At 37.6% G+C, this 72,089-nt stretch overlaps 1 protein-coding gene across 1 annotated transcript; it reads right to left on the bottom strand.

Moving 5' to 3' along the window:
• Positions 1 to 27,764: 27,764 nt before the first annotated feature.
• On the bottom strand, positions 27,765 to 37,622 carry LOC140531600 (cryptic protein-like). Its single transcript, XM_072650446.1, is given in 7 exon segments — positions 27,765 to 28,000; positions 28,002 to 28,072; positions 35,903 to 36,012; positions 36,098 to 36,203; positions 37,027 to 37,203; positions 37,308 to 37,357; positions 37,600 to 37,622. Coding segments are annotated over 7 exon segments (693 nt in total). The 3' UTR covers positions 27,765 to 27,844.
• Between the last annotated feature and the right edge of the window lie 34,467 nt (positions 37,623 to 72,089).

Raw genomic sequence — 72,089 nt, 5'->3', positions numbered from 1 at the left:
CCTTGGGTACAGCCTTTTGATTGTGTCCAAGTTTTACAGAATGAATCCTTTTATTAAGGGGATTTGTTCTGTGGAGTTTGGATTCAGTCAAAGGGTCTCACTTGGGACCACAAGTTCCCACTCCTGCTCCTGACTGTTGGAGGTCTCTTGCCTTATCCTAATCTCTTGGTCTTGTACTTTTTCAAGTTTTTCCTCCCCATTAAATCTTACCAGCTCTGGTAAGAGCAGCAAATACTTTCCAAACACTAAGTGAGGCTAGTTTTCCTCTCAAAGGCAGCAAAACCTTTTTTCAAGACAATTTGTCCGGAAGGTCAAAAGCTTGAATCACTGGCATAGTTTTCTAGTTATCTAAGTATAAAAGTCTAGTGCATGGGAAGATGAGTGCTGCTTGTGCTCTGTGGATGTTTCACTGCTGTGAAACAATGAATGAAGTATTTTTAAGGCATTTATTATGTGCTAAGAAGTGAGGATTCAAAGGGAAAAGTAGATCAGCCCTGCTGTCAGGGAGTTCACGTTCTAACGAGGGAGACAATACATATGGAAGGTTTTAGTGGTAAATTAGATGGAAAAGTTCTGTGGTCCTTAGGATACAGCAGCAAAGCAAATGTTAATGCCTCTTATTTACTGTCATTTACACTGATAAAATAATGTCAGTCTTTGATGATGAATCATCTAATAGGGCCAGGGCCAAGGACTTTGGTAGCAAGAACTTTCTTTTCTGAGCATTTAGTAATCATAGCTAGAACAACTGAAGGGGTGGTTGCCGGGCTCAGTCTCTACAGGGTTTCCTTCTCTGGATGATGACTGAGGGCATCAGGCTAGAAGTATTCCTATTCCCAAAGCTCTTGGGTTCGAGATCCTAGGCTGTCTCCATCAGAATCTGAGGAGAGATGGTGGTGGTAAGAGTCTGACTTTCCTGGCATATTGCCACCTCCAATCTTGGCCTCAGGATAACTTGTTGCTTCAGTTAGCCCTATGGGTGACAGTTGATTGATATAACGGTGCAGATCCTGCCTACTATACCAATTATAAGGACAAAGATCTATTCTGCTCTCATTAAGCCAGTTATAGGGTAGCTCACCATCTGAGAGAATACTGAGATACTGAAGAAAGAGGGGCATTCCACACCAGTGTGTTATATGTGTAGATTTGTTGAGGCTTATTGGGTTATGGGGGGGGGGGGTATGTGGAATTTACTCACTGAACTGGTCTTTGGCAGCAAAAGGACAGAATGGTAGATTTTCATATCCACCTTCAGACTACTTCAGATATTATATAGAAACAGAACAAAAAAGGTATAGTGCCTGGGATGGTCTGTGCTCATGTGAAAGTTTTCCCACGGAACAGTTAGAGCTTCTTTTGATGTTTTCATTCATTCAAGGTAGAAGTCATGGGGGAAGCTAGTGGAGCAGTGGATAGACTACTGGGCCTGGAATCAGGAAGACTTTTCTTCATGAATTCAAATCTGGCCTCAGACACTTACTAGCTGTATGACCCTGGGTAAGTCACTTAACTCTGTTTGCTTTAGTTCCTCATCTATATAATGAGCTGGGGAAGGAACCACTCCAGTGTCTTTGCCAAGGAAACCCCAAACGGGGACATGAAAAGTCAGACATAACTGAAAAATAACTCCTCAACAAAGAAGTCAGAGGTCATCCTCTCACATGCTGGGTCCCAGCATATGATTAGCAATTGGTAAAGGTGATTGGTCCCTTCCCCACAGATGTTGCTTCCTCATATGATGGCTTTGGGGGCAGTTATGTAAGTCAATAAATCTTTCTAACTCAGTACAGGCATACCTTGTTTTATTGTGCCTCGCTTTGTTATACTTTTCACAAATCAAAAGGTTTGTGGCAATCCTACATTGAGCAAGTCTATCAGAGCCATTTTTTTAACAGCACATGCTCACGTTGTGTCTCTGTGCCCCATGTAGATAATTCTCTAAACATTTGATATAGTTTCATTATAATTATATCTGTGATGGTGGTCCATGATCAGCCGTCTTTGACGTAACTATTGTAATTGTTTTGGGGAGCCATGAAACATTCCTGTAGAAGACAGTAATAATGCTGTGTGTGTCCTAACTGCTTCACCAAAGGGCTGCTCCCCCTTTCTCTCCATCTCCTTGGATCTCCCTATTCCTTGAGATACAACAATATTGAAATTAGACTAATTAATAACCCTATAATGGCCTCTAAGTGTTAAAGGGAAAAGAAGTCAACTGATGCAGCAACCTTCATTTTCATCTTATTTGGCACAGTCACCCCAACTTTCAGCAGCCACCACCCTGATCAGTCAGTTGCCATCAACACTGAGGCAAGACTCTCTACCAGCAAAAAGATTATAACTAACTGAAGGTTCAGGTGATGGTTAGCATTTTTTAGTAATAACATTTTTTTATTAAAGTATGTACATTTTTAAGACATAATACTATTGCACACTTAATACACTATAGCATAATATAAACATAACTTTTATGTGTTCTGAAAAACCAAAAAATTCATGTGACTCCCTTTATTGCAATATTCGCTTTATTGTAGTGGTCCAGAGCCAAATCTCAATATCTCCATGGTATGCCTGTACAGGCTCCATACAGTCCATGTTTTCATTTGGAAATGGGAGGAGTTGTATTCTTCTGAACCTTTGCTTTATCCTTGCTAAATATCCTTTTTTTTTTTTTTGCTACTTAAAATTTTTTTTTGTTAAGTTTTACATGGTCTAGAAGTGTCTCATTTGTTCGAGTCTCTAGCCTAAACCACTATACTGGCTTGAATCAGACCCGAACCATAGTATTTATGTTAGTAAGGAGGACTGGATCAGAATGACCTCATGACTGATCTTGTAGTTGAAGTGAGGAAACAATACTATGGAGGAAGGTCCATTTTAGTTTATTGGAGAGTTTGTTGGAACCTGAAATCTTGCGATCACTTCCCTTCTAAAGGATATGGAAAGATCATCTTTTCAAAGGGATACTCTACTGATCCAAAGGGTTTAGGCTGGTGGGTGCTAAAACATGTTAGCATGGAGGATACAGACACAGGGAGAACATTCCCTGACTCTCACTGATAGTTAGAAGAAAGTTACATGGCTATCACAAGGAAAATGAAAGTAAAATGTTTACTTACATTCAACAAAAAGAGAAAGAAGAATAGTTTTTATGGATTATATCTAGAAAGCAGAGGGACAATCCATGAACAAGAAAACATGGAAAACAAACCATGGAAAAAAATGAAAAGTAAAATACTGGTGAAGGCAGTACTTGCTCACTGTCACCACTTTACATTGAAAGATCCATTGTAAACCACTCCTGACATCACCTACCACATGGGCTAGATAGCCAAGATCTGGGATGTAGTTCTTCTGAAATAGAGAAGTAAAGCATAGGATTTCTTGTCTTCATTCTTTTCCAAATTTTGTCACCCTTAGTACTTTGCTAAATAAATTATGGTTTATAAATGTAGTGGAATTTTATTATTTCCTTAGATATGACAAAAGAGATGAATTCAGAGAAACCTGAGAAGACTTCTAATAACTGATGTAAAGTGAAGTGGGCAGACATAGAATAACTTATAAAATGACTACAAAATTATAAAGAAAAAACAATGTAAAAGACTTAAAAATTATATGATTAGTCATGATTATAGAAAGAGATGTAAGGTCCCTAGCACCTCTAGGTTTATGATCCTTTGAGGGTGTGGGAAAAAGAGAGTAATTAGTCCACCTCAGCTAGAGTATATAATATGAAGTCAGAAGGGGGACCTCATATTGCTATATGGGAGTATGAGATACTATCAAAAATTAGCTCCCAGTTGTTAGAGGGTTAGCATATTGGTAGAATGAAGTCAGTTTGAAGTTTCAAGAAAGATAGTCTCTGAATAAATAAATCAAATAAAAAAAGGAAAGAGATATAGAAAGATAAATATAGTTTCAGACACAAAAATTGTGCAGATTTGTTTGCATGGCTATACTTAACTGTCACAAGTAATACTTTTACCTGAAGAGGGGGAGTGGTAAGGAGCTGGGAAATAGTTATAGCGATATTAAAAAAAAAAGAATAAAAGATCTTCAATATATAATTAAAAGTAAGCAGAAGAGAAGGAAGCTGTGAAGGATATATGTGTGCATAGACACATACACATGTATATAATATGCATATAGACATTTACATATGTATCTATTTATATGTGTGTATTATGTATATATATATGTGTGCACATGCATATGTACATACATATGTATAGGTACCATTAGAACTATCATGTAAATTTGGAATACAAAAAAAACTCCAAGCTGTTTATTGTGGAGATTAAAGGAAATTAAATAAGAAGGCCTCTTTTATGTCCTCTGAATTGGGATATGTTCATATTTGTTGATGTTTGTCAAGTTCATAATAATTAAAGATGAAATATTAAAAGAAAATTACTTTGACAGCTATATGTAGGATGACTTGGAGTGGGGAGAGACTTGAGGAAGGGAGACTAATTAGAAGACTATAATAATAATAATAATTCATGTGGAAGGAAGGAAAGGGAGCTCTCATAAAATAGCCTCCATGTGTTTGGTGAAGTATGAGTGCAGGCTCTTAGCTCACCACTCTAGCCCGTTTTTCTCTTCGCCATTAAATTAATCTTCCTCAAATATAGGTCTGACCATGTCACCCCTGATCTTTCATTCATTAAATTCCACTAGCTTCCTATCATCTCTATCATTAAATATAAAATCCTCTGCTTAGCTTTTAAAACCTTTCATAAACTGACTTTTTGCCACCTTTTCAGTCTTTTTACAACTTATTCACTTCCACTTCCTCTGTGATCTAGTGACACTGGTCTCCTTGCAGTTACTCATTCAAGACCCTTTATGCAATCCATAGTCTCCCTCTGTGATTATTTTCCATTTATCCTGCATATATCTTGGCTTTACATAGTTATTTTATGTTGTTTCCCACATTAGACTGTGAGCTCCTTGTGAACAGATATTGTTTTGTTTTTTATCTTCTTTGTATCCTCAGTATTTAACACAGTTCCTGGCACAAGTAGGTGCTAAAGAAAGGTTTGTGGATGATTTCAGAGTAGGAAGAAGGGGAAATGTGAGAGGTTTGAGAAGAAAAGACAAATGGCATAGAGAATGGATTAAGGAGGAGTAAAAGGATGGTCTTTCAGAGGCGAAAGCCCAGTAGAGATTAGATGATGTGGTGACAATAACAGAGAAAAACAAAATCTGAGCACTAGGATTTATTAGCAAACAGGCATAATAAACAGGTCTTTGGACTCCCCAATCAGTCCAAAGGCTGATTTATGCCTGTTTTGCTAATTAATCATGCTGCTCAGATTGGTTCTTCATTCATCAATTAACCACCATAATGATATAAATTCATAATGGACTCAATTTCATGACTTCCTCCAGCTCTACTCAACAAATTGTGGTGTTTGTCCTTCATTCTCAAAGAGGACCATGGCATCAAGATGATGACAGGACTTGCAGTTGACTTTGATTTGAATGAGAGAGGGCTGAGCAAGGTCACCAGCCTCACTTTCTTCTCCTGTGCCATCTGGATCCAGTGGCCTGATATTCATCAGGATGACTAGAGATGACCCAGGATGCAATGTGAGACCCTGGCCCTTTCAGGCTAAGGTCCTGTAGCATTCTCACGTTGAGTGAGATACACCCATTCAATGAATAGACTTCTTTAAGTAGTCACTCAAGGGATGGCCCCTTTAATAAAAAAAAAAAAATCAAACTGAGAGGAGAAGACCCTCAGGGTTCCTGGGTAAAAGAGAACAATTACTATTTAGTATTCAAATCCACTCTTTGCTAAGTGGGTGGGGACTTGTTTTCCAGTCTATGGGCTTCAATGTTTGCTGTGAGGGCGCATTTTATTGAGTGTAGGTAAATGGAAGACAGTGTTGGTGATGAGAAGGTCATGCCATGCACAAGTCTTCAGCAGTAATTGACCATTGCTGCTGCTGCTTCCAACTCAATTCCTCCCTAGTACTCCCTGCCAAGTCTGGCAGTCTGAGCCTACTCTAACATTAAAATTGCCCAGAATTACAAGCTTGTCCTCCTTTGGCACACTGACAATAACGGTCTCTAGATGTTTATAAAATTTTTCTTTGATTTCATCAGGGTTTGTCATGTTTGGTGCATAGGCACTGATGATGGTGGCATGGCATTTTCCTGTGATTGGCAATAGCACTGTCATGAGCCTGTCATTCACTCCTTTTGGCAGGCATACCAACTTGCTGATTAGATTAGTTTCGATTGCAAAACCCATGCCAGCTTCATGGCACTCCCCTTCACTGCTCCCCTCCAGAAAAAGGTGTATCCAGCTCCAGCTTCAGTAAGCTGGTCTTCAATTGCCAATCTTGTTTCACTCAGGGCAGCTATTTGGATGTGACACCTGCTGAGTTCTCTTGCAACAAGAGCAGTTCTTCTTTCAGGTCTACTGGATTTTGTGTTCTCTATTAGTGTGCACATGTTCCATGTGCCAAAGGTGAATAAAATCATCTTTGCAGATGTTTTTGTAGGTTTTGTACATTTTTTTTGTGTTTTGACCACATAGTGGGTTTCCCCACCTGCTGTGGTAATCAGGCCAGGGTTGGATAAGCAGACAATGTTTAGGGCACCTTTTCTAGCCCCCATCCTCACACCAGCGGGGGAGCAGTGTGAGCCTTAAAAGAATACTCAGACACTGAGGGAATTGCCAAGTCCTACTGCTACTTCCAGTGAGAAATGGCCCTATGGCCTGGGCCACCTGTGTGCAGTGTTGTGACTACAGCTCTCAGTGTATCCATGCTTGCTGCTTCATCACTTGCCTGTTGCCACAGGACTTTGAGGCTTAATAGTGAAATGGTATGGGTGATGCCTTTTGATTCCTGCGTAAATTGGATTTAAGTGAGGCAGAGTTGCATGAAGCAGTCAGCCTCACTCTCTCCTCCAGAATCATCATAGTCCAGTGACAGGACAGAGTCAAGATGACTGGCAATGGTTCAGGATACAGTGGATGACCTTGGCGTCTTTGGTGTCTAACCAAGCTCTAAGCGCTCCGCATCACCAGCTTCATCTACCTTCACGGCCATTGGAGCAAATAGTTTTCATCTGCGCATTCCACTAGAGGAAGTCTTCACATGCTTGGGGTAGATACCCCAACTGGCATCTAATAGACTATGTGATTATAAGGAGAAGAGACAGACAAGATGTGAGAGTGACAAAGGCTACGTGTGGTGCAGAGTGCTGGACTGATCATAGATTTATCCTTTCCAAGCTAAATATTTGCATTCATCAAAAGTGCTGCCCTCAAGGCTAAATGACTACCAGAAGAATTAATGTCAACAAATTAGAGCTCTTCTCTGAGCATGAACAGTTCCTAGATAACTTGGAGGGAAAGTTGAGCCAACACATAGTTGGCAACAGTGGAGCAGAAAAGGAGTGGGCAGCTTTCAGAGACTTGGTGTACAGCACTATATTTGCTCCTCTGGGTTAGAACACTCCCAAACACCAAGACTGGTTTGATGAAAATGATGGGGAAATTCAGAAGCTGCTAAACCAAAAGTGAGAACTCCACAGGATATACCAGCAGGGTAGTTCATCCACCCCTAAGAAGGCATCATTTAATTCCATCAAAAGCAAAGTACAAACAAAGCTTAGAGAGATGCAGGATTCCTGGCTCAATAAGAAGACAGATGAAATTCAGTTTTACGCTAATAGTAAGAATCCAAATAACTTTTATGATTCCCTGAAACCTATTTATGAACCAAAAACCTATGGTGCATCACAGCTACTCTGTGCTGATGGAACCACATTGATTAGTGATAAGGACATGATCCTAGGGAGATGGGCTGAATACTTCTATAGTGTTCTCAACAGACCATCATCAATCAATGCTGAGGCCATTGACTATTTACCTCAGGTTGAAGTCAGTCCTTCCTTGGCTGAACTTCCAACTGAAGAAGTTTTGAGGACCATTAGGTTCCTTTCATGTGGCAAAGCACCTGGTGCTGATTCTATTGCAGCTGAGATTTACAAGGTAGGGGGACTATTGCTCATACAAAAACTGACCGAAATTTTCCAGGTTATATGGCAAGAGGAGGTTATCTCCTAGGAGTTCAAGGATGCCTCCATTGTCCATCAGTAAAAAGGTAAAGGGAATAGATTGTCCTGCAACAATCACAGAGGGATCTCTCTCTTAGTTATTGCCAGCAAAATTCTTGCTAGAGTCCTCCTTAATAGGCTGATCCTTCACCTGGAAGAGGGTTGTATACCTGAGAGCCAGTGTGGCTTCAGAAAGGGTCAAGGAACAGTTGATATGGTGTTTGTTGCTTGACAACTCCAGGTGAAATGCCAGGACAGAGGTCTGTACACAATATTTGTGGATCTGACCAAGGCCTTTGACACTGTTAGTTGTGAGGACTTATGGAAAATTATATCAAAATTTGGTTGCCCAGAGAAGTTCATCAATATTGTACATCAATTTCATGATGGCATGTTTGTCTGGTTTCTGGATAATGGACAGTGCTCTCATGCCTTCTCAGTCACCAATAGAGTGAAACAGGACTGTGTACTTGCTTCCACGCTTTTAAGCATGATGTTTTCAGCCATGTTGATAAATGCTTTCAATGAGGATAAACACAGTATCAAGGTCAACTACTGTACTGATGGCAAGTTTTTCAATTTGAAAAGGCTACAAGCCAAGACCAAAGTAAAGGGAGTGTTGGTGCATGAGTTTTTGTTTGCAGATGACTGTGCACTCAATGCAGCCTCTGAAGCTGAGATGCAACAAAGTATGGATCAATTCTCTGCTGCCTGTGCTAATTTTGGCCTAATAATTAATACCATGAAAACACAGGTGATCCATCAGCTGCTACCACACCATCTATACATGAAACCATCAGTTACAACAAATGGAGAAGTTTTGAATGCTATGGATAAGTTCACTTACCTTGGCAGTGTACTTTCCAGGGTAGTACACATTGACAATGAGGCTGATGCACGCATTGCCAGAGCTATCTCAGTGTTTGGGAGGCTCTGAAGAAAAGTTTGGGAGAGAAGAGGTATTAGACTGACTACCAAACTTAAGGTCTACAGAGCCGTTGTGCTGATCTCATTGTTATGTGCTTATGAAACATGGACAGTCTATCAGCGCCATGCCAGGAAACTGAATCACTTCCATTTGAACTGTCTTAGGAAGATTCTGAGGATCACCTGGAAGGATAAGGTACCAGACACTGAAGTCTTTGCATTAATTGAACTGTCAAGTATTCAAACTATGCTTCAGAGAGTGCAACTCTGATGGACTGACCATGTTGTTCGAATGCAAAATGTACGCTAGCCAAAAAGACTATTTTATGGAGAACATGCATGGGGCAGGCGATCATATGGTGGCCAGAAGAAGTGATACAGGGACACTCTTAAAGTCTCTCTCAAGAACTTTGGATTTGACTGTGCAACATAGGAGACACTGGCATAGGACTACTCTGCATGGCATGCCCACATCAGAAATGATGCTGTGCTCTTTAAGCAAGGTAGAATTGAGACAGCACAAAGTAAATGCAGTATGCACAAATGTGGGATATCCACTCCAAATATTCACATGGACTATCTGTGCCCAACCTGTAGTAGAGCATCCTGAGCTTGTATTGGTCTGATCAGCTATGGTTGGACACACTGAAATTTCACTTTATCATGGTGATGCATTTTGGTCCTCTTCAAAGATGAAGAACGACAACCAATATCGAACTATTTTGAAGTCCAGAGTGAATTGGGTTTGAGGCTTGTTCTTAGAGCAAGAAATGTAGCCAGTAAACCCAGAGGTAAAAAAAGGCAGCTTTTTGGGGGTAGAACACTGGAGGAGGGGGAGAAGGGGCAGGAGGGGGAGGAGGTGGAAGAAGAGGAGGAGGAATTGCTACTCACTCACAGGTTGTGTTTGTCCTGAGTGAGGGAGGTGCAAGGTCACCAACCTCACTTTCTTCACCTGAGTCATCCAGATCTAGTGGCCTGATATTCATCAGGAAGTCTGGAAATGGCCCAGGATTCAACAAATAGGAAAAGAAACAAAGGGATGGTGGGAATAATCCAGGATTGGAGGTTAGCAAAATGTGATTGATGCAGTCAAGCAAACAAGGTATTGTAGGTCAGAAGATACCGTAGAATTCAGTTGGTTCTCTAAGGAGTCAAGCTTGGATAGGGAGGCTTGGTAGGTAGGCACAGCCTGAGTAAGGATGGTGGTATAAGGAATATGGTGATTGGAGTTTACAGTGAGGACAAAGAATATGTTAGGGATAGTAAGACATGGTGAGAAAAGAAAAAAAGGATTATGACCAGATAAAGGAATCTGAGCGTTCTTGAACATGGAGGTTGGTATTACTTATGATAAAAGACTTTTAAAATACTATTAACTAAAGAGAGGTTTGGGTTGATTTCAGGTAATAGGGTAAGAGCAAAGTAGAAACTTTCAATCTTTTCCACAGAAAGTTGGGCAATATGGGATTTAGTGAGGGAAAAGGCATGGTAAATGAGGAGAAATGGGAGAGGGAGGAGAAACAGTGAAGGCAGCCTGAGGGATTTCTGGTAGAAGAAAGTGAGAGTACTGGAATGTGGTAGACTCATAGCATTATAAACTCTGCTACTTAGAACTCCTCAGTGGGTACGCATTACTCATAGAATGAAATTCAAACGCCTTATGCTGTCATTCAAGGACATCATAAAGATTCATTACAAGGTATACTATGTGAGAAAAACAGAGAGAGATAAAGAGAGAGAGAGAGAGAGAGAGAGAGAGAGAGAGAGAGAGAGAGAGAGAGAGAGAAGCATTTATTAAGTCTCTGTTAAGCACTTTACAAATATTATCTCATATGATCCTCAGAATAACCCTAGGAGGTAGGTGCTATAAAAGGTGACAGTATCGACTTATAATAGACTTCTAACAAGCATTTATTTAATCAGTTGATAGATATGTTCCCAAGGACATAGACAATAGGAAAAGTACAAACTCTTCAGATTGTGGCCTTGAACATACATATGTGTGTGTATATGTATGTATGTATGTATACATATATCTATATCAACTCATACATATTTTCTGAATAAGTATTGAAACCATAGCCAAACTAAAGGGAACTAAAGATTTTAAGAAAGAGTTAAGATTTCTTTATTTGTTTAAATGATCTGATTTTTCCCCTCCCCTTCCCTAGCTAATATCATCATCTTAAAGATTGTTTTGATTTTCAATCAGAAGGGCCAGAGAAACTTCATACATTTATGTATACATATATATAATATATACATGCATCCACACACATACTACATACTAGATACTAATGAATACTACTGATGGAGGCCTGAGAAGAAGATTGTGTTTCCATTTTAATTGATTACAAAGTTGGAAGACAATTTTGGTGTTAACACTGAACATTTGGATGCCATCTACTAAATCAACAATCTTTAACTCCAGGTATTCTGAACAATTCATCCAAGTGTACAAAGAAGGTAATTGATTATGTAAGAAACAAAGTCTTAAAATGTAGTAGACCATAAATCTTGTATTTTGTCATGCCTAGGTGAATCATGCACTTCTAATTTACACATTTGAAAACATTCCAGGAACTCTTGAACAGTCAAGGCAGACCTTCTTGGTAGTGGGGTAACCTATCATTTCCATAATGTGAAGGTGACTGAAACTGACTTTTAAATTGGATATGCAAATCTAAGACTCAGTTCTGCGTAGCAGATAGCAAGACAGTCTCATAGTCAAGAAGGGCAGGAATTAAGTCCTGCTGACACGTGCTAGCAGTGTGACCATGGACAAGTCACTTAACCTTGAAGTTTCTCTAGATTATTAGGCCATAGGATACATTTACTGATGATCATCTACATCAGTGGAGAGATTTTTTTACCCTGGAATTCTATGAAATAACAGGTCCAGACCACAATATATGTAGAGTTTTCAGGGAGATAGAAAGTGTATGTGTGATGCTTTCTATGCTAAGCTCTTCCTACTTGGCTAAAGTTCCTGAAAAATTCATTAATTAGAGTGTTGCTTGCATCATTTTTAAAATTAATCATTTGTTCAAAGTCAAATAGTTTATTTCAAATAAAATTTCTTCAAGGTAAGTCTAAATGATGCTAGAATTTCCGTGAGTAATCTTGAATTGCACACAACCGCTAGGGCCCTAGGCTTTTCGGACACTCACTTATGTTGACAACAGTGATGGATTGTTAAGGTGTTGCGTAACCAAACAGATTGTTTTCCTTTCTGACAGAAATATAAACAGAGGTTCCTCTTCTGTCCCTCTCCCTCCACGGCTTTTGTTGCTAAATCACAGCACATGTATTTTTAAAGTTTGTCTTGAAGTATTAACAGTCAAGAGCAAAGATACACATTTACTAGTTTTAAAGTGACTTTCTATAGAGGTCATACCACGAAGGAATTTTTTTTTCCATTATAGTCATTCTTGGTAGACTGCCTTAAGTATATGTATAGATAAGTAATTCAGCCCAAAGGGAGGGGGTTTGGGGGAAAGACTGAAGTAATTTTTTAAAAATCCATTTCTTTGTAGTTCTTCAGAGAAATTGCATTCTTGAGTGCCTCTGTGTATAGAAGAACACTGTACAGTCTGTTTTATAATAGCCAATCCTGCATATATTCATTTTGAAATATGGGATTTGTGATTATGAAGGCTGAAAAGGCAAGTATTAGAAAGAGATCAACAAGGGAGCTGCTGGTTGTTTCTATCAACAGATATTTTGAAGTATCCAATGAACGTGTTAAGTGCCACATTCAAGTGGAGGCAGATACTAATAATAACAAGTATTGTTCTTTTTTGGGAAACCCTAATGGTCTCAAGGTCTTAAAATGGAATCAGGGTCTGTGTCCCTAGTCAGATGTGTTTATCTCACTTGGCTAAATTTAACCTCTGATTTTAAGCTATGTATCAGTTTCTCTGAAAATACTCTTGTAAACGTTCTGATGAATAGAAGGGTAAGGGTCCTTGAAGTGCCAGTGTCTTGTCACATACACAAGATTTCAAATTTTCTCCCATTGTGAAATGACTGATCATTGTACATTTTGTGATCCTTACTCCAGATGCACACACACACATGCATTCACTCATACAAACGGTGAAGATGGTAGATTGGTGAAACAGAATTGGGCATGATTGGGCAAAGGTAATGGTAGATCTCTAATAATGCTTTTGTCTATGCAAAAGACTTTTTTATATACATATCTGTGTCCCAGTCAGACCGTAAAGAAAGACATAATATTAAGTGAAACTATATGTCTTTTAAAAAATTATCCATTTGGAAATATATAACAGGCATCTGGTGATATGGAACTGGAGTGCAGGAGCAAGAACAACATTGGATACATGTCTGGGAGTTAGCTCTTAAATGTGATAATTGAGGAGAGAGAGAGAGAGAGAGAGAGAGAGAGAATAGATGAAGAAGAGAGCTTAGGGTTGAGCCTGGCAATACTCCTGAAGCTAGGGATTATATTGTATAATGGACCAGCAAATCTTTTGAGGAGGAGTGGTCAGATAAGTAGGATGGAAATCAAGAGCAAGCAGTGATATAAAAATGCAAACAGGAAAAGGTGGTCAATATTGTCCTATGATTCAAAAAGTCAAGAAAGATGAAATTGAGAAGACACTACTGTATTTTGTAATTAAGAGATCACTGATAACTTTTGAGAGAACCATTGCAATTAAATGATAAAGACTGAAATGGGATTTATTACAAAGGGTTAAGAAGCAAATGAGAAGAGAGGAAGAGTAGACAACTAGTGCAGAAAATTCTTTTCTAGGGATTTTCTATGAAAAGGGGACAAATATGAAGTAATAGTTTGACAGGATGGTAGAATGAAATGACTTGAAATTCCAGATTTGAGGGATGTAGACTATTACAGTTGTCCTACTAGTACATACCAAATATGTTACTAAATGAAATTAAAAACATCTCCCAAACTTTATTCTTTCAAATTTTAAAGAGTCAAAGGAATTGTAAGAAATTTGAATCCATGTCTCTGCCTTTGTGCAGAACAATTGAGTTCTTCAAGTGGGTTACCAGACCTCCAACTATAGTTTTAAAGCAGCAATTATCATAAATATCTGGTACTACTTTAAAATTAAAAGAAAAGCAACATACAAAAGAAAAGTAGATCAATAGAATGGACTGGATAAGCAAGAGCCAACTGCATAATGCTAACAGCTGATGTTTTCATAAACTCAAAAATATAAATAACTGGGGGAAATTATAATTTTTGATAAGAACTGCTAGGAAACTGGAAAACAGATTGGCAGAAATCAGTTTTAGATCATCTTCTTATTCCATTTACCATAAACTCCAAACGAATCCTCAAATAAGATATAGGTCACCTTATAAAAAAATTAAAAGAGGAGTACAGAAGGAGGCACTTATTGCAGAGGGGAAAATCCTTAGCTAAACAAATACCAGTAGTCATTATCAAAGAAAAAATGGACGATTTTAGTTACATAAAATTAAAAATCTTTTGTACCAACAAAATCAATGAAGGTAAACTAAGGAGAAAAATGGTCAAGTGAGAAATCTTTTTATTAAGTATCACTTACAAAAGGCAGACATTCAGTATACATAAAGAATTACACAACCATAAGGCCAATAGTTACTCCATAATAAAGAAGTAGTTGAAAGGATGTGAACACCATTTTTTTAAAGAAATTTATAAATAGCTGTACAAAAACACCTCCTAAATCAATAAAGGTGAAAGAAATGTGAAATTTCAGTTTCTACCCTGCAGATTAGCAAAAGTGATAAGTAATAGAAACAGGCAAGTTTGAAAAAACAATGGGAAGATGAGCATATTAAAATAGGTTTAGTGGAACTGTGAATTAGTTTAAATATTCTAGCAAACAACTTTTAAATATTGAAGAAAAATTACTTTCTAGTCATTCCTCTACCGACCATATAACCCAAGAGTCTGAAGACAAAGACAGCAGTCCTATACATGACAAAATAGTTATTGTAGCAATTTTTTGGACAGTATTGAAGAAACATGTGTGTGTGTGTGTGTGTGTGTGATCGGTGGCTACTTTTTTGGTGAATGACTGAATAATCTTTGAAACATGAATTCACTAGAATTTCATCTGTTGTAAAAACTGGCAAATATGAAAAACTCAAAGAGTCATGGGAAGATTTATATGAATTGAAGCAGAATAAAATAAGTAGAGCAAGGAGAACAATAAGCACAATTACTATAACTCTGTAAATCACTAAAAAGAAAATCAATGATGGCTTAATAGATCAGCTAAAGAAGAGTCAGGAAATGTGGAAGAAAAAATGTTATTCTCATTGTTAGACAAAAATCACTGCAGCTGGTCATTTTAATTAACTATTTTTTTTGTTACAAGGGAAGAGTTCAATTTTGAAAAGAGGAGGACAGAGGGTTTGTCATGTCCACAAATGGATATAAAAACAAAAACCAATAAAGTAAAATAAAACTGATTTTAAAAATGATTATATACTTGTTGAATTAGTCAACTTGAGTCTGGACAAGTATGAGAAGGTCTCAGAGAAGCGAAAAAGCCCTGAGTTAAGTTGAACCTGTTTTTGGTATGTAGAAATGCTCCTGGTTTTTGGTGTTAGTGAAGTACATGATAAAATAAAATAAATTTTTTAAAAATATGCTACATAAATCTATGTCTCTCCTCTCCTTTTCCAGTGCCTTGAATAGTGATGAACTAAAAAAAACCAAAACAACAAAAACTTGTTGATATGACATCCTATGAAAATATGAAAAGAAATAGACTTAGAGGTTGCTCCTGGCTCATCCACAAAAGGGATTATCTTATTATATTAGGAAAGGAAAAATAATGTGAATGATTGTCTTCATTTTCCTTCGTACTTGTCCATCATCCACTTGAGTGTGAAGGATGGTAATAGAATATAACTCCATGTCAATTGCAGAGAAGAGGAGTGAGTGGAGGGAATGAGGGAAGGGGGGAGAGGAATCTGTAAAAGTAACAGCAAGTCCAGAATGCCTTGAACATAATACAAGTTCATTTTGTTGATCTTTTGAGAACATGGGTTTTGTACTGCTCCTATTAAAGGAATAACTCCTTAATTGACTCATTTAATACCCAGGTTGAACAATACCTTCCCCATCAAAGGATTTCTTTGATTAAACTCTACTGGCTAGCAATCTTTTAGAAAATCTGAATAGAATTCTAATCTAGTTTTTTTTTTTTCTTAAAAAAATGGTGTCTCTTGCCTATTCTCTTGAAAAGAGGCAAGAGGGCAGCAAAAGCCAGCAGATTCAAATGGAGCCCCAGGTAGCTAATTGCCAGAGCTGCAAGCTCTCCACAGAAACACTTGAAAGTCCTGATGGTAGGAGACAGCACCTTTGTTCCATATTTCACTACAAATCCAGGAGGTATCATCACTGAGCCAGAGAAGCCTGGAAATCTGGGAAGCTCACAGTCAGCTGGTCTTTGCTCTGGCTTTGAGCTGGGTTGTATCTTGGGTAGCTAAGACAGAATGTAATATGATGAGCAAGATCACTTTTTCTGAACAAGAGTGGTTGAGGGATGAAGAGGGAGAAGAGAAGGCTTTATGAAAGAAAAACAAAACAAAATCCAGGACTAGTTAGGTAATGAATTGAAGCTTAAAGTGAATTAAAATAATGACAGCATTATTTTTTTAAAAATTCTTTCTTGATCGTTTTCTTTAGACAGAATTTCTGTTTGCCTAGTGAGGTAACATAGCATAGTGGAAAGAGAAAGAGGAAAACAAGTATTTATTCATCAATTCATGAGAGCCAGTAACTAAACTAAGTGCTTTGCAAATATCTCATTTGAACCTCACAACAACCCTGAGAGATGTGTACTCTTATTATTATCCTCACGTTACAGTTAAGGAAACAGAGGCAGACAGAGGTTAAGTGATTTGCCCAAAGTCACACAACTACCAGATCTCTGAAGCCAAATTTTAACTCAAGTTTTCTTTACTCTAGATCCAGCACTCTGTCCATGGTACCATCTAGATGGTACTGATTAGAGAGCCAGTATGGTATAGTGGATTAAGATGTAGCTTTGGGAATCCAAAAAAAAAGTTAGCTCAGTTTTGTTTCTGAATACTAGCTATGTGATCCTGGTAAATCATCTTATCTCACAGTTTTCCCAGGTAGCTCTCTGAGGGTATAAGATTTCAAGTTTAAGAATTTTTATCAGAAGTTCTTTACCTAAATCAAATCCCAGGTCTGGTTAAAAATTTTTTTTCACATACTCTTCCTCCTCCCATGCCCTCAGACACCTCTCTTATAATAAATACATATAGCAAAATCCCCCCCAATCTACTATATCACTCATAGCTAACAGCAGATGCTTTGCTCCTCCTGTTTTCTACCAAGAGAAAGAAGATATGTTTCATCATGAGTTCCCTGAAGTTGAGACCAACCAATACAAGGTTGGTCCTTGTATTGAACTGAGTAACTTCCAATGTTATTTCCCTTTTCACTGTCATTGTATGTATTATTCTCTCCCTTTGGCTTACTTTGTTCTGCATTAGTTCATATAAATCTTCCACAATTTTCTGGAAGTCTTTATTTTCATCATTTCTCTCAGCAAAATATTAATATTTTCATATTATTTACTATAGTTTTACCAGGTAGTACAAAAAGAATTACTAGAAAGGAAAAGGAGAAATGAAGAGGAGAAAACCTTTTCCCAGTGTAGAAGAAAAATACTATGTACTCAGTGAACCAGGGAAGAGAAAATTAAAAAAAAAAAGGTTTACAGTAGTTTTTCAGTGACAAATCCTTCTTGAAGTTTTAAGGAAGTAAAATATAAGTTTGATACTTAATGTATTTTCATAAGTTTTATATGACATGAAAAAAAAGCTATCCATAAACAAGATTTATTAGAATAAGCAGAATTAACGGTGTATCATGGTCCGGGATTGGTTGGTACTCCTGCCAATGCTCATAAAGGCATCTGATTCACTTGAGAGCAAGGTTGGATCAGAGTACAATCTGTGAAGCATGTGTTGAGCTGTCCAGGTTGCTTTTGGTCAACCATATACATCTCAGTGTTAAGGAGAAACTTTAAGAAAAAAGCTTTTAAAAACTTAAGAGCTTTAAAATGACAGTGTAATATTGCTGACCATATGAAAATAGATTTTAAGACTGGAACAGACTATAAAGTCCACTGAATCTAATTTTCTCATTTTACAGAAAAGGAAACCAAGGCTGTTAGACAGTGACTTGCCCAGGGTCAAACAACTAATAAGTGCCTGAGATAGGATTTGAGTCCAGTTCTCTTTGAGGTCAAATACACTTTATCCATTATGCTACAATGTCTTGGTCCCACTGGTGGCAGCAACAGGTGTTTACATCAAGATGACTGGTCAATCACCAAGCCAGGCAGAGTGATCAACTCAGAGGGTCTTAAAGGGAATGACTTTTTTTCTCTCTCTCTGTCTGTCTCTCTCCTATGTGTATGTGTGTCTGTCTGTCTCTTTCTGTCTGTTCCTGTCTCTTTCTCTGTGTTTCTATCTCTTGCTATGTGGAGTATACAAGAAGCGATACCCTTCTCTCTACATTGGCAGTCGGAGATGGGGTGAGTAAGCTGAGCATTCATCTTTGGACTCTGATTGCATTTTCTGTTTTGAGTTTCTTTCCTGAGCATAGATGACTGAATAGTGATATTGAGATGAACATTCATATCCTTGGAGTCAGAATGGAAAGTTCCCAGGTGATGCTGGCTACACTTTAGGTACATCTCTGGTAGTTACTTTCAGGGCTCCTTAGAGACCATGACTACCAAAATGATGCTTAGTCCAACCTTTGGCTTGTCTTGCCAAATTTGAGGGATTTCTTTGGGCAGTGCACAGCCAACATGAAGGGGAAATACTAATTTGACAGTTCTCCAAAAGACTTAGAATCTAGCTTCTGACCTAATTATTTCATTGAAATTGTTTTCTGCAAAGTTGCCAATAATCTCAGTTGCCAAATCTAAATGTCCTTTTCTCAATCCTCATTCTCCTTTAACATCTGCAACCTTTGATATTGTTGATTGCTCCACTTTGATACTCTCTCTTTTTTTTCTAGGTTTTTAGGACTCTTTTCTGGTTTTCATCTACCTCCTTCTTCTTGGGTCTCTTTTGTTGGATCATGCCCTCAAGCTGTAACTGTCCCTCAGGGTTAACTGTAAATATCTCTCAAGATTCTGTCATGATCACTCTTCTCTTCTTCCCTTATACTATTTTATTTGGTAATCTCATCAGCCTTCATGGATTTAATTATTATCTCTATGTTGATGATTCTCAAATCTATCTTTTCTGCCCCAATCTAATCTCCCATCTCCAACTGATATCCAGCAGACATCTTACACTCAAAAATGTCCAGAACAGAACTCATCCTATCTTCCCCCCTAACTACTCCCCACTTCCCTGTTTTTGTAGAGGGCAACACCATCCTTCTCCTAGTCCCTCAGGCTCACAGGTCACAAGTCATCCTGGATTCCTCACTATCTCTTACCCCCACCCCTCTATGCCCCATATCTAATCTGTTGCCAAGGTCTGCTGGTTTCACTTTTGCAACATCTCCCAAATACTTCTCCTTCTCTTCTCTGACACTGCTACCACTCTAGTACAGGTCCTCATCACCTCACTCCTCAATTACTGCAATAGGATGCTGATGGGTCTGTCTACCTCAGGTCTTGCCCTACTTTAATCTATTCTCCAATGAGGATTTCTCAATTAAAGGGATTTTCCCTAAAGGGCAGGTCTGACCCACCTAGTCGATAAACTCCAGTGGTTTCCTATTGCCTTCAGGAGCAATTACAAAATACTCTATTTGACATTTAAAGCCCTTCATAACCTAGACTCCTCCCACCTTTCTAGTCTTCTTACACCTTACTACCCATCACATATTCTTCCGTTCAGTGACGTTGGCCTCCTACCTGTTCCACAAACAAGACTCTCCATCTCTCAGCTCCTGAATTTTCTGTGGCTTTCTCCCATGCCTTGAATCCTCTCTTTCTTCCACTCTGACTACTGATCTCCCTGATTTCTTTTAAGTTCTAACTAAAATCCCATTTTCTATAGGAAGTCTTCCCCAATTCCTCTAAATTCAAATGCTTTCCCTCTTTTAGTTATTCCTATCTATCCCGTATATGGCTTGCTTTGTATATATTTGTTTGCATGTTGTCTCCATTTAATTGTATTCTTCTTGAGGGCAGGGACTATCTTTTGCCTTTTTGTATCATTAGCACTTAGCACAGTGCCTGGTACATAGCAGGTACTTAAGAAATGTTTGTTAATTTATTGATTGATATTTTGATGTTGTAAGTATCAAATTGGGAGAGTATAACTAATTATGTTATTGTTACTGCTTGTTTATATCTTTGTAAACACATACACATGAGTCTCTCATGTTAAGCATTTCTTTTGGAGGAAATAAATAGCTATTTAATACCTGATTTTTATTGTACAGAGTTCTTTTCCATTTCCTCATTTTGAGGAAACCCTAGGTATGAGCTGTACCCAACTTATTCTTGAGGTTCTGTGTGGGGGTGTAAAGAGCCATGTAAGCTGTTTCTTTATATATTATTACCTTTAGCACATTATGTACATCATAGTTGCTCAATATTTTTTTAAAGAATGAATCATTGTTACATCAAAAAAATCACTCAATATCAAGTAAGTGCCTTCCCTCATCTTCTAAAACAAGAGACCACTCAACTGTTTTTGTTGACTCAGATGTTATTTCCTAATACCATATTTCCATGGAAAGAAATACAGTAAAGGAATTAATCTGATCCTAAAGCAAAGAGGAAGCAAAAAAAGCAGATTTGGCATCTTACTGGTTCTATGGAGTGAGTTAAAGTCAAGAGTCAAGGACTACACTGATGTTTCAAGGCTGGATGACTGGAAGGATAGTGTTCCACTTGGCAAAAATAGAAAATTTTGGAAAAGGAGTGAGTTTGGGGGATTTTGTACAGCTTGAGTTTAAGATGCCAAGATGATAAAACACCTAGAATTCAGTAATCAGATTAACCCTTTTTTTTTTTTAATCAGTTCTGTAATGGGCGATATAAGCTAGCATTTCTGACCAAGAGCAAAGTGTCCCAGCTTGGTTGATACCAGAACTTTAGACCTAACCACTATACCCTCTAGTCACCTAAGTGGGAAGTTAGGAAGAGTACTGAAATTTGTCCATGGGTCTTTTGTATTTCCCAAATCTCTGTAGTTGAATACTCTCTTCTGCCCTTCCTCCACTCCCTATTCTGCAATATTAATAACCATTTCCCTGAGAGATCTTATACAGGTTGGTTGATAAAAGTGAATGAAATAAAATACAATTTATTCAAATGAATCTATACTTAATGAGGCTATAACCCCTATACACTTGCTCATCTGGTGCAAATCTTGTTCATGTCCTCTGATCAGTGTAACATGGTGAGTCTACCCAATGTGTTAGGGGGGTCATCTTTGATTGCAAATATTCCAGTGTAGAACATGGGTTATTTAATAGTTATGTGATTCTCTTGCCATGTGACCTGACCATCACATCGCAAATATTTCTTTGATGACATCTTTTTTTCTCTGATTCCCTTTTGTAATTCCTCATCTGTAATGTGCTAGAGTCTGCTCACAAACACCATGATCCTCTGTAAAAGAGGACCTAAGAACAAATTTTGGTCTTTCCATATGTGACCTTGGATGAGTCATTTAATTTCTCTGGACCTCAGTTTCCTCAGCTGTAAAATGGGGGTAATAATAGCACCTATCTCCCATGATTGTCATGATATGAGATAGTGATAATGTTTACAAAATGTTTACTACACTGCTTGGCAAGCTGTAGGCATTTAATAAATGTTTGTTTCTTTCTTAAGGTAGCTTTCAGTTCTAACTCTATGATTCTGTATTCATCTTGGAGCCTCAGTTTCCTCATCTATAAAATGCAGACAATATTTGTGCTAAATGCTTTATAAAACACTGTAAAAACAAGAACTGTTAGAAAAGGTACAAGCCTTCCAATAATATGGAATAACTGCATACCTGAAATGAGAATTAGATTTAAGATTTTGTTTTGGAATGCCTTTAGGAAAGAGGAAGATGACATTTAATGTGTCTGATGGAAGAAGAAAGAGAGGCTATAGATAGATATGTCCAGGATGATCTGGTCACATACAAGGCAACCATTTGACTAGATTCTGAGGTAAATGGGTAGAGTGAAAAGACTCAGTGTTCCAGGGAGCCACAATACAGTTGATACACATTTCTCCTTCACCCTCCTCTCCTTTCTCTGTGAAAGAAAGAGTGCACCCATGAAGAGTGAATGAACTTGTGGCAATAACAATGCCCAGTTTGTTAGGTTACGCCACAGTTGACCGAGCAGCCAATAAAACGGGTTAGCACAAAGCCGGGAAGCAAACATTATTTATAATAAAATATTCTGAAAAAACAGAGCCTGTAATTGGTTTGTTAGAAGGATGGTCTACTTGAAGTAAGAGCTGGGATCCATTCCGAGTTTGGGGTAGGAGAGAGTTCGTTTTATCTATTTTCCTCACAGCTGTAGATGGATAGGATACTTACCCCGACAAGTAATTGAAGGTGAATATTTTTTTGATTCACGTTTCATTTCTATTTTTTTTTAATGAATGTTTATGCACGTGCCAAACTCTTTCCTAACAATTTGTATGGGATGCAGCTTTCACAGATCTCAAAGTAACAATTTCATTGGTATATTGGCTTTCTCATGCCTCATCTCGTTTGATAATGTTTCTATATGTTATTAGCACTTTCATATGTTACATACAAGAAATACCTCTAACATTTAACAACCTGTCTCCAACCCACTGTACCTTTCTAGGTTTATTTAGCATGGCTTCCTTTATGTATGACAATCCAATAAATACTTATTTATTCATCACCTGCTATGGGCAAGGCATTGTGCTAGTTAGTGTGGATATAAAGACGAAATGAAAAACAGCTTCTGCCTTAAGGAGTTTACTTACGTTCCAGTGGGAGATGCAACCCACAGAAAGAAAAGTCCAGGGTATCCTAAAAATTTTAGTGCAGATTTAAGCTAATTGTTTAGTAAGCTGTAATACACACACACACACACACACACACACACACACACAAACACATGTAAATGCATATACATAGACATACATATACACACGCATATAGACAGTTATTGAGTTGGAAGAAAGCACTGATAAATAGGAAAACAGAGAAGACCTTCCAAAGGATATGACACATGAATTGAGTGATCCTTGAAGGAAATTGGGGCTGTTAAGTCGAGGGGTACCTTCAGTCATGGGGGATAGCCAATGGAAAGACATAGTAGCAACAGTTAGAGAGTTAAGTGACTAGGAAGGAGGTCTTTAGTAGACAAAAGTAACAGTCGGGAATAATATGAAATAAATCTTGAAAGTTAGACTTGAGCCAGATTGTTATGGGCTATTGAATTCATATTAAGTATCAATATGCTCTTATTGTATCTGCTATGCTATTTAAATGAGTAATAAGGCAATATTTCAAATATTTTCCCTGTGGGAATTCTTTCTACTAATGCAACTTCAACAACTGAATTCTTTTCAATAGGCATAAGCAGGTAAGTCTTAGAGAAATGCTTGAATCTCAGACAAGTTAAGTGACCTGCCCATAATTTGAGGTTAGTAAGAGCTTCTTGATTCCAAGTCCAGGACTCTGTTCAAGGCGTTCAGCTTCCATACATATTTTTGTACATAAGGGACCTTTTCCCCTTTGATTATGTTTGAATATAGGTTTTGCAGTGCGATCAAAGGGCATGAATCTAAGTACAATTGTGTATATAATTTCAAATTGCTTTCCAGAAGGGTTGTATCCATTCCCAGGTCCACAACAGGACATTAATGTGCCTATTTTCTCACAGTCTCACATCATTTATCATTTTCCCTTTTTGTCATCTCCACTACTCTGATGGGTATAAAGTAGAATCTCAGAATTGCTTTAATTTGCATTTCTCTAATTAGTGATTTAGGGCATCCCTCTCACCCCATTCCTCAGCCACCAATAGCGTAGTTTGGCCTACATTTCTTGCCTTGAGAACTATGTGTTTATATGCTTAGACCATCCATCAGTTCAGGAATAATAGCTCTTATAAATTTGAATTTGAATTTCCGTATATGTATTGGAGATGATACCTTTGTCAGAAAAATTTGCTGCCAAGTTTCCTCTCCTTCTCCCACTTTATTTTTTTCTTTTCCTCTTCACTTATGGGGCATATATTCAATTTAAAGTTCATGATATTAGATATTAGTTGATAACAGATGACATCTATTTAGTGCTTTAACATTTATACAATGCTTTATGTATATTATTTCATTTCATCCTTACAGTACAAGATACATGAAGCAGATGATATTAATCCCTACTTTACAGAAGCTTAAGGGGTATTTGTTCATGGTCAAAAAGCTGGTAACTACCAGAAGTGGGGTTTAAAGCTCTTTCTTCTGACTGCATTCAGTGCTCTGCATTATTACCTCTTGGCTTCATTTATGGGGTGTATATTGGATTTTAAAAAGTAGTATAATCAACTGTCATTGGAGAATGTACTCAATGGGTACACTTTCAAAATTGAGACTATCTTGATATTGATTGTATATTTTCTACTAAGAACAGATACACCTGGAAAATATTTTTTTTCAAACTCAAGTACTCATTGTAAGAAACTTCTAACTTTTTGGGGGGGAATCTTTAGATGTCTGTAGCTCTAGATGATGAGAGATCACTTTGGTCAGAGTCGGAAACAATGATATTTCCCCTACATAAAATTCTTCCTGGCATTTTCATCCATTTACCCTACGCATAGAAATCAAAATGAGCATCTTTTGCTTTAGGGTCAATAGAAACCTAATTTTTGTTTTCCCTGATATATAAACTTAGGTTTGATTTTTTTTTTTCCTCTTCAATTCAAAAGTCATGCAGGATTCAGAATCTCAAAGCTTTTTAAATTAATTACTAATTAGTTTGAATTATGTTGCTACATGACATGAATGACCCAGGATAAAATTTTTTTTCCCCTCATTTTACAAATAAAAACCAAATTTTGGGTAAAACAGATAAAATTATAATTTTTTTGTTAAAACTAAGTGGTGCAATGGATAGAGTAAAGGATATGGCATCAGATAGACCTGAATTTGAATCCTGCCTCCCATACGTCTAATCTATGTGATGCTAGGCATTATTATTTAAGCTATTTAAGAATTATGCCTCAATTTCCTCATCTGTAAAATGGGAATAATAATAGCACCTACCTCCCTGGCTTGTTATAAAGATCAAATGAATTAACATACATAAAACACTTTTTAAATGATAAAGGACTATATGAGTACTAGTTATTTTTACTTAAAACAATTTTATAGCTATCTTTGTTTTTACTTCATCCAAATATCTCCCAGTACTTCCCTCTTCTGACTCACAGAGAGACATCCTATGTGACAAAGAATATTTTTAAGGAAAAAGAATAAGAAAAAAATCAACAAAATTTATTAATGCGCAGTAGAAGAATATATATACACAATGTTCCACATCCATGGACCTACAGGGGTGGGAGGGGGTGCTTTTAATATTCCCTCCTTGAGACCACACTTGTTCTTTGTAATTTTGCAACATTCCCTTTAATCATTTTGAACATCACAATTCTTCCCTCCTGTTTTGCTCTCTCTCTCCATTCCATTAAGGTAACTTTCACAAAGCTTTAGAAAAGCATTGATCCCATTGGTGGGGGATGGGGAACTTCTACTGGGAAGCACATGGCACAGTCTATGAGAATGTATCGTCAGGCTGGGCAAAATCTGCAGTTGGGGAAAAGAAGGTTCTTAACTTTCGGGCTTCCTATAATGTCAAGTTCATTCATTCATTTATTCCTACTTTTTATGTGGATTTATTACACCAGACTCTGTTAGATACTAGAGATACAAAATATAAAAATAAAATGTTAAGACAAGAATCCAAGGATATTGTTCCCTTCCTGCAAATCCTGAAGTCTTCTAGACTTTGCTCACCTGGCATTTCCTATAGAAAACCTTTCTTGATCCTCCTAATTTTTAAAGGTCTCTTCCCGTTGGAATTATCTAGTATTACTTATCTGTGGGCAATTGTATTCACATCACTCCCAAAAGAATGTAAGCTCCTATGTGGTAGGGACCATTTTCACCTTTGACTTTCTATTTTGTGTTGATCTGAGATATCAGCGAAGGCTCGCCAGGTGAAGTAACTCCCTTTCCAAATTCCAACAGTGCAATGACCCCCTGGAGGTAAAAGTAATTAAGATAGGCAGTGTGGCATACTAGAAAGTGTGGAAGCCTTGGAATTGGATATTTCAGTGGGTTTGAATACTGGTTCTTTTACCTCTTCATCAAAAAATATTTATTAAACATTAATAACTGGAGGTACAGAGAAAAAGAAAATCATCATTCCTGTCCTTGAGGAACTTCCATTCTAAAGAGGGAATATAACTAGTATATAGAAGATATTTACAGAGTAGAGGGCTAAAGGTAAATTTTAAATGGAAAAGTGCAGGTAATTGTGGGGAGGGGAGAACTGGCTTTGGAAAGGCTTCCTTTGGAAGGTGGGATTTGGGCTGAATTTTGAGCACTTACTATGCATTATATGAGGTACTTCACAAGTATTAACTCAATTAATCCCCATAACTACCTTGGGACGTAGGAGTATATTATTATCCCCATTTTATAGATGAGAAAATTGAGGCAATCAGAGGTTACATGACGCAGTAATAAGTATCTGAGCTTGGATTTGAATTCAGGTCTTCACAACTCGAGGTCCAGCATTCTTTCTACAGTACCACCTAGCTAGCTGCCAACTATAATAGGGAAAGTAGGGAAGAGGATAGTTTTTGGGGAAAGGAGTCAGTTTTTGGATATATTGAGTTTAAGATGCATATTGGACATGGCATTGATTTGCTTCCTATCTGTTAAAAGGTCTGGACTAGATCAAGAGTTTTTTACCTCTTTTATTTAGACAGATTTTACGGGGACCATGGACTTGGATGAGGAAAAAATACATCTTTATTTTCACTAACTTATAAGCTAAAATTTAGCATTTACTTCAATTATGATTTTTAAAAAATATTCCTAGAAGCAGTTTATTGATTTACTAGACTTCCAAAGAGGCTCATGATAAAAACTTCTGGACCTCAGAGGTCCTTTTACATTGCAGATCTATAATCTTAAAGAATATTATCTTCATCTTATAGATAAGAAAAATGAGACCCAACGGCTAACTTGCACAGTTTGTAAGTAATAGAGTGGAGACATGAAACCAAGTCCTTTTATTCCAAGTTCAGAAGGAATGTCCAAGGTCTCCACACATACTGGACTTGCACTGACTTACTGGGATCCTTTCTTAGAAGTCCTGTGGGATTGTGTGCAAGTTGCTTAAACCTCTCAGAGTTTTTCCTCATTAGTAAAATGGGAACAATGCTTGTATTCCCTACTTCAAAGGGTTTTGTTGAGCAAAAAAAAAAAATGATAACAAAAGCTGTAGAAATAGGGGTTATTGGTTTTACACCTTAAGAGATTTGGGGGTAGATGTCCTTAGTTGTTTTTATTTTAATACATTTCAAGTGAAACCTTTGTACTCTCTGACATGTCCAATACCTAACCATAAGGTTTAAAGGAGAGAGAGGCCTTTTTCAAATAAGTTGTGGTTTATTAAAAATAATAATAAACTATTCACTTACCACCTCCGTATAACTCTGAAACAAATAATAAGTTATGATTTACAATAAGCTTTAAGCTTTTCCACTTGAAGTAACAAAATATAAAAAGTAAAGTATTGTCGTGGCAGAAGGGGAGGGGAATTCTTACTCCTTGTTAAGATAAAGGATAAAAGGGCAAATCCCCCCCAAAGTCAAAGAAAGGTGCTTCTTGTCTGATAAAACCTCTTTCCATTCATCTCCACGGGACCAAAGATGAAGTCGTCTGCAGAAGGATCCATTGCAGGAGAAAGCAAGGAAAGGGAAGGAGGAAATACAGGGTATATTGTAATCTTGATCCTTTAGAGTATAACTGGATAAATTCTTCTTTCAGGTCTGGAAAAAAAATTATTCAGAGAGTAGAAGAGATAAAATTGGTGAGTCCTTCCTTTAAAAGGAAATGAAATATGAAATGTTTTCAGCAGACTTTGAAATGGGAATTTTCCCCCCTTACTCTAGAAGTTAAGGGTTATCAGCTGGGGAAGCCAATCAAAGACTATTCTCTGAAAAAAGAGCTGTGAATGGAGCCCACAGAAGATCATTTAAGAAGCAACTGATAGCACTGGAAGGACCCTGACTCTGTAAATCTCAGCATAATCAAAGTAAACACAGCACCCGGACAAAGATACCGGGGAAAGAAAGTCAACTGGTTCTTTACCCTGGGGCTGGGGAGGGAAGGTTGGAGAGGGTCAGGGGCGGGTCAGAGACTTGACTTCCTCCTTCAAACTAACAACTGGCACAAAGAGGAAGAAGCACATTATGTAAACCTGAAAAGAAAAAAGCCTGCAGAGTTTGCTAGGAGCAACCAAGGTGGGGGGTTCCCTGAATAACATTAATATTCTTTTCACTTGAGATAAAGGTAATGAGATTAAAGTGGGGCCGTGAGAGCTTAAAGAGAGAGAAAAAAAGTGTTGCATTATTGACTTGAAAGATTTAACAAGTCACATTCCTCCCACTCCTAAGGAGAGAAAATCCAGATGGAGAATGATGGGGAACTCACTCCAGGTCATTGAGCCGTCGGTGACACAGTTATTAAAAGGAATAAAGAATGTTTTCAGGGAGTATTTATCTCCCCAAAGTTCAAAGTGGGACCATGAATAAATTCAATATACATTCCTGTAAGGAGAGGCAGTTTTATTAAGCCAGGCAGGGAACTAGAAGGGACGAGGTGGGCATTAGCAGTCCTTTTCTAGAGAACCAGGGATCACCTGCCAGCCTTGCCAGGACAAAACAAATATTTACTTCTGGCTGCCATGACCATGGTTGTAGGATTTAAATCTTAAGAATACAAGGTCCAGGTAATTTATTAGATGCTACTCTGGCAGAACCATAAATAGAGATATATTATTACAAATACTTCCTTCTATGGTCCCAAGTTGAAAATGCAGCACTCTGGACTATGGGGTAACGGACCGTGAGACAATCTCACATATACAAAATACCTGGCTGGCAATCCTCATTTTTACTCCTAAAGAATAAAATGAGATGAATACTGAAATAGATATTAGCAACCTGTTTTTAAGGCAGGTAGACTGGGAACAGATACTATTATTCTCATTTTCCTCTGGGAAAAGACTTAGGAGAATATTTGCTAGAAATCACAAAGTGATGTGGAGCCATAGCTGATCAGTCTCCATAATTTCCATCAATAAGGATGAAAAAATGAATCAATCAACTGAAAAAGCATTTATTAAGCACCTATTATGTGCCAAACACTCTGCTAAATGCTTTCCAAATATCATCTCATTTGATCCTCACAACCCTGGGAGGGAGGTGCCGTTATTATCTCCATTTTACAATTAAGGAAACTGAGGCAGATGTTAAGTGATGTGCACAGGGTTGCACAGTTAGTAAAGGTCTGAGGCTGGATTTGAATTTAGGTCTCCCTGACTGCACACCCAGCACTCTTTCCACTGTGTTACCTGCTGCCTCACACATATATAGAGGTTAGTTTCAAGGTTAACTCTCTCTATTCACTACACTGGGTTGACAATATATATGTAAAGGAGATTATAATCTAGTGTTATAGATATATGCAGCATGTACATAGAAAATTGATAATAAATAATTTGGAAGTGAAGGCCCTAGCAGTGAGGGGATCAGGGAAGGCTTTATATAAAAGGAAGCCCAATTTAGATATAAAGACTGATAATATAAGCAAACTAGGAGAGCAAGGGACAGTTTATCTGTCAGATTTACAGAAAACAGAAGAATTTATGACCAAGCAAGAGATATGAAATGCAAAATGAATTTTGACTACATTAAATTGAAAAGTTTTTGCACAAACAAAATCAATGAAACCAAAATTAGAAGGAAAGCAGAAATCTGGGAAAGAGTTTTTACAACCAGTGTTTTTGATAAAGGCTTCCTTTCTCAATATATAGAGAACTGAGTCAAATTTACAAGAATACAAGTCATTCCCCAATTGATAAATGGTTAAAAGATATGAACAGATAGTTTTCAGTATAGTCATATGAAAAAATGCTCAAAATCACTATTGGTCAGAGAAAAGCAAATCAAAACAACTCTGAAGTACCATATCATACCTATCAGATTGGCTAGCATGACAAAACAGGAAAATGATAACTGTTGGAGAAGATTTAAGAAAATTGGAACACTAATGCATGGCTGGTGAAGTTGTGAACTGATCCAATCATTTTGGAGAGCAATTTGGAACTAGGGATATTAAACTGTGCATACCCTTTGAGCCAGTAATACTGCTTCTAGATCTGTATCCCAAAGAGGTCATTAAAAAGAGAAAAGGTCTTACATGTACAAAAATATTTACAGCAGCTCTTTTTATGGTGGCTGAGAACTGGAAATTGAAACGATACCTATCAATTGGGAAATGGCTGAATAAACTGTAGTATATGAATGTAATGGAATATTATTGTTCTATAAGAAAAGATGATCAGGTAGACTGCAGAAAACCTGGAAAGAGTTACATAAACTGATACTGGGTGAAGTGAGCAGAACCTGGAGAACATTGTATCCAACATTGTGTGATGATTAACTTTGATAGACTTAGCTCTTTATAGTAATGCAACTAGACTATTATACTTTATAGTATACAACTATATACTATATAGTAATATAGTAATACAACTATACTTTATAGCAATGCAACTGAGACAACTCCAAAAGACTCATGATGGAAAATGCTATCCATATCCAGAGAAAGAACTATGGAGTCTGAATGAAAATGGAAGCATGCTGTTTTCTCTTGTGGTTTTTCCCCTTTTGTTCTGATTCTTCTTTCACAACATGACTAATGTGAAAAAGTGTTTAATATGAATGTCTATGTAGTGTCTATACCAGATTGCATACATCATCTTGGGGAGTGGGGAGGGAAGGGGAAAAAATTTAGAACTCATAGTCTTATGGAAGTGAATGTTGAAAACTAAAAGTAAGTTAATTAGTTAACAAAAAAAATAAAAGGAGGCACTTGAACTAAGTTTTCAAGGAAGTTGGGAATTCTAAAAGGCAGAGGTAAGGAGGGACTGCATTCCAGGCATGGGGATCGAGCAATGCAATGCAAAGGTACAGAGGAGGGAAAAAGGATATTGCATATGGGAACAAATCAGAAGGTCAGTTTGTCTGGAAGGCAGCATATGCAGAAAGGGAGTCACAGCTGGACTTTTCCATGCCTAAGAAGGTAGGACAAGGCTAGGTTGTGAAGGGGTTTAAATGGCAAGAAGGAATATATATATTTGATGCTATAAAATAAGGATTGCCAGCCAGGTATTTTGTACATATAAGATTATCTCATAGTCCTTTGTCTCATTCTACTCTAGAGTCCACGGTTCAACATTTTGACTTTTAAGCTATTGAAAACCATTTAAATTATAGGAAATCACTGGAGTAAGGGAAAAACATGGCCAAATATGTACTTTAAGAAAATCACTTTGGAGGAGGGATTGAAATAAGGAGAGATTCTATCTATACAAGGAGACTAAGTAGCAAGCCATTGTAGTATTTTAGGTGAGAAGTGATATATCTTTGAATTGAAAATGGCAGCCACGTGGTTGAAGAGAAGGATATATATCTATATCTATGTATTTGTATATATACCTATATATGTATGTATGTATGTATGTATATGTGTGTATATGTATGTATATGTATATATGTAACAATAGCTAGCATTTAATAGTGTTTAGTGTATCAGGTACTATGCTAAGCAATTTGCAAATATTGTCTCATCTGATTCTTATAACAACACTGGGAGGTAGAGATGCTATCATTATCCTCCTTTTACAGATGAGAAAACTGAGGCAAACAGGTTAAGTGACTTACCCAGGGTAATACAACTAGTAAGTGTCAGAGGTCAGGTTTGAGCTTAGATCTATCATGACCCAAGCCCGGGGCTCTATTCACTTCAACATCTAGTTGCCCCAATTTTATGGAGGTAGAAAGCAAAAGACTTGGAAACTGACTGAATATATGGAGTGAGTGAGAGTGAAGAGTAAAGGATGACACTGAGACTTGGGGCCTGGGTGACTCAAACTAAGGTGGTGCCCATAATGGAATAGGAAAGTTTGGAAAAGCATTAAATGTTGGGGGAAAGATAACAAGTTCTGTTTAGGATATCCAAGACAGCTCGTGGTACAACTGGAGCTCAGGAGACACTAGGCCAGGATATAGAAAATCGTTAGCACCGAAGTAGTAATTGACCCCATGAAAGCTGATAAGGTCACCAAGAAAGCATATAAAAAGGAAAAAAATCAGGTTAGTGCCTTAGGATAGGTCCACAGTTAGGGGGCATGACATGAATGAGGATTCAGCAAAGAAAACTGAGGAGTTGTCAGAAAGATAGGACTCTATATTTATGAAGTAAAAGAGACCTCAGATATTCTCTTGTCCAGGGGTCAGCAAACTGTGACTCAAACAGATATTTTTGTATGGCACTTGTTTAAAAATGTAAAAAAAAAACAGAACAAAACACTCTCATCTTGAGAGCCGTAGGAAAACAAGGAGAAGACCAAGTGTGGTCTGTGGGTGGTGGTTTGCCCACGTTTGAGAAAGAGAAACTCAACAGATGCAAATGACTGGCTCAAGGTCACAGGGGTAAGTAAACTGGTCATATCCAAGTCCTGTGACTCCTAATCCCTGGATTTTTTCTATCGTGTCATGCTGTGTTTCTAGAATCTAGATTAAATTATTTGCCCATAGCCACATAGCTATCAAGTACCAGGTTATGACCTTATGACTTCTTAACTCCAGATCAGTATTCTTTTCTTTTATTCTGTTTCATATTTCTACAAATTTCAGTTTAGATACAAGCACTTAAATATCTGAAATGGTCTATGTTTTCATACTGATGTACCTAAATATATATATATACATATATATGTGTGTGTATCTGTGTGTCTGTGACATACACACACATACGCACACACATATACTTACATATAGATGGTAAATAATTTGTCATTGTGATATGTTGATGATGACAGTATATTAAAGTGCTTTTTTCTTCATAAAAATACTCACGCTTTCTTCATAAGACATTGAGAGGTAGAATGTTCAACTCTTATTCCACCCATTTTCAAGATAAGAAAAGTAGCTGAAGCTTTGAAGTTTGGTGACTTACACACAGCCACACATATAACAAATGATAGGGTCAAGGAAAGAATATTGATTCTAGAATTCAGAATACCTCATTTGAACACAGCTTATTATAATAGCTAGTATTTATATAGCTCTTTTAAGGGCAGCTAGGTGGTGATGTGGATAGAGTGCAGGGCCTGGAATTAGGAAGATGAGTCTTCCTGAGTTCAAATATGGCCTCAGATACTTACTAGCTGTGTGACCCTGAGCAAGTCACTTAACTCTGTTTGCCTCAGTTTCCTCAACAGTAAATGATTTGGAGAAGGAAATGGCAAACCATTTCAGCATCTTTGCCAAGAAAACCTCAAATGGGGTCACAAAGTGTCAAAAAGAATTGAAATGATTCAACAATAAAGAACAAGGTTTGCGAGACACTTTAAAAAAAATTACAAAAAAACCATGGGTGGTACATGCTGTTATTAGCTCCAATGTACAAATGAGAAAGCTTAAGCAAATAGTAAAGTGACTTGTGCAGGATCATACAGGTAACCTGAGTCTAGATTTGAACTCAGATCTTCCTTACTCCAAGTCCATTCCTTTATCCACTGTGTCACCTAGTTCCTTCTGATCTCTGTGATCCCCAATAAATTCCTTAACTTTCCTAGGACTCAGTCCACATCTGTAAAATTAGGAGGTTTGCTAGATGGCCTCTGAGGTCCATTGTCTAGATCTATAACGATATCCTTGAATCCAAATCTCCCAACTTCATGTCCATGGCGCTTTCCTTTATGCTGTGCTTGCCTATCCTATTTGGCAATTGCTACAATTGTCTGTTCTAAGGGAGAATACAGAAAAGTGTCTATGATGTAAAAAAGGAACCAGACTTGACCCAAGGTCCTCTGATGGATTACCCAGTATGCTTTGCTCTTTGCGGCTATTATGCTGTAAAAATTATTTTGAGGAATTCAGAGAAATATGGGGTGGAAAGATGTTAATGAATTTGCAGAGAGAAGAGAGTAGACTCAAGAGATTGGCATTTACAATGATCCATGTAAAGTGACACAAAATTAAAAGATATTAGAATTCTTATCAAAACAATGTCTATTCTTGCTCGCAGAAATCTGATCCTGAAATGGACCTTCCTCCTTTGGATAAAAGAGAGATGGTGACATGGTCAATGTGCAAATTTCTTTTTCTGAAATGCACTTTTTTGTTCCAGGGAAATGTTTTATTAGGGGCAAGGGTGATATTGGGAAGAGATGGTAATCATTAAAAAAAAGCAATAAAACATCAGAAAATAAAGATAATGAAAATGGTAAGTTCTGTTAGCATTCCATATCTCTGTGGCCTCTGATAGCTCACAAAAGGATGGCTCATTCAATTCTCAAGAAGTTCACATCTCCCCTTTAATTGTAGGGGAGGGGAGAGTTCTCCTCGACAAGCTCCTAGTAGAACGTGGTGACAAAACCTGTGATTTCATTGGCATATGAAAACTCCTAGCAAAGCAGGTCTGCACTTTCCCTGCAAATTAGTCTTAGAGGACTGAAAAACCTAGCTAGAACATAAATGACTCCATGGCCAGTGTTATACAATCAGTATATATCAGAGATTAGCTCTCAACAATCTGTATCGTGCTACCTGTCAATATAATAGGATGTATTTTAATTTTTTTATTGTTCAGTTGTTTCAGTCATATCTGACTCGTGACTTCAATTGGGTTTTGTTTTGTTTTGTTTTGTTTTGTTTTGTTTTGGCAAAGATACTGGATTGGGTTGCCACTTCCTTCTCTAGGTCATTTTACAGATGAGGAAACTGAGGCAAATAGAGTTAAGTGACTTACCCAGGTCACACAGCTAGTAAGTGACTGAGGATAGATTTGAACTCAGGAGGATGACTCTTCCTGACTCCAGGCCCAGTACTCTACTCATTGTACCACCTAACTGCCCCTTTTAATTTCTTAGCAAGGCAAATATTATAACATTTACTTATTTTCTATGTCAAAATATTTAGTACTTGTAGTCTGTCTTCTGGGATCTCAATTTGAGGATGTTTGGGGCAGGATTGTGAGACTGCAGCAGAGGACAATAGACAGGACGCTGGCTCTGGCATTAATAAGCTTAGGTTTAAATCCTACCTCAAGGTCATTTAAACTCCCTTGGTTTCAGTTTCCTCATCTGTAAAGAAGTTGGAGTAGTTGGCCTATCAGGTCCTTCCCAGCTCAAGATCTTTGATTTAACTCCCCCAAGACCCCCAAATGTGTCTATACAATATACCTTGGAAGAGGTAGAGCCTATGTGGTACCCACAGAAAAGCATACTACAATGAAAATCAGGAGGAACCTGGCTTCAGGTCTTGTCTCCCACAATTACTAGCTATGTGATCATGGTCAAGTCATTTTCTCTAAACTTCAGTTTCAGTATCTGCAAAACGGGGATAATAAGTATTTGGTTTTTTTATTAAATTGAAATTAAAAAAAAGTTCATCCTGCTATTTGCAAAGATTCATTAGCCTCCTAGACAACAACTAAGTACCTAATTAACATGTCTAAATGTAGCATGAATACTTCCCATATTGAGTATTTGTATGCAGATCATCACTTTTAAAAAAAGTTCTTACCACAGTTGTTTAATGTTGGGTCTCTGAAACAGTGAAGTTTCCCGTAAATACACCTACAGAGGTAGCAGCCCTTGTAGACCCAGTCTCCATGGGCAAAGACACCACAGTTGCTGTGAATGACAAAGTCAGGGATTTATTTGGGGACAGAAAAATCCAGTTTCTCTTTAGCTGAGAAGATATAAATTACTTTCTTACCTTTTTCGTTCATCATGTTCACAGTGTCGCCCAACAAAGTACATTGGACAGACGCAAAAACTGCCCAGGACACAGGTCCCTCCATTTTGACAGCAGTGTTTGGTACCTGTGAGGATACAGTCGCCAATGATCTTGTCTAGTAAATAAGCACACTTCCAAACCCTTTTACCCCCTCTCACCTACACCTTCCCTTTCTCCCCCTCCTAAGTTGCTAAGGGATCTGAAAGATGTCCAATGTTATTGTCCCAAAGGGCAATAAAATTAGCTGCCTGTTAAACTTGTTTGCTCAGTTAAGCCTAGTTTGTTTACATAGGGATTAAAAACAATCTATTAACGACCCACCCGGGCTAGTCAAAAAGGGAATCCTGACAATTCAAAAGGAAAAACATTTGAGTATACAATCTCTATTGAAAAAAACAACACAAAACAAAAACTAGTTGTGATTTCAGTTCCTACAATCGTCATTAAACAAGAGTTTCCTAGCAGAGACCACACAAGTATTTTAATTGGCCAAACCCATTAGGAAAAAAAATGAGAAAGAGAGAGAGGAAAGGTTTCCCTCCGTCCATCAGTTTGAAGTTTATAACTGATTACAGCCCAATCTTTCACTTGAAAGTGTGTGATAAGAGGAGCCGGAATCTGCCATTATCCTTCTTGTAGTTGTTTGTTTTAATTACATTTTAATCGCAGAGACTAGCCTGGCAGGCTGAAAACACTCTTTTAATAGCAAATGACAAGTTTTGCCCAGGAATTGCTAAAGTCATTTTTCTTTTAAAAGTAGGTTGAATAATTAAGGCTACAGATTGGGCAATGCTTCCATTAAAGCTCCTTTTCAGTCTTGGTGCTGTTTGAGTATTTGAACTTTCTCTTCAGGTTCTACCGTTTCCTCTTAAAACAGACCCAACTTCTTGTGTTGCACTGTTTCTTACCATCTCTAAATCCAATAAAAGGTATAAATGGCCCAGAATGGAGCTGTTTGGGGCTGTCAGAAGTCCTGTTCAGCTCACTGATGATATTCGAAGTATTCGGGGGCTGTTGCTTTTGGGCTGTTGTTGTATGGATGTGTTCTCCTCCGTTGCTTTTGGATTTCTCTTTTTGATCCAAACCTTTTTTTTGCAAAGTCAGAGAAATGAATGATGACAGGGAAAGGCAAATATTTTCAAGATGTGTAATAAAAACCATAAGAAATGATCAGTAGGTTGCTTCTTACCATTTGCCAAGTGGAGGATTTGTAAGACCAAAGTGATGATGAAAAGAAGCCTGAAAATATAAGAAAACTTTTTTTAAATGAGATTTTAAAAAATCTGTTTTTCAAAGACAATATATTTAGGCCATATTATCATTTATAGACTGATTAATATTGAATTATCTTAAAAATTCATTAAAAAGTTTATGAGAGAAGAAAAAAAGGCATTTTTATTAATTAGGAGGAAGACTCATTGTACAACTTATTCTTGTGTTCCTTTTAGCATCCCCAAGGTCTACATGACATCTGTCCTTACCTGACATGATATATCCAGGCCATTTTCTCAAGGCCACAGCTAGAAAGGGCGTGATTCTCTCTGTTTCTGCCACAGCCTCTGCCTCTCTTTTCAGTTAGCTGCCTGGAATTTGTTTCCAAGGTGAAGTTTCCAAAGGTTTCTCAGCCTCAAGCTGTTTTTGCAAATGAAGGCATCTTCTTTACTCCAGACTGTGAAACTTATGTGTCCAGAAATACATGGAAAATCTATTGGCACCCAAGAAATTCTGCCTGCACCATAAAGATATAGGTTGGCTCATCCCTAAGTCTGCAGCTTTCAGTCCTTTAGATGAGGTGCTGAGTCTGACAGGCAGTGATCATCACTGTCCATCTCCCTCCCCCAAAACCACACAAAGCTTACTGGAGGTGGGGCAAATATCTCATAGGCCCACCCATGTTTAGCCTTTTCACACACAGTTTTTGCAAGTCAGACAACACTAAACAATACTAAATTCTTTATTTTTAAAAAAGAAAATAAAAACTGACAAAGGAAAAATTTAAACATATGGTATTAATGTCAGATGATACAAAGCAATACTAAATTCTTCATTTAAGAAAAATAAAAATTGGCAACGGAAAAAAAATTAAATATACGGTATTAACAAGTCAGGCAACACTGACAAATGCTGTTTCTTTTTAAGAAAAGAAAGAAAAAGCTGGCAAAGAAAATTCTTGAAGACTGTACTAACAAGTCAAAAAACACTAAGCAAAACTAAGCTCTTAAAAAGAAGGAAAAATTGGCAATGAGCATTCTTAAAAACATACACACATAGGAAAGAAGCTGTTTGGTGAGGGCTAGACTTGAAATGGCTTAGGGAAATAACTTCACCTCGTAGACACCATTTTTCTCCTTTGCAAAATGATAATATTTGAATTGCTTATCTTTCATTATAGTGAGGAAGATGCTTTGGTAATCTTGAAGTGTTATAAGTGTGGTAAGCTTTTTAAGCTACCCCTAAAATAATAATGGTGAAATAGTCATTAGAATTTATTAGAGGAATGTAGAATGACTTACTTGTTGCATATTTTGTATTGGCAAACATTTCTGTGGGTTTAATTTTTTTCTGAAAAGACTAAAAAAAGAAAAGAAAATGTTGCTTCAAGCAAAAGTTAACTCCTAAATTTAAGTTTTGTGTGTGTGTCTACACATATAGTTTTGTATTAACAGCTTTTGATCTTCCCATCAATATCACTAAAATAAGATTTGTGAGTTTGTATTCTCCTGATAGAAGTAGTACAATTTAGAAGGAGCGGTGTGACAAAGCTATTTCCTTAGTTCTGTAGTCAGAGGTGTGCTTGAGTCAGCTCTATTGATTATTAAATGTTCGATGTGAGCATTAACTCTTCAGAAACTGTCAAATGCTACACATCAGGACTTGATTTATTGTTTTGTTAATTGTCTAAGAAAGTGGAGAAGTGTTAATGCAGATTAAACTTTAAAATGCATCTAGTAAATTTTTTTTCCAGAGAGCTGCTTGTTAGACATTTACTAGCACACCCTTAGTTCTTGTATACTCCAGTGAAGTATAGTTCTTTAAAATATATATATATATAGTTACCAATCTACATATATCTCTATTTTTCTGCCTATAAGTATAATATTCTTATGCTTGAAAGGGAAGATGGTGCATTCCAGTACAATTCTTTTATCTCTTTATTCATTCTTCTACTTGGCTCCTACTCTGTATAGGAGTCAAGTAGAAGAATGAAGTTAAGAATTTTAAAAGGTATTTGTTGTTAAAAACAATCTAACAAAAGGGTCTCCAATCCCACCTCCCAGGATTTTAGTGAAGATGTGAAGAGTGAAATGAACCCAAGTACTTCAGAGCTCATTGGAAAGTAAGAATCCCTATACAAATGCAAGGCAGTATTATTCACTGAACTTGTTTCTCTTGTGGCCTTGGGCTTGAATCCCTGAGGAGTGCGGTGGCCTTCCTTTGTTGTTTTACTGACTGAAGAACTCAGCAGAATTAACCCCCAAATAAAGTAAAACTTCTAAGTGTCAAATTCAAGCTCTTTGTGCTTTAAAAAGATCTTTAAAATCTATGGCATGCCAAAATTATTGCTAAAAGCATGCTAAAATAATGAGAACCTTCTAAGCACCTTTGTTAGGAACATAGTTTTTTGAGCTATAATGACCGATAATTCTTTGCAAGGTTCTTGTGAACTAGGCCTTCAATCATAATATAGAGTTGGAAGGGACTTCTCTAAGTCATTTAGTCCAACCTCCAATCTAATTTTGTGACATCTCTGACTGGTAGTCATCTAGTTTTTTATATGTGCCCTCAGTTTTTTTATCTGTAACATGAGTATAAGTAACATGAGTAGGGTAGCTAAGTGGAGTAGTGCACAGAGTGACAGACCTGAAGTCAAGAAGACTTATCTTCCTGAGTTTAGAATCTGTGCTCAGATACTTAACTGACTGTGTGACCCTGGGCAAGTCACATAACCATATTTGCCTCAGTTTCTTCATCTGTAAAATGAATTAGAGGAGGAGATGGCAAACCACTCTAGTATCTTTGTCAAACAAAAACAAGGGATATGACTGAAACAATTTAATTAGCTGTATGAACCTGGGCAAGTCACTTACCCCTGTTTGCCTTACTTCCTCATCTGTAAGAAGAGCTGGAGAAGGAAATAGTAACTGCCAAGAAAACGCAAAATGGGGTCATGAAGAGTGGGACATAATTGATATGACTGAACAATAACAATCACAAATACAGTAACACCATAGCTACTTTTCAGCATACTTTTGTATAGTGAGCTCAAAGGCTCACTATTCTCCACATAGTAATGGCTTCTTAAATGAAATCACTTTTTTTGGTAACTTTAAAATGAGAAGTTAGGACTAGATCACTATGAAAATGTAAGGTATTGTGATGATGATTTTATCTAGTTATAAGTAAACCTGTATCTCCAGTCTTTCTCCCCATCCCCACTTGTGTCCTACCCTTCCACCAATCAAATTATAAAATCCTTGAGAAGGCTCCATATGTATCTCTCTTTGTGCCCAGCATGTAGCAGTGTTTTTCATAAGGTAGGGTTTTAACCAGTGATTGCTGAACTGAAAAAAGTTTTTTTAAATTAATTAATTTATTTTTAGTTTTCAGCATTCGCTTCCATAAGATTTTGAGTTCTAAATTTCTTCCCCTCTCCCTCCCCAAAGCAGTATGCAATCTGATATAAGCTCTACATGTACAATCATATTAACCATATTTCCGCATTAGTTGTGTTGTAAAGAGGAATTAGAACCAAAGGGTTCTATAAAGAAAAAACATGAAAGAAAAAACAAATAAAAAAAAGTGATAAGAGTATGCTTCACTCTGCAGTCAGATTCCATAATTCTTTCTCTGCATGTAGATAGCATTGTCCATCATGATTCTTTTGGAGTTGCTTTAGATCATTGCATTGAGGAGAAGAGTTAAGTCTATCAAAGTTGGTCATCAGAAAATGTTGTTGTTACTGTGTACGATCTTCTCATGATTCTGTCCACTTCACTCAGTATCAGTTCACGTAAGTCTTTCCAGATTTTTCGGAAATCTGCCTGCTCATCGATTCATATACCACAATTTGTTCAGCCATTCCCTAATTAATAAGCATTTCCTCAGTTTCCAGTTCTTTGCCACCGCAAAAGAGCTGCCATATATATTTTTGTACATGTGGGTCCTTTTCATATTTTAATGATGTCTTTGGGATACGCACCTAGTGGTGGTATTGCTGGATCAAAGGGTATGCACAGTTTTATAGTCCTTTGGGAATAGTTCCAAATTACTCTCCAGAAACGCTGGATCAGGTCACAATTCCACCAATGATGCATTAGTATTCCAATTTTTCCACATCTTCTCCAACATTTATCATTTTCCTGTTTTGTCATGTTAGCCAATATGATGAGTGTGATGTGGTACTTCAGAGTTGCTTAGATGTGTATTTCTCTAATCAATAGTGATTTAGAGCATTTTTTTTCATATGACTATAGATAGCTTTAATTTCTTGATCTAAAAACTTCATGTTCATATCCTTTGACCATTTATCAATTGGGGAATGACTTGTATTCTTGTAAATTTGACTCAGTTCTTTATTTATTTTAGAAAGGAGACTTTTATCAGAAACTAGCTATAAAAATTATTTCCCAGCTTTCTGTTTCCCTTCTAATCTTGGTTGCATTGGCTTTGTTTATGCAAAAACTTTTCAATTTAATGTAGTCAGAGTTATCCATTTTGCATTTCATAATGTTCTCCATCTCTTGTTTGGTCATCAATTCTTCTCCTCTTCATAGATTGGATATGTAAACTATTTCTTGCTCTCCTAATTTGTTTATATCTAAATACCCTTTATATCCAAAACTCTTTATATCTGAATTGTGTATCCATTTTAACCTTATCTTGGTATACAGTGTAATATGTTGGTCTATGCCTAGTTTCTTCCATACTATTTTCCAGTTTTCTCAGCAATTTTTGTCAAATGGTGAGTTCTTATTCCAGAAGCTGGAGTCTTTGGGTTTATCAAAAAGCAGACTACCTATAGTAATTGACTGCTGTGTCTTGTTACCTAACCTAGAGTCCACCACTCTATTTCTTAGTCAATATCAAGAAGTTTTGATGATTGCTGCTTTATAATACAATTTAAGATCTGGTATATCTAGGCTACCTTCCCTTTCATTTCTTTTCATTAATTTCCTTGATATTCTGGATCTTTTGTTCTTCCAGATAAATTTTGTTAGTTTTTTCAAGCTCTATGAAATACTTTTTGGTAGTTTGATTGGCACTGAATAAGCGAATTAATTTAAATAGAGTTGTCACCTTTATTTTATTAGCTTGGCCTACCCATGAAGAACTGATATTTTTCCAGTTGCTTAGACCTGACTTTATTTGTGTGAAAAGTGTCTTGTAACTGTGATCATAGAGTTCCTCAGTTTATCTTGGCAGGTGGACTCCCAAATATTTTATGCTGTCTACAGTTACTTTAAGGGGAATTTCTCTTTATACCTCTTACTGTTGAGCTTTGTTAGCAACACATAGAAATACCAATGATTTGTGTGAATTTATTTTATATCCGGCAACTTTGCTAAAGTTGTTGATTATTTCAAGTAAGTTTTTAGTTGATTCTCTAAGATTCTTTAAATAAACCCTCATATTATCTGCAAAGAGAGATAGTTTTATTTCTTCATTGCCTATTTTAATTTTTCAATTTGTTTTTCTTCTCTTATTCTGAAAGTTAACATTTCTAGTGCAATATTGAATAACAGTGGTGAAAATAGACATCCTTATCTCACCTTTGATCTTATTGAAAATGCTTCTGGCTTTTATCTCCATTACATATAATACTTGCTAATGCTTTTAGATAGATACTACTTATCAAATTAAGGAAAGCTGTATTTATTCCTATGCTTTCTAGTGTTTTAATAGGAATGGGTGTTGTATTTTGCTAAAAAATTTTTTCTGCAGCTATTGAGATAAATATATGATTTCTATTAATTTTGTTATTGATATGGTCAATTATGCCAATAGTTTTCTAATATTGAACTAGTCCTGAATTCCTGATACAAATCCCACTTGGTCATAATGTATTATCCTCATGATAAGTTACTGTAATCTCTTTGCTAAAATTTTCTTTAAATTTTTTGCACCTGTATTCAGTAGGACAATTGGTCTATAATTTTCTTTCTTTGTTTTGGCTCTTCCTGGTTTAGGTATCAGCATCATATATGTATTGTAAAAAGAATTTGAAAAAATTTCACTTATTTTTTCAAATAATTTATTTAGTATTGGAATTAATTATTCTTTAAATGTTTGCTAGAATTCACTGGTAAATTTGTCTGGCCTTGGAGATTTTTTTTCTTGGGGAATTCATTGATGGCTTATTCAATTTCTTTTTCTGATATGGGGGTATTTAAAGTATTTTATTTCCTCTTTTGTTAATCTGGGCAATTTATATTTTTTCAAATATGCATCAATTCACTTAGAATTTCATATTTGGACAAATAGCTCCTAATTATTGTTCTAATTTCCTCTTCTTTGGTGGTGAATTCACCCTTTTCATTTTTGATACTGGTAATCTGGTTTCTTTCTTTCTTTTTTTAAAATCAAATTAACTAAAAGTTTATCTATTTTTTTCATAAAACCTGCTCTTAGTTTTATTTATTAGTTCAATAGTTTTCTCAACTTCAATTTTATTAATATCTCCTTTGATTTTCAGATTTTCTAATTTGGTAATTAGTTGGAGATTTTTGATTTGTTCTTTTTCTAGCTTTTTAGTTGTAGGCCCAATTAATTGATCTCCTTTTTCTCTATTTTATTCACACAGAGATATAAAATTTCCCCCAAGAACAGCTTTGACTGGCTCTCATAAGTTTTGGTATGTTGTCAAATTATTGTCCTTCTCTTGGATGAAGTTATTGGTTGTTTCTATGATTTGTTTTTTGACCCACTTATTCTTTAGGATTAGAGTATTTAGTTTCTCATTAATTTTTTATCTATCTTTTCATGGCCCTCTATTACATGTAACTTTTATTGCATCATGATCTGAAAAGGATGCATTTATTATTCTTGACTTTCTCCACTTGATTGTGAGGTTTTTATGTCTAATATGTCATCAGTTTTTGTCTAGGTGCCATGTACTGCTGAGAAAAAAGTATATTCCTTTCTATCTCATGGAATTTTCTCCAGAGGTCTACCATATCTAAGTTCTATTCACCTCCTTAACTTCTTTCTTATTTATTTTATGTTTAGATTTTTCTAGTTCTGAGAGGGGGAGATTAGGGTTCCCCCACTAGTATAGTTTTGCGGTCTATTTCTTCCTGTGACTCACTTAACTTCTCTAACAATTTGCATGCTATACCACTTGGTGCATATATGTTTAGTATTGATGTTACTTCATTGTCTATGGTACCTTTTAGCAGGATGTGGTTCCTTTCCTTATCTCTTTTAATTAGATCAATTGCTTTTGCTTTGTCTGAGATCAAGATTGCTACCCCGATTGTTTTTTTTACTTCAGCTGAAGCATAATATATTCTCTTCCAGTCTTTTACTTTTACTCTGTGTTTATCTCTCTATTTCAAATGTGTATGTTGTAAACGACATGTTGTAGGATTGTGGCTTTTAATCAACTCAACTATCTACCTCCATTTTATGGGAGAGTTCATCCCATTTGCTTTCACAGTTATGATCACTGTGTCTTTCTCTTCATCCTGTTTTCCCCATTATGCTTTTCTACCTCCTTTCTCACTTTCCTTCCTCAATAGTGCTTTGCTTCTGGCCATTGCTTCCCTCAGTCTGCCCTCCCTTGTATCAGCCTCCCTCCCTTTTCTTTCCCTTTTCCCCTACTACTCCTTCTCCCTCTTTTCTATCCTCCCTTCTATTCATCCCCTCCTTTTTCTTTCCCCTTTCCCTTCCTATTTCCTACCTACCTAGGGTAAAATAAATCTCCGTACCCAAGTGAGTATGTATGTTATTCCCTCTTTGAGCCAAATCCAATGAGGATGACATTGAAACAATGCTCATCTCTCTTCTTTTTTTTCCTCTATGTAGTAGGTCTTTGCACCTCTTCATGTGATATAATTTACCCTTTTCTGCCTCCTCCTTTCCTCTTCTTCCAGCACAATCTTTTTTCAACCCTTAATTAATTTTTTTATCATCACATCAAAGTCAACTTATACCCACACGCTTTGTCTATGTATCCTTCTTCTAAATGTCGTAATAAAGATTTTTGTTCTTCCCCTTCCAAGCTGTTGATTCTCTCTTGTATACTTCTCATATCTTTTTCCAATTTTTCTCCTACTTCCCTTATTTGACTCTTAAAATCCTTCTTGATCTCTTCCAAGAAGCCCGTTTCATAGTGGTATGCATATTGTAGGTATATTGACAAGGTTGCCCTCCTCTGAGTTTGTGTTTTGATCTTCCTTGTCCCCAGAGAAGCTGTCTATGGTCAGTATTCATTTTTTGCTTTCTGCTCATGATATTTGCCTATTTCCTGGCTTTTAAAGTTGAGATGTCTTGCTGGGGTAGAGGGGGCACTATCCCAAGCTTCTTGCACTAAGGGCCAGAGACCTGGGCACTGGCTTTGTATTGGGACCTCAGGTACTGGCAACTGGAGGCTGTAGAGGTCTGACAGCTTACCTGGTACTGAGCTGGTGTCCTAGTGGTGAGGGCTGACGTTCTGAGGCTAGGTGGGATTTTCTTTGTTTCCCTGGTGCTACACTGAAGCACAGGGAGGTTCTGCCACTAGAAGTTGCCTGACCACCTGGGGCTGTACTGGAGCATATGGTTGTTCTTTGAGCTGGAGTCTGGTGGTTCCTCTGGCTATGCTAAGGCACATAGTGGGTCCTGGTGTTGGTATTTGCTGGTTCCACTGCTTTGGGGTTCAGAATCTCTCACTGATTTGCTGAGGTACCAGCTTATTGTTGGTTTACTGACATGCTTCCTTTCCTGGCATGCTCTCCCCTTTTATCTTAGTGAGATGGACCTTTCTTGCCAACCTTCAAGTTTCATGGGCTAAAAGACTATTCCACCCCATCTTTCCACTGCTTCTGCTGTTCCAGGATTTTTCCTGGGGTGCTTTTTTTCTGGTTTTTTTGAGAGTTCAATAAGGAAGAGTGATAGCGATTTACTGCTTACTCCACCATCCTGACTTCTGAAAAATGTTTTTAAAATATCATTAATATTTTGTTTCATGGATTGCAAAGTAATAATAATGCTTTAAAACATTGTTGGATTTGTCATAATAAAAAGTTTCTACTCAAAAGTCACCTAGTAATATTGCTGAACAATTTTGATTGTTCTTATAACTTAAAGACAACATTCATATACAGTGAAAATACTGATTTTAGAATCAAGAACACCTGAGTTCAAGTCCTATGTCAGATATTGCAAGCCTTGTGATCCTACATATTTAATCTTTTAGGACTTCTGTTTCCTCATCTATAAAGTGGAGATAAAGGAAATGAATGAAATAGTAGTTAAAGTGTTTAATATGTCCCACTCACCTAGTTTTTTCAGTGGATTAGAGTGTTGGACCTGGAATCAGGAAGACCTGAGTTCAAATCTGGACTCAAATGTGCACTAACTATGTGACCCTGGGCAAGTCATTTAGTGTCTCTTTGCCTTAATTCTCTGCAGAAAGAAATGGCAAACCATTCCATTATCTTTGCAAAGAAAACTCCATTTGAGGTCATGAAGATGCCACCGAATAACATCAACGATTGATATGTTATCCCAGGCTCTGTGCTAAGAAGGGGAGCTACAAATCTATACTTTCAAGGACCTTATATTTTAATAGGGAGAGACAAGACATGAAGGAATTTCACACTACAGAATAAATGGTAAAGTCTGGTGGACTAATGGATAGAATAACCATTCAAATGATGGAGCATGGTGGTCTAGATGACAAGCGATGAAATTTCATCGCAGTATAGAGGCAAGATAAGGCTGATATACAAACATATCTCTAATGCCATGTCTGTTGATAAATAATATCCATTTTTATGATAATATTAAAATTATTTACCTCATAAACTTGTTATGAGAAAAGAATTTTGCTAACTTTAAAATTCAGTCAGTCAAGAAACCTTTATAACTCTCTTTTCCACATTGTGGAGGTTAGGGGTGCAGGACCCCTGAGATCTGGAAAATGTATGTAAAATTTTTGACCCTCCCTTCGTACCAGAAAAGAAGTCTGAAATTTTTCTTTTTCTTCTAGGGGGTGTTTATAGTATCTTATTGTAAAATTTGGGTTAAGTATTTGGTCATAGGCTCTGTGTTGTCTGCAACTTCCACAAAACTCTCCCAAAATTCCCATTTTATTTCCTATGCTGATCCATGATATATCAAAACTGTGATGGGGCAAGTCATGATGTGGAAGGGATAACTGTATTAAGCACCTACTATATGCCAAGTGTGCTAAACTCTAAGTTTCCAAAGAAAGGCAAAAGACTTGTCAGTTACTGTTCAGTGAACTCACAGTTTAATGGAGGAGATAACTTCAAAGAACCATATACAAACAAATTTTAGACAGGCTTAACTGGAGATAATCAATATAGGGAAGACACTAGAATGAGGGGGAATCCAGAAAGACTTCCTGTAGAAACTGGAATTTATACAATTATTTATATGCCTACAAAAATGAGTTATTCTACTTTGAGGCATCATGAGAAATGGGATAGAGTACTGGATTTGAAATCAGGAGATCTTGCCACTGCACCACCTAGTTGCCCATAATTTACTTACACATTTTAAAATATACTACTACTACTCCTCCTATTCCTACTCCTATTCCTCCTACTCCTACTCCTCCTACTCCTACTACTTTTGCCACCTATCATTTATATAATGCTTACTATGTGCCAAGCATAGTGCAAAGCAACTTGCAATTATCTTATTTGATCCTCATGACTATCCTGGGGGATAGGTGCTATTATTGAGGAAACTGAGGGAAACAGAAGTCAAGTGACTTGCCCAAGGTCACACAGCTATAATTTGAAGTCAGGGTTTCCCAACTCTAGACCCACTGCTCTCCCTTGCCATGTAGTTGCCCCATAATAGTACTACTGTGCCAATATATTATGTGTACTATAAAACATTCACAAATTACAAATGAAAAAGGATGAGGAAAAAAATAAAATAAATGACATTTTATAATGTATTGCCCGTAGTGAGGTGGCACAAAGAAGAGAACACTGGATTCAGAGTCAAGAAGATTTCAAATTCTGCCATAGATCCTCAGTTGCTGTGTGATCCTTTGTCAAGTCATTTTACATCTGTCTTCTCAGTTTCCTCATCAGTAAAATGGGAATAATACTATCATCCACCTCCCAGGATTGTTGTGCAGATCAAATGAGATCATTTTCATGAAATACTTTCTAAACCTTAAAGTGGTATATAAATGCTAGCTCATATTGCCAATGGCACAAAAACCCATTTTCCTCTCATTTTTTATGAGTATAAGTGAATAAATTTCATTATTAAAAAAATCTTGGCTTAACACCTTGTGATATAATCAATGATTAAAAGGTTTGGCTTTAAGTTCAGTTTACTCTGATACTTATTTTGAATGACTGTCATAGCTGAAAAAAGATATCTTGAAAGAAACAAAGCAGTTGAAGGAAGTTTATCGTTGTATATACTTATTCAATCACACAACTCATCCTTTCAGTTCTATCCACCTATTATGAAGAAGTTTTTGATGAATTTCTTAGTAAATTTCCATCTTCTCTAACAGGGACGGGAGGGGAAAGGAAAGGTCATGGTCCCTGGAGGGCCAGTTCTCAAGACTGGCAGGTAGCTGTGCTGGTTGGGAAATGGGAGATCATGGCAGGGCAGATAACGTGAAGCCCAGGTAGGCCCTGGTTGGGGCGGATGGCCTTCATTTGCTTCTAGTGTGTCAGATGGAATGGCTAGATGGGAATGGGTGCCCTGAGAACAGTGTTGCAGATGTTAGAGAATTAATTCTCCTTTGAGGCTCAGGCTCATCTGCATTAGCAATTGCCACCTGTCTAGCCTTTACCAGCTGCTTTCCACTACTGCTCCTGTTCTTGGGGTGCTGCTTTTGCTCTGTCTGCTTCTCTCTGGTTCCCTGTGCTGCAGCCTGAGCCTTCTCTTTGTTCTTGCCTCACTCTTTTGTTTGAACTCTACAATCTAATCACCCTGGACCAGGAGTGGAGAACCTGTGGCCTTGAGGCCACACGTGGTCTTCTAGATCCTTAAGTGTGGGCTTTTGACTTGTCAAGGATGCAGGTTCCCCACTCCTGCTCTGGACTTTTGGATATTTTCATGCGTGAAAGTCCATATTTGCACTTTGCCTGTGCACTCACAGCCCCCATGCCTGTAATGTTCTCTCTCCTCACTTGTGCCTCTTTGTCTCCTTTGTTACCTTCAAGACTCAATTCAAATCTCACTTTCTGCAGGAGACCTTTCCCAGTCCTCCTCCTCCCTGCCCTCTCTTGTAGTTCATTTCCCCCTAAGATTACTTTCCATCTATTTTAGATATATAGTACGTACAGAGTTATTTATACGTTGTCCTGCTTATTAAAATGTAAGTGCCTTGAAGCCAGATGTCTATACCTATATCTAATCTCTCTCTCTCTCTTTCCCCCTCCCTCCCTCTCTCTCCATACACATATGTAGATAGAGAGATAAATATATTTACTACTTTTCGGTCACTATGCCAAATTCTGGGAATACAATGGAAGGCAAGCTCACACACATATTTGTATGAATGTATATATAGAGAGACAGACACATATACACATACAGGTATGTATACATGTACATACAGGCAAACACACATGCACATATATACCCATAGGCAAACACACATATATGTAACATGCACATAGTAAACACAACACACACATACATATATATGTATGCATATATGCACACATTTATATGCAAAGCACACATACACACATGTACATATGCACACATAGGACATTGATACATGCTTGTTGACTGATTCATAGTATCAATTGGGGGAGTTCTAAATTGGACTCACCCCATTGTGTCTGGACCAGACCAAATTATATGATCTTTTTCCTTCTTCACCCCTCACCTGGCTCCAATATTGTATACAGATAAAATCAGATGTAATTTCCAATAACTTCAGAGTCATATGTGTGGGAATTCTAGTGAACACTCTCTACTTCATCTTGGCAGTTTTGTTAGAGTTTCTAGGTTGAGTTCTTTGCATAAAATGAGATTAGTTTTGCTTTGTTATGTTTTAAACAGTAGCTGATGGAGCAACCTCTTTATTTCTCCCCTGAAATCCACCCATCACTGAAGCAGTGTGGGATTTCTTATGTATAAATGTAAATTCCTACAGATATTTGACATGGCATTTGGAGACCTAGACAATGTAGGCAGCTAGATGGCTCAGCGGTTAGAGCACTGGGTCTGTACTCAGTACTGGGTTCAAATCTGAGCTCAGATATTTAGTGGTTGTGTGAACCCGGGCAAGCCACTTAACCTCAGTTTCCTTGCCTGTAAAATGGGGATGATAATAGCACCTACCTCCTAGAGTCGTGAAGATCAAAAACAATCACCTCTATGAAAGAATTTAGAATAGTGCCTAGCCCAAAGTAGTTACTATATAAATGCTACTTTCGTTAGAGTTATTAGAGTACTGGAATCAGTAACACTAAAGTTCAGATCTTGTCTCTGGAACTTGCCAACTATGTGGCAATGAGCAAACTAATGTGGCACAACAGCACAGTACAAGGGTGGAGTTTGAGGACTCAGGTCTGACCTCTTATTAACTGTGTAATCTTGAGAAAGTGGCTTATCTTCTCTTGGCTGCAGTTTCTGTATCTGTAAAATGAGAGGATTAGACTCGATAACCTCTGAAATCTATGAATTATGGAATAGGGAGCAATAAATTCTAGGGTTATGAGAGGTCATGTTCTTCCTGGTTTACCCCACAGTGATGCTTTACTGGAAAATGTGCTGTAATTCCTTCCCTTTGCAAAACAATGACATAGTTTACTGAGGTTCCTTGGCTTAAGCACAAGGTAAGAAATAAAAAATGTATCACAGTGGCCATGTGAGTGACCTTAGATAAGATACTACATTTGTTTGACCTCTACTTGTTTGTGTGAAAAATGGGAAAATTTTAACTGATGGTATTGTTGAGATCTGAATGAAACCCAGGTCTCCTGATTTTGGTATTTTCTCTGTGAAACCACATTGTCCCTGTCTTTGGAATATATTCATTCCACAGAGATTGGGGGAAGTGGGTTTTACTGAAGACAAATCAAACCCATACGTATCGTAGGATTATTGCAGTATTGTACTAGTATTTTGTGTCTAAAATGGAGGAGTGAATGCAGAGCTAACTTCAAAGCTGTAGATCTAGTTCTAGAACTAATTCTCCATTCCAGTCCTTTCTTTCTTACATCCTGACTGTGTGATTCTGAATAAGTTACTTATTCCCCAGATAATTTTCTAATAGTCTAAGTTGCTGACTAGCAAGAAGGAATTATAGAAGTCATTTTCTCATCTGGGAGTTATCCGTGCCAATGAAGTTACAGTTGCAATCCCTATATTCTGTGCAAGGTTGTTGTTTAACTCTATTTTATTTTCAGTTCTGAATTCTCTTCTTCTCACCTATCCCTATCCTGATGAATATCTGGTCACTGGATTCAGATGGCTCTGGAGGAGAAGTGAGGCTGGTGACCTGCACAGCCCTCCCTCCCTGAAAACAAAGTCAAGTGCAAGTCATGTCATCATTTCTCTGATGGCATGGTCTTCTTTGGCAACAAAGGATGAACACACACCTACCCATGGAGAAAGCAAGAAAATCAAAACCTGTTACACTTGTGTATGTGTATACACAAATACAGATATAGAGATATATGTATAGATTATATGTATGTATATTTGTATGTATAGATATAGATATGTGTGTATACATACACACATACACACACAGGAACACACATAGTCAAGCAAAGCAAAAATCTCATATTAGCCATGTCCAAAAAAAAAAAAAAAAGCTTCAGTCTATGCTCAGGGTCCATCATCTCTGTCTAAAGGTAGATAGCCTGATTCATCATGAATCCCCTGGAATTATACTGATCACAGTTCATAAGTCTTTCAAGGTTGTTTGCCTTTAACAGAATTGTATAAACTGTTCTCCTGGTTCTTGTGCAAGGTTTTATGTGAGGCATTTTAGTACCCTTAGAATGGTTTAATGTAGAAGTGACATTGAACTTGGGAATTCACCTGGGTTCCAATTTTATAAGTTCTATGATCTTGGACAAGTCTGAACATTACTGAGTTTCCATTTCCTTATTATAGAAATGAGGGTGATAAAATATCCTCCTTACCTGTCAAGCAGTTTTAAACAAAATAAAACCCCTGAAGAGACTGTGAATTCCTGTTGGAAGAACTTTCTATAGAAAATTATTTTGTAATGCAGTATATTAGCAATTTAATCTATTTTGTACATTTATATAATCTGTAGTATAACAGGGGGGCTAGCCAACTGGAATTCTATCCCTAGAGCATGCACAGAATGTACTGCCTATTTTTAGGCCATGTGGGAAGTTTCTGGCTTCCAGAAAATCATGACGATGATAATGAATCTTCCCAGATTTGGAGCATTCCTAGATATTTTGACTGTTTCTTGTCCATTTAACTCAGCGTTGTTAAGCGGGCCTTTTTGATTACCTGCTGAACCTGAACTGAGAGGCAGACATGAGATACTTTGGGGGCAGCTCACCTTTCCTTCCTACGTGGATGGTTCCAATGAAGAAATAATATATTTTAAACTCCAAGGTGGGGAGAGATGTCAGTTAGTCAGTTAACAAGCGTTCATTAAGTGCCTGGTATATGCTAGACACCGTGCTAAGCACTAGGGATACAAAAAAAGGGTGAAAAATAAGGCTTTCTTCTCAAGGAGGACATGTAGAGTAGATGGAAGATAATTTCAAAGGAAAGGCACTAGAAGTGTGTGTGTGTGTGTGTGTGTGTGTGTGTGTGTGTGTGTGTGTGTTGGGGGGCATTCAGGAAAGGGGATTGGGTAAGGCCTCCTGCAAAAAGTGGCATAGCAGCAAAGTCTATGAGGAAGCCAAGAAAATCAAAATGGAAAGCATTCCTTGTGTATGGGCAGGGTGAACTGGCACATCCCTAGAGGGCATTCACATATTCAGCTAATGCAAATTCCTGATACACACAGGGCTGAGGAGTCTGACTTGTAATGATGTTTAATGTAAGTGTCTTGGAAAGACCGTGGAGTGTGTATAAACATTCTGTAGCTGGTTATGATCTATTAGCCAAATGGTGGAAAGCAGACTTTTTGATTTTCTGCAGTTGTGCAACTGGAAGCAGGAACACTTTCAAAGGGCCTTAATTGGATTTGTTTCTCTCTCTGCTTGACTCTTTTGCTTATGGTTTCTGGTGAGAGAATATACTGTCAGAGGAAAGACCTTGGGTCCTTTGCCTTTGAGGTCATGTGGTTCTTTGAGAAAATGCCTCTGTCCTTTGCCTGCTCCTAAATTTATTCTTTCATTTTACGTGAAGGAATTTAATCTTCAAGTTCTGATTCTGTGAGTTTTGAAGTATCAATAGAGTGAGCTTCCAAAAGTCTGAGAGTCTGGGAGGAGAGGAGTTTGTGAGTCAGAGTCCATTCTTGGTTTTTATAGTCAGCTGAGCATCAGTGCCTTATGGATCAAGGAGTGACCTTCAGGAGTGACTTTTGGAGGGGAAGAAAAGATCATTATCAGTTAAGAAAAGAACTCATTTAGTTGTGGCAATGATACTGCATTTGAATATGAACTTAGCAGAACCAAAGTGGTGTAGAAACTGTACTAATACTGATCATCCTCCCCAGAGGCAGAGGTAGTACAGGAGGGAATGTGCCCCCAAGGTGGTTTTGGGGAAAATGTTTGTACATTTGTTTTTGGTATAGTTTCAAAGTAACTGTTCCTTGTAAAAAACAAAACCAAACAAAAAAACCTAAAGCAATTAATTAGAACTGGCCCATTAGTCATTTGTGACTACCTCTGGAAGGAGCAAAGCCAGTTGGGGTTTGAGCCCATAGCTTTAGCGGAGGGTCATCTAACCCTTTTAAGGGATACTAGACAAGGACATATATCAACCTGGTTCTGGGAGAGTGGGACAGTGCCTATTTGTTATAGTCACTGGGGACAGCCAATGCAAAGACATGGAGCTAGGAGATGGGGCATCCTGTGTAAAGAATAGGAACTAGACCAATTTGGTTGCATTAGAGTTCCTGGAAAGGTATAACATGGTCAGGCATATGCTTTAGAAAAATTGCTTTGGCAACTGAATGGAGGGTACTTTGGGAGTGGGGAGAAACTTAAAGCAAGGAGAAAAATGAAAAGACTTTTGCAATAGTCTAGGCAAGGAGGAGATGAGTTACTTGAACTTTGGTGGTGAGAAAGGGATATATAGGAGAGATATGAAGTTAGAAATGTCAGATTTTGGCAATGGATTAAATACATGGGGGGAGAGTGAGTGAGGAGTCAAACATGATATTGAGATTGTGAGCCAGCCCGACTGGGAGGATAGCATATCTTTAATGGTAATAGGAAACTTCAAAAGAAGTGAGGCTTTGAGAAATATATTAAGTTCTATTTTAGACATGTTGAGTTTGAGATGCCTGTGACACATCTAGTTTTAGATTTTTAATTTTTAATAGTATTTCATCTTCCAGTTACAGGTAAAAACAAATTTTAGCATTCATTAACAATTTTTTTTAGTTTCAAATTTTTTCCCTCCCTCCCTCTTATCTCTTGCCTCCTTAAGATGGTAAACAATTTGATATAGGTTATATGTGTGCAATCATGTAAAACATAGTTCTTTATTAGTCATGTTGTAAAAGAAGAACAGATCAAAAGAAAAAAATAAAGGAAGTGGAAACAGTCTACTTTGATTTGCATTCAGATTCCATCAGCTCTTTCTCTGGATGTGGATAGCGTTTTCACCATGAATCCTTTGGAATTGTCTTGGATCATTGTATTCCTGAGAATAGCTGTCATTCATAGCTGATCATCATAAATTGTTTCTTTTTCTGTGTACAATCTTCTTCTGGTTGTGCTTACTTCACTTTGGATCAGTTCATGTAAGTCTTTCCAGGTTTTTCTGAGAGTTTCAGATATTTAAAAAGCAGTTGGTGATACAGCAGGGAAGAGGACAAGGTTATATATAAAGACCGAGAATCATGTGCATGAAAATGACTCCATGGGAACTGAAGAGATTACCAAATGAAATAATAGAGAAAAAAAAATACCCAATAAAGAGCCTTAAGGTATACCTAAGCTAGTGGGTATGATATGGTTGTGGATCCAGCAAAGGAGATTGAGAGGGGGCAGCCAGGCAGGTGGAAGGAGAATGAGGAGAGAGCAGTGTCAGGGGAAAAAACAAACAAATAAACATACAAAAAATATATACACACACACATACATACATATACACATATATACATACATACACATACATACACAGACACAGAAATATATGAGGAAAATATCCAGGAGGAGGTGATCAACAGATTCAAATGCTGCAGAAAGGTCAAGAAGAATGAGGATTAAGAAAGGTCATTTGACTGAACAATTAAGAGATGGATAGATTGATAGAGTAGTAACAGATGAATGATGTGGTTGGAAGCCAGTACCTGTAACCATATCCGTGACCTAGAACTCTAAAAAGTAGGCCACAACCTCCTTGTCTTCAATCTGTCTTTCTACCTCACTCCTCCTTGGCTTTTCTTTGTTCTCACTCTGACCACCATGACTTCTTTCCACTGATGTTCTCCCAGGTCACTGACTTTGCTCTGTCTTCATTATGTTCTTGACAGTCCCTTTGAACCTTGTTGCCATGCCTGCTGTGCCAAATCCTACCTGTGGGATATTTTCACTCTCTACCCTTTTTTTTCTCTTACTACTGTTGAATTGTGCTAAATGCAGTCACACAAACTTTCTGACTAAGTCCACTACAAGTTGTTGTTCAGTTGTTTCTATCATGTCTGACTGCCTAGTAACCCATTTGGAATTTTCTTGGTGGAAATACTGGAATGATTTGCATTTCCTTCTCCAGCTCATTTTGCAGATGAGGAAACTGAGGTAAACAAGGTGATTTGCCCAAGCTCACACAACTAGAAAGTGTCTGAGGCTGTATTTGATCTTGGTTCTTCATGACTCCAAGCCCGGAACTCTTTCCACAGTATCACCTAACTCTCAACTGTGCCCTGACTGCAGCAAAGCAATTGTTTTGTTCTTTCCAAAATGAATAGGGTCCAAATCCTTTAGATTCTTCAGTTTTAAAATATTTCAATTTTGGTACCACAGTTACTCTTCATCAAGATGGAGTTTGTCCTCAGGCACAGAGAAGGAAATAAGGAAGGAAAGAAGCATTTGTTACTACTATGTGCTTACCACTTTACAAATATTCTATCAATGACCCTGGCAGGTAGGCAGGTACTATTATAATCCCCATTTTATAGTTAAGGAAACTGGGGTAGAGAGAGGTTTACTGACTCAGCATCACATGTCTAATAAGTACCTGAGCCTGAGTCTGGAGTTGAATTCAGGTCTTCTTGATTCCAGGTCTAGGACTATGTCTACTGTGCCACCTACTTACCTTGCAAAGTGATTCTCTGTCACACTGCCCACCATATTTTTTCCAAATCTTTTATTATTTCCTCAAGCCTCTACTAGCACCTTTCCTCTCTTCTTCTCAGGACAAGATTTTGTATAATGACTTGCTGAGAAAATGGTAGCTCACTATTACCTTTAGGATAAAATATACGGTCTTCTATTTGCTATTTAAAGCCCTTTCCATTCTGACTTCAGTTGACCTTTTTTATTACTTTATAACTGTTTTTCACACGTTTTGCATTCCAACCAAACTGGCTTACCTTCTGTCTTTTGTACACAACATTCCATGTCTCATCTCTATGAAATTGTACATGACTTTTACTGATACAAGATGTCAATTCTGGTCCCTCCAGTTTTTCGTTTCTCACCTCCCACACACATAACCTTTGCAAATTTTTTGTATATATTCTGAAATTTCTTATGTATGTACAAACTACTTTCCTCCAGCAGAATGTAAGCTTTTTGAGAGCAGTTTTTATATTTCCTTTCAGTCTTTTTATTCTCAGCATATAGTCAATGACTAGTGTATAGTAGGTGCTTAATAGATACTAGTTAAACAAGTGAATGTATGACATTAGACAGTCACTTCTGGATCTCAATTTCCTCATCTGTAAAATGAGGAGAATGGACTAGATGACCTCTAAATTCTTTGATCTTATTTTGCTCCCAAACGATTCCTTGTGTGATCTGGAATCAGCCATTGAGACACTCTATGTTACAATTCCTTCAGCTGTCAAAATGGATTTAATAATATCTTCACAATTCTCCTCCTATGTGAACTAAAGAGGGAATGCATAGGGAGCACTTTAAAGTTCTTTGTGGTCCACAGATGAAAGATGTGCTTAGAGAGGGCATGTAACCCTTCCCATTGTGGCTGTTCATAAGAACATCAGTGACATCACCAGGCATTTAAGTGAGGCAGAGTTATGTGAAGTCCAAAATTGCCAGCCTCAGTATATCTCCAGAGTCATCAAAGTCCAGTGTCAAGATAAAAGTCTTTCCTTCATTATTCAAGGAGGATTCCTAGGCCTAATTTTGAATATAAGAAGGATCAACTATTCAATTTATTTGGAGAAGACACTGAAGACACAAAGTTATAACATGAGACCCCTACAAGAAACTTTGTGTCCCAAAGTGCCAGCACCAGATGAAGATACTGAAATGACAACTAAAGACAAAATGAGACACGGAGACCTAGAAGATGTAGAAGACCAGATGGTGAGAGAGAGGGCTGTTGGCAGCTACATCTGTCTTCCCTTCTCATTTTCTCCCGTGCCTTCCCCCACCAGAGGATGGAACTTAAGTGAGAGAGCAGTATGTCTAGGAGCTGGAGTGGAGAGAGAGTGAGCAGCACAGAGCTGTGGCAAGGAGGAGAGAGGTGAGGAATAAGACCGCAAAAGAGAGGGGCAAATGAAGATTTTGCCTTTACTGACATCAGAGATCATAGTAGCTTGAGGATTCAAGATTCTGGATGCTGGGGTCAGCTCTAACCAGCTCAGACTTAATTGCTCAATTTTCAGGGTGAGCATTTATACCTCAGAAACTGGGAAACTGCAAATCAGATTTATTGTTCTGTTAATTGTATGGACTCAAGAAAGTGATGGAGAAAATGTGAATAATGCAGGTTAAACTTAAAAGTGTGTCCAGTATGCTTTTCACCCCCCAGAAAGCTAGTTATTAAACATTTATTAGAATATCCCCTGATTAGACATGACCTATCCCTTCTTTTCTTTCATGTGAAAAAATATAGACTATAATATCTTCAGGTTCTTTCCCCATGGGAAAAAATGGGAGAGCTTATTTTTTTGGCTAAAGATTTGTGTTATAAATACAAACATTCTTAAATTAGAAATCTTATAAGTCTTATTATTTGCAGGGGAACTGAAAACACTTTATGTGATAATAAAATGACCAAGATACTTATGGGGAGAGTGGGGGAGGAGGGTAAGTGAGAGAGATTTTTTGGAGATTCACCAGTATAGCATGAGTTATAATTTTTTATAAGGTTGCTTTTCAGTTTAAAATGATCTCCTCTCCTCCACTCTCTGTTTTTTAATGATTCTCAACTCATTTAAGGCTTTACCTCCTTGACATTTCTCATTAAATCAAAAAGCTTTACAAATTAAGCAAACATATGACTTAAAAATCAAGCCAGGAGCATTGTGACTTCCTAAGGTTCCATTTCATGAGAGCTCCTGCCAGCCCAGAGAGAAACCTGAAAATATAAAGAGGTCCAAATAAACAAAAGGGCACCTTCTCTTTCCTTTTGTAACAGACATTATCTTGAATCCAAGGTGTTTTGGATAATTGTCTCTTTACAGTTGGTGAAAAAAGAAGAAAGAAGCAGGGCACTTATTGGCAAATTTCTTGACAGAACTGACTTAAAAGGCTGAAAGTCAAGAAATATGGATAAAACGTCACACCTTGTGCCATTTGTTTAAGATCTGAAGTCAGCTCAGAGGAGTGAAAAATGTGATGCCTGGGAGCTATAAAGCTACTGATGAATATTTCTCACCAAAATATCTTCCTTTCTTCTTTCTCCTTGTAGCCAATAGAGTTAGACTCTCTGTGCTTGGGGCTGAAGGCAAGAGATGTAAGGTTGCTAGGATGTCCCATTTACTTAACTAACCAATAAAAGGAGTTTAGCATTAAACTGCTGAGAAGACTTGACTGTTTGTTGTCAACAGAATGTAGCTGAAAGTAGGGGCCTCTGACAAGGTTTGCAGGAGATTGGGGGAAGGGGTGGAATCAGCTGTCCTGCAGGGAGGTCCTCTGCTTTATCTCCGGTAAACAAGATAAGTTTGGAGACAGCCTGGGACCTAGGCCCAGGAATCTCCCAAGAATCTCCCCTCTGGTTCCCATCAGAGTTTTGAAACTTAGACCCTTAACTGCTTTGGGATGCTACATTCAGCTTCTGTTACAATGTACTATGCAAATGTGACAGCCTCTTTGGGAATTGGGGAGTGTTATACAGCTGGTCATTTCTGCTAGGTTAAGACCTTCTTCCCTGGTAAAGCCAGAATTATTTAAGAGGCTTTAAAAAATTATTTTGAACAAAATAGCAAATGTCAAACATTAGGGGGTCTCCGGTACTTGACTAGATGTGATGAGATTCATAGAAATTTAGCTTCACATTTTTTTTTTGCATTTAAATAGATTATAATTTGAATATGTTAAAGGACAAGATATGATAGAGTGTATATATATATATATATATATATATATATATATATAAATAATTATAGTTCACATATATATGTACGCATATATATATGTATGTATCTCAGGAACCTGAGATTGTATGTCTATATAGCAGTCACACAGCGACTTTCATGTTTTTCATGTTTTAAGTAGAAACATCCTATCGCAGAATATGATAGAAACAATGTATCAGATTATGTTTTAAGTATTTGTCAATTTTAAGTCTTTTGAGTGTGTGTGTGTGTGTGTGTGTGTGTGTGTGTGTGTGTGTTGGAGGAAATAAATAGCTGTCCTATACCTGTGATTTTACATATTGAGTGACCTTCTAGCAGAGATTCTACTTATCCTTTTGGAAATGATTTTACAAATGACTCAAATCTAACATTTAAGATTTTTTCCCCCCAGACATCTGAGCTTACGTTCTGAAAATAGTCCCTTCTCTGTGGGGCTCAGGCTCCCCTAGGAGCCTTTTTGAGCAAGGTCTGTGTAAACAGAGTCCCTTAGTGAGAGAGGGCACACCTTTCCTCTGGGCCATTAGTATTTTTTGCATATATTATCTCCTTTGATCTTCCCAACAACTATGCAAGGTAGACACTGCAGGTGTTGCTGTCTTTAATTTGTAGATGAGACTCAGAGAACTTAAATGACTTTCCTTTGTCACAAAGCTAATGTCCTAAATAGGAAAACCTAGATATTCCTCTACGTTCAAAGGGCTATAAAACTATGCATACCCTTTGACCTAGCAATACCACTAGTAGGTCTGTATCCCAAAAAGATCAAGGAAAAAGGACCTAAATATACAAAAATATTTATAGCAGTTTTTTAATTTTTAGTTTTAATTTTTGGTGATAGTAAAGAATTAGAAATTGAGGGGATGCTCATCAATTGGGGAATGATGGAACAAGTTGTGAGATATGATTACAATGGAATATTATCAAGCTGTAAGAAATGATGAGCATGATGATTTTAGAAAAAAAAACTTGGAAATACTTAGGTGAACTGATACAGAGTGAAGTCAGCAGAGCGAGAACACTGTATACAGTAACAGCAATATTGTACAATGAACAATTGTGAATGTCTTAGTTCTTCTCAGTAATACAATGATCCAAGACAATTCCACAGGACTCAGAAAATACTATCTGCCTCCAGAGAGAAAACTGACATGGTCCCTAGCCTAATGAAATTTATGATGTAATAGAAGGATATAATATATGTGTATACACAAAGAGATATGATCCAAAATTGAATGTATATGTATAAATAATCTTATTATGCTAATATTTACCAATAATTCCCCTCTTTTTATTTCCCCTGCCATCATAGTGGTACAGATCCTCACCATGTATGGCTTGTCTAGCCTATTGCAGACTCCCCTTTACTCTTTCTCTTTCCTCTATTGTATTCCCTCTTCACTTATTGGAAGACAGTGGTATCCAAGGTAAAAGCAGTACATGGGTTACAATGAACATAAAATCAATTTTTTTCTCTGGCTTCCCACCAAATCATAATCTGAGAGCTCTGCGGAGAGGTAATACTGACCATCCTGAGGCATTAATTGTGTGCTGACTCTATTTCAGGGATGAGTTATCTCAGTATGGGTGAAATGAGATTGTGACACTATGAGAGTACTGTAAACTCAGAGAAATAGGTTTGGTTGGACTAGAGGAGCCAGAACCAAACTCCAGACTGTCTCAGAATAACATAGCAGATTTTGCTGGGGAATTACCTCTGTTAAAGACTGTTCTTTGTCCAGTCAGACTCTATATGAGCTAAAGAGTGTAGCTTGAATGAATACACACACACACACACACACACACACACACACACACACATGCATACGTTTAAATACACTTAAAGCCTTACCTCTTCCAATCCAATATATATTTATAACTATATTATTAATATATTATATTAAATGTGTCACATTTAATATAATACATATTATAAATGTAGAAATAACTATAACTATATATTAGATTGGAAGAGATAAGGCTTTAAGTGTTTGTGTTTAAATGAATATGATAAGCTTCAAACCAGTCCAGTTTTTTCTGGTGGTTCTCTGCACTGTCTTTAAGAAGCAAACCAAGAGAGGTGGAAGCTAGAATTATTACTGAGGCTGTAGGTTTCATTTAAAATCAGGGAACCCTTATTATGAATTGTATATTTTTAAGTAGGGTGACACGGTCCACATCTTTGTATTAGATAGCTGGTAGTGTAAGTTTAATACAATTGTAGTGTTTGGTTTTTGGAGAGGGGAAGTGAACACGTGTTTTAATTGGCATTTTTCTTCATGACAGGGAATTGTGTTTTTTTTTTTTCTTGGCCTGAGCTTGGAAAGTTTTCTAGTGATAATCTGGTTTCTTAGATATGGTTTGACAGCCCTATTCTAACTAGCAGCACTACTGATGCTGTCAAATTCGAACACTGTCCTAAAGAGACAGACCAAATAAATTTGTTACACCTTCCCTTAAGAAAACACAACTGTTAAGAATGCCATTCTCTAGAAACTTTGATCTTCTCAATTCTAATCACTTAATCTGTTGTCCTGTTTTTGTTTTTAGAATTTTGTGTCAGGTCATAGTAGATGTTGGCTCTTGCTAATCCTTGACTTTGCAGAAGACAGATGAGTTATCCATCTTCACCAAACTTTAAGGTGTGCTTATAGAGTTGTTATTGGCTATTTCACCTTTTCATTTTGCTTTCAAGGAGAGGAGACTGGACTAGAGAAGTGCTAAGCCTCCTAATACAGCAGTGATTGCTAGGTATCTTTGATTCAGTTATCAGTAGCCCAGACACAATGAGAAGAGAACTTCCCTGACAATTCAACTCTGTGGTGCAATCCTGGATGATATACATAGTATATACATGATGTACATATACTGATATACATATACATGATGTATATATACTAATATCCTTATATTAGGCCACAGCAAGCTGAGAAAAACCATGGGATAATTTGCAAAATCTCTCTTAAGGTCTTGAGTTATACAAGGACCATTCCATACCCTTCCTGGTCTTATATTTCATTTTATCTTGGGTACTGAGCATACTGTCATGCATATAATGGATGTTTAAATAATGTTGATTATGATGACCCAATAGTGGACAGAACAGGGGCAGCTTTGCATGTCCAAATGCATTCTTTTATTTGCAAGGAAGATATAACAGGGAAGGAAGGGGGAACTCGTGACCTTGAGGCCACACATGGCCCTGTAGGTTCCCAAGTGAGGCCCTTTGACTGAATCCAAACTTCACAGAAAAAATCCCCTTCATAAAAGGTTTTGTGCTGTAAAACTTGAGACTCGGTCAAAAGGCTGCACCCAAAGACCTAGAAGGCCTTGAGGCTGCAGGTCCCGCACACCTGATACAACAATCTCAATTTGTTATTTATGCATCCTGTCTTGTTCCTATGTTGCACTTTAACAATCCTCCCACACCCCACCCTCACCAACTCACCCACCTTCTGCCTCTCCCCCTTTTAAATATGTCTTATCAAGTTTAGCTTTGTTGAATATCTCCACTGGAATGTAAGCTCCTTGAGGGTAGAAATAGACTGTTTTTTTTAGTAAGCCACTGTGTGGGATGGCTCAGGTCCCTACATAAATCAATTACTCAGAGGCCTCTCAAAGTGATGACAGAAAAGAGATGTATTCGATTCTCGAGAATCTGGACAATCCTACAGCAGTTTACCTGGAGTAGGAAAGCCGAAGACAAAGAAAGGGCAGTGATTTATATAGACTCTAACGCAAGTCCCTCCCCGCCACTGACCATTATTCTCATTAGCTGAGAATATGATCTTACATTCTAGACACAAAATCTAACCAATCCCTTTTGAAATGAAGACATTGAAGAATTAGGTAAACTTTATCCAATCATTGAGACCCTAATGTACTACACAGTTTTATATCCTTATATGGAATTATTCTGTTCTAAAAATATAGTAACCTTGAGCCTCTCAGTCTTACCTCACCCCTGGGAGAAGAACTACAATCTGAGAAGTCTTCACTAAACCTATCCCACTCAGCCACTTGCAAAGAGAAGTAAGCAACAGACTCTTTCCTCTCTCCCCCATCATAGAATCATAGAATTTGAGAGTTGGAAGGAACCTGGAGGCCATCTAGTCTAAACTCTATACAGAATGAATTCCCACTACAACATACATACCTGATAGTGTGCAGCCTATGTCTGAAGACTTCTGAGGAACAGATACCTTTTTCTAGGCAGCCCATGCCCCTTTGAGCTATACATGTAAGGACATTTTTTTTCTGAGAAGAACGCAAGTTGGCCTCAACAACTTCCACTCATCACTGCTGACATTTCCCTCTGGGTCCAAATAGAACAATTCTAATCCCTTCTCCATATGCCAGACCTTCAAATACTTAATGACAACTGCCACATATTTCTTCCTTCTCTACCTCTTTCTCCTCTCCTCCTATTTCAGGGTTCTCTTCTTCAGGATATATATGTCTAATACCTTCAACCAATCCTCATAAAACATAGATCCAACCTTCACCAACCTTTTTGTCCTCTTACCTTGGTAATGTACTTTCCTGGGATGTGTACGTTGATACTGAGACTGACACATTCATTGCCAGAAACTCTGAAAGGAAAGTATGGGAGAGAAAAAGTATTAGATTGACTACTAAACTGAAGGTCTACAGAGCTGTTGTGCTGACCTCATTGTTGTAGACTTGTGAAACTTGGACAGTACACCAATGCCATGCCAGGAAATTGAACTGCTTCCATTTGAATATTTTTAGGAAGATTCTGAAGATCACCTGGCAGGATAAGATACTAGACACTGAAGTTCTTTCTTGAACTAAATTTCCAAGCATTCAAACCCTGTTTCAGAGAGTGCATCTCCAATGGGCTGGCCATGCTATTTGAATGCAAAACTTATGCTTGCCAAAAAGATTATTTTATGGACAACTCATACAAGGCCAGTGTTCACATGGTGGTTAGAAGAAGCGATACAAGAACATTCTCAAGGTCTCTCAAGAACTTTGGAATTAATTGTGTGACTTGGGAGACACTGGCACAGGACCACTTAGCATGGTGTGCCCACATCAGAGAAGGTGCTATATGTGCTCTATGAGCAAAGCAGAATTGAAGTAGTTCAGAAGTGCAAGATGCACAAATTTCGAGAATCCACCCCAAATGTTCACATGGACTGTTTGTGCCCAACCTGTGATAGATCTTTCAAAGTTCATATTGGTCTGAGCAGCCACAATTGGACACATTGAAACTTGACTCTACTACAGTGATGTCATTTTGGTTCTCTTGGAGATCAAAGGACAACAACCAACCAACCTCTTTTGTACACTCTCTAATCTTACCAATGTATAGTCCTCAGACCTGAATGAGATATTCCCGATGAGATCTGTTTACAGCAAAGCACAGTGGAACTGTCACCTCTTATTCCTGGAAGCTATGCTCCTCTTAATGAGCTATCCCATTAGCTCTTTAAGTGTTCACAGTTCAACGTTAATAATTGAGCTTCTTAGTCTGTTCATACCTCCCCTAGCTTATATTGTGAGGATGATTTATTTTAAACAAAATTGAAAGACTTTACATTTATACTCATTGTATTTTATTTTATTAGATTCAATTCTCTGTTGTCCAATGTGTTAATCCCCCATTCCATCTTTAGATAATTGGCAAATTTGATGAGCATACTTCTTATATTTTTATAAGACTGATAAAAAAAATTAAAGCATAGGATCAAGGGCAGATCTCTGTTTTACTCTGGCTAACATGTACTCCATAGAGTGCTAAGCCTACCCTGGCTACTTCTAGGTTAAATATTGTTAAATGTTGACAGGACTTGATGCTTCACTATAGCAAACTTTGGACGGTTGCTTGGTCCTCTTCCCTGTCCTGTGACTGCAGCAGAGGGGTAGATTGCTTTAGAGCTACAGACCTCTTGGTGCCGCTGCTGCTGGTTGTCCTTCCCAAAGCCAGTCAGCTCCAACTGAGGCACCAAGGAACTCTCATCCTCTCAACTCATGAGGCTTCATTACCTTTGTTCAGGAAAGAACTAAGCAGAAAAGGACGTTGGGGACCAAGATCCATGCTCAGCTTGCTCTACCAAACCCCCCATTTAGTTGTCATATGTTCCCCAATGCCATACTAGCAGGGAGAGAGTGAACTGTAACACCCTGTCTCACCCTTACTGGGAAATCCAGGGAGGGAGAGCATTTGCCACAAGCTTCTCAGATAGGAAGCTGTCTGTCTGTCTTAACCTTTGAAAGAATGTCATAACAGTGGTTCTGTTGCTATGTCTTTAATGTTTTTTCTCAATGCAGGCTGATGGGTCTTGTGTATTTTCAGTGTTTCTTTCATGCAGAGGAAATAATAGTCGTCTACTTAATTGATACTGCACAGTGAATCCTTTTCTGTCCCACACATTTGTAGGGAGACCCTAGATATGATCCAAACCTAACCTGTAAGTGATTTTATCTAGGGCTCCGGTGTGGGTGTGTAAAGACTCAGTGAGAGAAAAAGAATCTGACCTCATTTTCCAGGTCAGGCTTACTATGAAGGAAACAAATCTGCATGGATTACAGACTCCCTTAGTGGAGAGGGAGAAGGTAGTTATCTAGTCCTTCAGGACATAGCAGTCTTTTTTTATATACTATGTATGGCTTATTGGGCAGCTAAGTGGCACAGTGGATAGAGTGCCTAGCCTGGAGTCAGGGGCACCTGAATTCAAATGTGGACTCAGATACTTACTAGCTGTGTGACCCTGGGCAAGTCACTTAATCCTGATTGCCTCAGTTTCCTCATCTGTAAGATGAGCTGAAGAAGGATATGGCAAACCATCTCAGTATCTTTTCCAAGAAAACCCCAAAAGGGGTCATGAAGACTTAGACAAAACTGAACAACAACATGGATTATTAGAGACAGATATTTGCCTGTGGTGGAATAGGAGCAGTTAACTGGTGGTGACGTCAACATTCCTACATAGGCTAGTTTGTTTAATTCTTCTGAAACCACAGAGACTATCAGGCAAGTCATTTCAAATGTGAGGTGCTCCTGTGTAGTGGAAAGAGCTTTGGAGACAGAATCCGAAGTCAAGGACATCATTCTTACCTCTGCCCCTAACTAGCTCTGCCACTCCAGGCAATTAGTTATAGATTCCCAGACCTTACTTTCTTCATCTGTTAAATAAGAGGGCTAAATTAGATTATTTTTTCTTAAGTCCCTTCTGGCTCTGAAATGTTATATTTTTATGACTTCCAAGATCACATTTTCCTTATCATTAAAAATGGATTTGGGGACAAAGTGTAGGTAAAATTATCTCTGAGGTAAAAGGCAGATAAATTTATCTCTTTAAACTCCAGGAATTTGTATTTAATTGTCCTTCCCATTAGAGTAATCTTCCTAATGAACAGATCTGTCTCACACAACTGATCAAAGATCTTCATTGCATATAAACTTCTCGTCTGGCATCCAAGGTCTTCTCCAGTATTCCTCCAGTCTTCCAAACTATTTTTTTCCAGACTTAAATGCAATTCCACTTTATATGCATTTGACATTTCAGCTAAACCTATGATATTCCTGCCCTATTCCTGATCCCATTCTGCCCTTTTCTGACTCTGTGCTACATTTCTGCTTGTTGGAACTGATGGAGATGTGATCTGAGTGTCAGATCCTCCTAAAGGAATTTGGGCCCTGTAGACTTCCTTGTCAGATTTGTGTCTTCCAGACTACAGGACATTCACCTACAGTTGGTAGCAAATGGTGAGTACCAAGCAATGTCTCCTCATTGTCTCTTGCTTGCAGTCTGTGCTCAGTTCCAGTCAACTTCTTCTTTGGGACCCCCTAGAGGCAGGGACAGTTCTATGCCCCTTGCCAGCAGTAAGCAATTTCCAAAGCTGAAATCTTTGCTCTTGCCCCAAAAGAGTTTGGGTCTCATTTGTTTGGAGGGGAATGATGGGGATGGGATCTGAATTCCTGAGAGGAAAAGACCATGTCTTTGGATTCTGGACTCCAAAAAGGAAAAGCCCCTGGACTTTCCCATGTGGCCCATGTCCCTGGCACTGGCACTGGGCCCTTCCCAGTTAATCCTTTCATTGTGGCCCTCATTGTCTACACCTGGCTGGACCCTAGTCTGCCTTAATTCCATCTAGACCCCTTCTCTGTCTCTAAACTACTTGGCCACTCCTAGATCACATTGAGCTGTATGAAAGGTCTGTCTTGCCTACATTAAAGTGCTGAGATTCAGTCTTGTCAATAGAAGTGTCATATAAGCTCAGATTTCTTAAGAATTAAAATCTCATCCACCCCAAATGTTTTAATAAACCTTGTCTCTGACTAAAAGAAGGCTTGGGTTGAATTCGTATGAGGCAGGACCCACGTCATTTGCCCATGAGTTTTGGTGTTCCTAATACCCCTAGACTTCAACAGAACCTTTTTCTTCCTTAAAAGGCCCCCTCAGGCACCATGACTTGACAAAATCTATCCTGATTCCCTTGCTACTACACTACTCCCTCCCACGCCCCAGCCCTATCAACATTCCCTTGGGTGTCTCACAGAATCTTGGGGGTCATATGGTCTTATATTCAGAGGTAGAGGCAGCTAGAAAGCTTAGTAGACTTGGAATCAGGAAGATCTGAGTTTGAATCCTACCTCAGATTTACAAAATATTTAATCTCTCTCTGTTTCAGTTTCCTTATTTCTAAAATAGGCTCAATAAAAACAACTACTTCACAGGATTGTTGTAAAGATCCAAAGTGCTTTGTAAATTTCTCAATGCTATATGAATGCTAGCTATTATTAGAAGGGACCAGAGTGGTCATCTGGGCAGCTAGATAGCCCAGTGGACAGAGTGCCAGGAGTAAGGAAGACTTTTCCTGAGTTTAAATCCAGCCTCAGACATTTATCAGCTAGTTGTATGACCCTGGACAAGTCACTTAACCCTATTTGCCTGGGTTTTTTTTTTTATCTGTAAAATGACCTGGAGAAGGAAATGGTGAACCATTCAGAATCTTTGCCAAGAAAACCCCAAATGGGGTCACAAAGAATCACACATGACTGAAAATTGACCAAACAACTACATAGAGGTCATATATTTTACCCCTCTTATTTGTAGCTGAGAAACTAAGGTCCTGAGGGATTAAGTGTTGGGAACATAGGTTCTGAATTCAAATCCAGAGAACTTTCTCTTGTTGGGACCTCTATGCACTTATCAGAATAGAAGGCATATTATAGCGTTCTTTGTGTTTTGTTCTTATCTACCAGGTGTTTACTAGTAGATAGTTTATCTTTGAGATTGCTAATTCTTCAAGGGCAGGAATCATGCCTTGTTTCATTCTGACTTTCCAGTGCTTAGGAGTGTGTTGTACATAGTGAGAAAAAACAAATGTTTATTGAGTTCTCCTATGATTCTCACCTTCCACTGTATTCTAGAAATGAGAGAGTGTAATTGAGTTAGTGCAAATTCATCACTAGTTATGGAAAACACATACCAAAAGAACTCTCAAGCTTTTGCACTCATGTGAATAGGGAACCATATTTCTAAGTGTTTCAGTCCTAAACACCAGGATTATAGAAATTTGTCCTTCTTTTGGTAATTCATTCATTCCTTAGCTCAATGTCCTTTAGAATGATGTCCGACCCTCCTCATTTTGCTTATTTTCTTTTAGGAGGCAACTAGGGACACTGTTATTTATTACTCATGGTAAATATCTTCTAGAAATGAGCTCTGGCTGGAGGAAAGAGAGTCTGAAATGTAGGGAAGCATGCTTAACACAAACAAACTCCAGAGGCCCACCACAAAATAGAAGAGGATGCAGACAAACAGGGCATGTGCAAATACCATGTTAAATTGGAAATATACAAGACAAACAGGGCAGTGCGGAAATACCATATGAAATTGGAAATATGAAAGACAAACAGGGCTGTACTGGAAATATCATATTAGATTTTTTTAAAGCTGTACTTAGTATGATTCCCATAAACCATCCTCTTTTTTCCTGTTCTTCTTTGTAAAGGATAATGTTAATGTTTGTGATATATATCAAGTTCATCTTAATAAAAAAGAAAAAAAAAGTACTTCACAAATCTTAGAGCCTGAAGGAAGCATTAAAGCCTCAGCATTGAAGTGAAAATTGCCTACATACTGACCTTTGTGTGAATTCTTGGACTGAGTTCCTGTAGTTATGAGGCTATAAAGAATGGTTCCTTTTTTTCTTGTAAGGCATCTTGCCTCCCAGGGGCTCTGAATGCTTTACAAACATTAACACTTTCAGCTTAACCCAACCCCAGTAACTCCATCTCTGTAGGTGGTAAGTGGCCTCAGGGAAGCTGGCGCCAAGTGAAGCCTGGCACTGTGGGATTCCAGATCTCTTGGGACCTGCCCCATCTTTCTGGCAGATTCATCTTTTAGCTTGGAGAAAGTCACCTCTGTGCCTTTGTTTTGGTCTTTAAAATTAGTCACTGTAAAATCCTTCACACCTTGACTTTAGAAGGAATGTTGATGGTGAGAGAAATTGCTTTCAGGGCCTGGAAATGACTGAGCTGTAATACAAAAACCTGAAAGGAAAAAGGAAGAAGAAAGGAAAAGCCCTATCTATCTTTTTAGTGAGATGGGGCATTTACTGCCAGGATAAAGTTAATGTCTGTCACAGTTAAAAATAACAAATAGTTTTTCCTTCCCTGTCACTAAACTAATGCCATCACTAGATTTTCTTAGACAAAGGCAATTTCATATTTTCTGTCCCATTGAAATCATAAAGCATAAAACAACCCAGAACTGTCTATATATAAGTAAAGGGTAATTGGATTAGTCAAGTAAATCAGAATTGCAATAATATTTGTAACAAATACATATATGTGCATATATATGTTTATCTGTATCTATCCATCCATCCATTTATCCATCTATCCATCCATTTATCTGTCTGTCATCTATTGCAAAACAGAGCATGACAGACTGAAGAAGCATGATGGTTTAAGCAAAAAAAAGTCGAAAGGTCCTGGGTTCAGATCTTGTCTTGGCTCTTTTATTAAATGAATAACAACTTCTTTGGAAGTAGCTTCCGCATCTATACAGTATCGAAAGTAGTTTGAATTATATTTGAAATTAATTATAAAAAGAAATTCAAAAATCAGGGGAAAAATCATTGTCAAATCATGTGTTCTTATTTTAGTTTAGATTTATCTGTTTTTTGACTCAGGATATTCATCTGGATTTGGGGTTACTCAGGCCCCTTGCTCTTCTTTATTTAAAGCTCAAAAAAGGGAGTTAGATATTAGCTGCCCTTTAAAGTCCTTTCCAGCTCTACATCTATGAACCTATGATGTCAAACCAGCATACCTTTACTAAGTGCCTCCTTAGCAGACAAGGTACCTGGTTAGACACTGGGGCTAGCTACTCAGATGAAAAATGACAGTTGTTCCTCTTAAGAAGCTTATATTTTGTTATTTTAGGCACATTGTAGATAGCTAGGTAGTGAATAGTGGATAGATCACTGGGCTTGAAATCAGGAAGACTCTCCATGAGTTCAAATTCAACCTTACACATTTAACTAGCTGTGTGACCATGAGCACATCAATTAACCCTATTAGCCTCAATTTCTCATCTGTAAAATGAGATAGAGAAGGAAATGGCCAAACCATTTCAGAATCTCTGCCAAGAAAACCCCAAATGAGGTCATAAAGAGTCAGACGTGACTGAACAACAATAATAAATGCTTGCTGATTGAGCTTCACCAATAAGTAAGCACATAATGGAAGAGGAATTCTAATACTTGCATGCAGGGAATAAACAAAATTCTACTTTAAAATTTTCTAGAATAGAGGTTGAACTATAAAAAGACACTTGGGGGTTTATCCACTTTCCTTATATATGCTTTCTAATCCTATTTTTTATCATCATATGTAATGAAAAATCGACTATACTTTTTTTTTGTCTATAAAATGAAATTAACAATCCTATCCATTTCCCAAAATACAAAGTAGCTCAGATTGAGGTGATAAATACATAAAGAAGAAAGGCAGGTTGCTTACATCATCATCTTCACACTAGGTCTCTGTCTTGGAAGTATGTGTGTAAAAAATGTATATATACATACATACATATGTATGCATCTAAATATGTATGTGTATACGTATATGTTAATATAGCTTCAGATGTATAGAGATATATGCATACACAC

The sequence above is a fragment of the Notamacropus eugenii genome, chromosome 3 (assembly GCF_028372415.1).
Source record: "Notamacropus eugenii isolate mMacEug1 chromosome 3, mMacEug1.pri_v2, whole genome shotgun sequence".
NCBI lineage: Eukaryota > Metazoa > Chordata > Mammalia > Diprotodontia > Macropodidae > Notamacropus > Notamacropus eugenii.
The sequence above is the reverse complement of the archived record's forward strand: the minus strand, read 5'-3'. Positions and strand labels throughout refer to the sequence as shown.